This window comes from Durio zibethinus, chromosome 2 (genome assembly GCF_047325235.1).
Source record: "Durio zibethinus cultivar Kanyao isolate XHJ-2024 chromosome 2, ASM4732523v1, whole genome shotgun sequence".
In the NCBI taxonomy this organism is placed as follows: domain Eukaryota; kingdom Viridiplantae; phylum Streptophyta; class Magnoliopsida; order Malvales; family Malvaceae; genus Durio; species Durio zibethinus.
Window position 1 is genome coordinate 38,960,582 of NC_143163.1, and position 72,089 is coordinate 39,032,670.

The window sequence follows — 72,089 nt, forward strand, 5'->3', positions numbered from 1 at the left end:
TCACTTGACATTCTTCATTTCATTCTTTAGGATTATTCTTGTGAAAAAGCTTAAATATAGGATCACACTTGTAAGTCAGCTGAGATATGAATCGAAAAATATAGTTTAATCTACCTAAAAAACCTCAAACTTCGTTTAGTATGCAGGGAGGTGACAAATTTTGAATGGCTTGTATTTTGTCAGGGTTAACTTCAATCCCTCTTTCACTGACCACAAAGCATAGCAACTTTTCTGACCTTGCCCCAAATGTGCACTTGGCTGGGTTCAACTTGAGTTGGAATTTTTTTAACCTCTTAAATAACTTTTTGAGGTTAGTGACATGATCTTTGCCTTCTCGAGACTTTGCAATCATATCATGTACGTACACCTCAATCTCCTTGTGTATCATGTCATGAAAAAGCGTAACTATAACTCTTTGGTATGTTGTCCCAGCATTCTTTAGATCAAAGGACATGACTTTGTAGCAAAATGTTCCCTACATGGTCATGAAAATGGTTTTTTCCATGTTGTCCGTAGCCATCTTTATTTGGTTATACCCTGAGAACCCATCCATAAAAGAGAATATTGAATGTTTAGCCATGTTATCCACCAGTGTGTCAATATGAGGCAAAAGAAAGTTATCTTTTGGGCTAGCTTATTCAAATCGTGATAATCTACCATATTCGTACTTTTCCATCCTTTTTAAGAACTGGTACAATGTTGGCTACCCATTTTGGGTATTTGGCTACTTGTAAAAAACCTGTATCAAACTGCTTCATCACCTCATCTTTGATCTTTAATAACATTTTAGGTGTCATTCACCTCAATTTTTGTTGGACTGATTTATATTCTGACTTTAAGGGCAGTCTATCTACTATTTATGTACTGAGCCCTGACATATCCTGATAAGACCAAGCAAACATATCTATGAATTTTTAAAGTAGATTTTTCACCCGTTGCTTATTTGTCGATGAGAGTGATATGTCGACTTTAATTTCTTTTTTATTCTCTTCATCCCTTAAATTCACCAATTCAATTATCTTTTGATGAGGCTTAATTGGTTTACTTTCTTGCTCAACCAATCTCATTACAACATATTCTTCAAAATTATTTTCATTATCAAGTTCCTCAAAGTTAATTGATTTTTCAAAATTAACCCCTTAAGCATTATCATGATTATTTTACTGTTCATTTAAAAACCTGAAATTAAATGAAATGGGATGTATTGGCAACATGTATAGAAAAGTGAAAAAAAAGTACTAGAAAAAATGAATGAAAATACATCCTTCCTAATTTTATTAAAATAATAATAGATAAATGGCCCAAACAAGAAATACCACTCCAAGGCTTTGGGCATAAGCTATTGGGATGTTCAATTACATTGAATTGGTCTCAAGGATAGCATGCATTTTGATAATGCTCTAGTTGTTTAACTCATAACCTGGTGGGCAAGGATGAACCCATGTTTCTGGCTTGCACCCACTTTCGTCTCTAATCGCATGAATGGACAACTTAGCAAATGTTTTCTCTATGCTTTGTTCTAAACCTTCCTCTGTAATTGGGTAGATGAATCCTCCAGGCCTGAAAATCTCGTATAAGTGTGGGATGATCCTTGTTGTCTTGATGGCTTGTCTTTCCTTAATTTTCTAGTTTTTTGTTTCATAATCGAAACCCAGTCTCTCCCTATTATTCATCATCATTAGAAGCACCCTTATCCTTTGTAAATTTTTACCTAGTCTTACTCCATGATACCAGCCTCATTGATAACTTAACACATCACTATCTTTGGACATTGTTGGCTTTTGGGTCCCTCACCTACAAAGTTGACTAACTCAAAGAATAAGAGTATTCCATTACTTTTTCAGCAGCTTTCATATATGAAGCATTCAAAGGCTGAGTTACCAACATGTTTTCTTCTTCAAACATTACTACCAACTGCCCCTCTACATTGAACTTGATCTTTTGGTGTAGCGTAGAAGGAACAGTACCTGTCATGTGAATCCATAGTCTTCATAGCAAGCAACTATAAGATAAAGAGATGTCCATCATTTGAAATTTTACATTGAAAGTACATGGCTCAATTTGTAAGAGCATTTCTATATCTCTTAAAACTTCTCGCCTTGTCCCACCGAATGCTCGAATAACCATTTAGCTATCTTTCATATGTGAGTAATCAACAGGTAGCCTTACCAAGGTTGACATAGGCATGACGTTAATAGCAGAACCATTATCGATGAGGACCTTAGCTATAATATAGCTCTTACAATTGACAGTGATATGTAAAGCCTTAGTGCTTTCCATTTATTCTAGAAGAATCTTATCATCACTGAATGATATGTAATTCGGCATGATCAAGTTTTCAGTCAAGTGATTCACATACTCAACAGACACATTGTGTGTCATATATGCCTAGTTCAATACTTTTAACAGGGCATTTTGATGTAGTTCTGAATTTAATAGCAGTGATAATAATGAGATTCGTGTCGACATCATATTAATTATTCCACCACTGAATATTCACTGTGTTTTACCAATTTTAAGAATTCATAAACCTTTTTTTTCGACACTAGCTTTGGGCAATCCTCTTTAAGCACCACTTCTAGGTTATTTTTTTCTTCATCTACCTTAGCTTTTTTTTCTAGCTTTTTCTAGCATTTTTAGAGTGTAGCACCTTTCGCTTAGGGTGATGTCCCCCACGCCAATTATATTGGGAGCATCAGACTTGGAGATATTCTTTTCTTACCCCTGGACTATTGTGTCACAACCATATTTCATGGCATAGCCCTATTACTCTTGTAAATGAATGAAGCAGGGACTTTAAAAGTTACTGGTCTGGGGGCAAATTGGTCCATGGTTGGCCTTGGCTTATTCCCACAATAAATTGTTAATGGCCTTGGGAATAGTTTCAATAGCTGGTCGACTATGGACACTTCTACATTCTTTGAATTATACCTTTCTTCATAGAATTCAATCTGGTATGAATCCATGAGCTTTTGTACCTCTTGACGAAATTGCTCACAAGTTTTAATAGAATGGCTAGATGCCCCACTATGTATTTACAACTTTCACTTACTATATATGCTCCATGATAAATAGGTGGACTAGCTAGCTGTATCATGTCAGCTTTTCATAAAACATTAAATAGCTGACTGAAAGGGGTCTTGATCTCTATCATTTTTTTCTTTAGATAATGCTCTCGTTCTTCACTTAGCATTTACATGATGATTCGACAAAAGATTGCCACTCACATTAGGTGTAGCTTCCCCTCCTGTATCAAAATTGATCATTTCATTATTGATCAATCGTTACACTTTGTGTTTCAGGGTAATGTAATTTTTAGTAGAATGACCAACAATCCCATAGTGATAGTCACAATGGGCTATGGGATCGTACCATTTAGGGTATGGTGGTTTGGGTGGCTCTACTCGACTAGGAATGATTAGATGATTATTGTAGAGCTCTCGATACAATTTCATATATGTCATGGGAATTGGATCGAATATCAATTTTTCACGAGTAGTTCATTACTTTTGTGCACCACTCGTAGGACTAATTAGACAGGATTGAGGTCTATGAAAAGGTTGAACGTTGGGGCCATATGTGGTAGTCTGTAGTCAAAAGAAGATCGATAAGTTTGGAGGTAGAGTGGTTGTAGATTTGGCTGGTACTAATAAGTATTATTCACAGTGAAATAATTTTGAGAGTAATTCTGTGGTGTGTAGAGCTGATAACCTCGAAACTATTGTCTATCAAAGCTCACAGCTTGAGCTTCAGTCTCTTTTTTTAGGCCCTTTTAGTAGATGCTTCCCCTCCTTCTAACTTGCCATTCTTGATAGCACTCTCAATAATTTCGTCAGAGATCATCACATCAGTGAAATTCTTTGTTGCATTCCCTATCATCTTTTTATAATAAGACAATTTCATAGTCATGGCAAACAACACTGTAGTTTTTTTCTCAGTCAGAGGAGGTTGCACTTGAGAGGCTACATCCTTTCACCTCTGGGCATATTCTTTAAAGGACTTATTTATCTTCTTCTTCATATTTTGCAAAAATAATCGATCAGGAGCCAAATCTATAATATGCTGAAATTGACTGATAAAATCATGAGCCATATCACTCCAAGAATGGATGCAGGTTCTGCCTAATTGGACATACCACCTAGCAGCAGAGCCAGTAAGGTTATCTTGGAAGACATGTATTAATAGCTTTTCATTGTGAGCATAGACTGTTATTTTTTGATAGTACATGGTAATATGAGTTTTCAAACATTTTGTACCATCGTATTTCTTAAACTTTGGTACCTTGAACTTAAGAAGAATAACCACATCTGAGATCAGACAAAACCCAACAACATCGACAGAACCATAAAAACTAATTTCTTCCACAGCCCGTAACCTTTGCTCTAACATACTAATCTTTGAGTCTTCTTGAGATTCCACTTTTATCTTTTTTTTTCTTTTTCTTTCATGTCATCCAAATCAAGAACTTGAATTGGTTCTAATACCTTTTTAGAAAGATAGGATTCACATAGCTGTGATAATGCCCTAGATTGGAGGTTGATGGCATTCTAGGATATGTAGGATATGTGAATTGTTGTGGTGGAACCTCTTGTGTAGACTAGATTTGAGGTGGACCAAAACCAGGTGGATATAAGGGGTCAGTCACTTCTTATGATGTAGGGCCTTGCTGGCTTATGTTTTCTTCTACTCATTTCTCCTTGTTTAACTTGTTGAGAGCATCCAAAATTTTACTCAACTTATTCTCAATCTTTTTTTACGCTTTTTTCAATTTTTTAAATCGGTGAGAATTTTTTTACTCCATTTGTCTGACTGTGACTCTGGTATTGTATGGATGAGTGGGATTTCTGTTGGATAGAGCTATCATTGAACCTTGAGTATCATAATTATATAATTATTAAAAGTTATGAGTTCTATGTATGATATGCAAATGTATGCATGAAATATACTAATATTTGCCACATCGCCAATATTGATAAAAGAAATCTCCATTTGAAACTTTATTAAATAAAATTTCAAAATTACATACTAATAAAGTTAAAGCAATATTTTAAAATCCTAAACATTATTCCTTATTTCTAATGCCTCCTTATAAACGTCCTAGTTTGCTGGTAATGATTTTGTGCCTCATCTAGGAAATTAAGGAATTGTCGCCCATGAGCTCTCACTGGTTGCACCATAGCCTTCGAGTCTTCCACTTTTTTTTCTATTTTTGATGTTTTGTTTATGGCAACGCATAACTGATAGAACAAATACCTTAAATGCATTTATTTTTTAGTGCACATGTCTTTCTATAGCTCACTCTGCCTAGCTTGCCTTCTGTATTCATCGGACAAAGCTTTTATTTGTGCCGTCGTTGATGCATTACCTCTTGTAGCATCTGACTGTGTCTGTGTGCATAGCAGTAGCCTTTTGTTCTCTTTCACCCTCACTTTTAGCAATTTATTTTCTTTTAAGAGTTGAGCAAGCTCGGGTATAACTGACGAATATGTCATATCTAGATCATTAAATAAAGCTCTCCACTGATTTTTTTGCTCGATGAGGCTCTAGATTTTTAGCTCTTAAAGTCGTGAACATTCTTTCATTTCTACTTCAATCGCTTGTTTTCTTGTTTTATCTCATCTTTCTCGGATTAGAGTTTTCTCTTAGTTGTTTCCATTTTAAGCAAAAGATCTTGAAGAATGGGTTTTGGGGGATGCCCTAATTGTTCACTAGGAATCATAATGTTCTTTCCCCTCCTCGCGTGCCACACACTATACTCTGGGGTGATGTCATAAGTAAGCCTCGCTTGGTTAACCATACTGGTTTGCTTTCATGCCTTTTTAACCCTTTCGACCATTCCATATGCCCCTTTATCAGTGAAAGAGAATTTCCATTAATTAAGTGCATAAGTTTTTAGAATGAACTGCTTACATCTGGATTGTCTTCTTACTAAAATTGAGGGATAAGTAACAGCACCCCATAGGCCTAATAAGAACACCTATGGTTAATTTTCATAACTGTATAGTACTGTATCATGACGCATCCAAGGTGCTCTCCAAACTATTTATTGACTATCAAGGGCTCGAAAGTAAGAAAACCATTCTTCTTTTGACTTTGTTTGAGGTCATTTGCTATAACAAAACTCTTTGATTGGGATGCTAGAATGAAGGTATGATTTGCGAAATTAACTTTCTTTGCATTCCATATGACTCTTTATCTAGACATAAAGCAATGGTAGGCACCAATTGAATCGACCTTTACCATTTTTGCGACAAAAATTTAGAGAACGAATGGTTTCTGCTAAAATGGTTGGTATTGCATTAACCTAGATGCTAACTGATCAAGGAAGTCTATCAGCGTGACATCAACATACCCGATGACTTTTGGATAGATCACTGGTCCATATAAAGCTATAGCCATAGCCACTAACCCTGATCATCATCTATATGTCCCTGGATGAAATCTCACAGAAAACTCCATGAAATAACCTTACTTTCAGCTTTTATCTTGACACATGCATCGACTTGAGGCAGACTAAGTCCAAGTATTTGCACTAGCCTTTTACGATAACCCACCTTGTTAGACCAGTAAATCTTGTCTGGGTTTGGTAAATCGAAGTGAAGTAGGACCATATACCTTTTAATTGTGGGCACTATGTTTGCTTTATTGGAAATGAAACATCTATAAGAAGGATCCCAAAACTAAATGATGGCCCTAATCAAATTATCGCCCACTTTCACTTAGAGTAGTGATGCTATGTCTTCATATTTATTCTCAAATGCCTCCTGCCTTATTCTACTCATGCATCCCCAAATACTGTTTACATTAGCTATATCATTTTTTTGTAGCTCGAAATGAACTCTCTCAGGCAATGATGAGATAAACTCTTTAGGCAAATAATTTCATTATTTTTTTGACCCTCATCTGACTTGATTTTCAATTGATGAATAGACTCATAATGAACTGATGCAGACTTTGATTGCGTTTGACTTTCCATGGATGTAAGTGTGAGATCTGATTTATCAATAACTGATAAGCGATAAATACTTCTTATATGAAAATGATGCAAATGATAATGTGAACATGAGAATGATACATAGAATGAAATGATGATATGGAAATGTTGCAGATGTATAGAATCAAACAAACAGAAGGGTTAGATAAACAATATACAAATTATTCCTTCTTGTGTCTTAATCTGAGTTGTATCTATGGATGGAGAGGAATGGTTCTATCTTAAGGTTGGCCACTTAAGGATGAACTACATGCAGGGTTAGGTGATTTTGACTATTAAAGATTTTCAAATTATTTCTTACATCATTGTCCATCACAGATTAGTAAGGCAGTCTAATCCTCACCCATTACAGGCTACTAACGAAAATGATTCAATTTGAGTGAGAGTTGTAGACACCCAATTGGGTCCGGGCCCAGATCAATTGGGCCTGACCCAAATGGGTAAGGCCCATTTCAATCCTGTATATTTTTTTCTTCTTTTGTATTTTATGTATTCTATTATTATTATTATTATTATTATGTATATCTTTATTTATTTATTTATTTTTATTCAGATTAGATTTATATGTATTTTATTTATACAGTTATATATTATTATTATTTTTTTTGTGTAATATATTTTTGGGTTTATCTTATTTTATTTGTTATTATTATTTTTTTTAATCATCTGTTAATTCTATCTTCTTTTTCCCGAATTATCTGATATTATTTTTAATTTTTAATTTTTGATTTTCTTTTCTAATTATCTAGTTTTTTTTTATTTTGATTTTGGAGGGCTGAGATTGAAGGCTGAAGAATCCCATTGGAAGTGGGAATTCAATCAGAAGAGTCCAGTGGGATTCAAAGATTGAATTCCCGTCCAAGGAGGAATTGGGATTGATCAGAAACTCCTGATCAATCCCTATATAAAGCACCTCCTGGAACAGTTCAGAAACACAGAAAACAGTAAGCAAAGCTACTGATTTAAGAGAAAAGGAGGCGTATAGGAAGCTAGGAAAAGTTTAGGAGTGTTCTGGGAGTGAGAAAAAAATTTTTAGAAATTTTTGGCGAAATTTTTTTCTGGAAATTTCCCAGAAATTTCCAGATTCCGGCGAAAATTCCGACGAAGTTTGAATTTTCCGGCGAAAATTCCGGCCAACATTGAAGTTTACGGCGACCTGCCCAGTTTCCGGCGAAGAATCCCAGAAACCGACGACTTTTCGGCCAACTTCCGGTGAAATTTCCAGATTCCGACGAAAATTTCCAGAATCCGGCACCGGTGTTCTTCGGTTTCTAGAGAGAAGGGAGAGAAAAAGGAAGAAGAGAGAGAGAGGGGGAGGAGCGTTCTGCCGAAAAACGGAGGAAGGTGCCTTTTATACCCTCCCAAAACGACGTCGTTTTGGCCTTAAGTAACCCAGAGGATCCGCGCGTTTTGCAGCAACCCGACCCGACCCGGGCGTCGACCCGCTTTCTGACCCGCGCGTGCTAGCCCCCTCCGAGTCGAGCCGAGCCGAGTCAAACCGCCAAGCCGCTCCCCTCGAGCCGTTTTCCTGCCTTGAGCCGAGCCGAGCCGAGCCGCGATCCGAGCCGCTCCAGGTTTTTTTTTTTTTTTTCTATATTTTATTTATTTCTTTGTTTATTTTAATTTTTATTTATTAGATTAGGTTTATGTAATATTCTTTTTATTTATTTTTTATTATTTTATTTTCTTTAAATAAAAATAAAAAATTCCAAAAAAAAATATATTTTTAGGGAAAAGTTGAAAGTATCAATTTTCCTCAGAAATAAATTTCAAAAAAAAAATATTTTTGGGGAAAAGTTGAAAGTATCAATTTTCCTCAGAAATAAATTTCGAAAAAAAATATTTTTAGGGAAAAGTTGAAAGTATCAATTTTCCTTAAAAGAAAAATAAATTTCCAAAAAAAATATATTTTTGGGGAAAAGTTGAAAGTATCAATTTTCCTTAAAAATCAAAATTTCAAAAAAAATATTTTTGGGGAAAAGTTGAAAGTATCAATTTTCCTTAGAAATAAATTTTCAAAAAAAGGGTTTTTGAGGAAAAGTTGAAAGTATCAATTTTCCCTACAAAAAAAAATCATTCTTTTCTTCCTTTCTATCTTAATTTTGATTTTGTTTTTTTCTTTAAATAATCCGACGACGGAGCCTCTGTAAGTGAAACAGTAGTTTTCTTGCATACTCCTGAGGTGAGGGAATTTTCTCAATTTTCTGCTAAAAGTATTAGAGTCAATTGAGAATAATTTCCAATAACTAATTACTTGGTAAATTTTTAAAGCTTTTGGATAACACAAATTTAAGCTGGTACCATCTCTTGATGGGCGTTGTGAGGGTGCTATAACCTTCCTCACACGTAACCGAACTCCCGAACCCTGTTCTGGTTAGTAGACCTGAACCTATTCTTTTAGGGACCCTTAAGCTTAGGTGTTCCCTGAAAGGACAGATTCCTTAGGTGGCCAATCACACCTAGATAAAAAAGATTGGTGGCGACTCCCAAAAGTCAATGTCTAGCGATAGATCCCCGGATCTAGACGTTATGACAGCTTGGCGACTCCACTGGGGACCTTGAGAGTCAGGCCAGCAAATAATTTATGTTATCCAAAAGCCAAATGAAATTGAACCTTGTTGTATATATGTGTTGTTATTCATTCATGTTGTAGTTACCTTGTTAATTATGTCATTCATATGCATGTGCATAACATGAGCTCTATACCCGAGCTCCGTCCCTCTAGGAGGGAGTAAAGTACCTATTGCTTTCGTGAGGTCTAATGCCTCCGTAGTGGCTAGCGAAATACTCCCACTCAAATTGAACCTTTTCCGCTTGTAGCCTGTAATGGGTGAGGATTAGGGTGCCTTACTAGTCTGTAATGGACAAGGATGTAAGGAACAATTTGAGGACCTTTAGACTTTGACCGTAAAACCGCATGTAGTGAACTTTAAGAGTGCCTACACCTAGGATAGAGCTCTTTCTACCCAATGATAGATATGCCCTAAAATTAGGACACAAAAAATGGTGGTTATCTAATCATTTTGATTGTTTAACTTTGTGTATTATTTTTATCATATGTAACATTATGCATCAGCATCATTTTCATCCATGGAACTAACTATGTTGTTTGTCTGATTGTATGCATCTGTATTCTTTTCATGATCATGTTTCAACACAATCATTTGCATTCATTTCATACTAGATTTCATTCAAAAAATGTACATTTTATTTGTGTATCAAAGCATCATACATAAGGTACAGCATAACATTTCTAATCATAAGTATGGTACTCAAGGTCCGAGGATAGCTCCATCTAGCGAAAACCTTGCTCATCCATACAACACAAGATCCAGAGCAAGGCAAATGGAGGAGGAAAGTTCTCATAGATTTGAAAAACTAGAAAAAGCTCAGAAGAAGATTGAAAATGAACTTAGCAAAATTCTGGAGGCTCTCAATAATATGAATAAAGGAAAAGGAGTTGAAGGAAGTACAAGCCAGCAAGAAGTGGCTGACCCATTGTACCCTCCAGGTTTTGGCCCACCTCAAGCCCAGTCTGCCCAAGAGGTCCCACCACAACATTTTGCATATCCAACATGTCCTAGAATGCCATCAGCTTTCAACCCAGGGCAGTATGATAGCTATATAAATCCTGTCTTCACTGAAAAGGCAGCAGAACCAATTCCTGATCTAGATGATGTAAAAGAGAAGGAGAAGGAAAAGGTAAGGGTGGAAGCTGAGGAAAGCTCCAAAATTAGCATGCTAGAGCAGAGGCTACGGGCTGTGGAAGGATTTAGCTGTTATGGGTCAGTTGATGCTGCTGGGCTCTGCCTAGTTCCTGATGTGATTATCCCCTATAAATTCAAAGTACCGAAATTTGAAAAATATGATGGTACAAAATGCCCTAAAATTCACATCACAATGTATTGCAGAAAGATGGCAGCTCATGCGCATGATGAAAAGCTATTGATGCATGTCTTCCAGGATAGTCTTACTGGTTCTGCTGCCAGGTGGTATGTTCAGTTGGATAGAACCCACATTCGCTCCTGGAGCGATATGGCTCATGACTTCATCAGCCAATATCGACACATCATCGATTTGGCCCCTGATCGTTTATCTTTGCAAAATCTGGAGAAAAAGTCAAATGAGTCTTTTAAAGAATACGCCCAGAGATGGAGGGATATAGCTTCACAGGTACAACCTCCACTGACAGAGAAAGAGACCACAGTGCTGTTTGTTAGCACTTTAAAGCCTCCCTATTATGAAAAGATGATAGGGAATGCAACAAAGAATTTTGCTGACATGGTAATCTCTGGAGAAATTATTAAAAGTGCCATAAAAAATGGCAAGTTGAGAGGAGGAGAAACCAAGAAGACATCAGAAAAGAAAGAAACTGAAGCTCAAGCTGTGAGCTTTGATAGACAACAATTCAGGGGTTATCAACCCTATCCATCCCAAGGTTACTCTTCATACTATCCTGCTGTGAATAATGCCTCATCCTACCCCTACCAGCTAGCCCCACAACCATCTTATTCATCCACTTACCGCCTTAACATTCAAGCTCCTGTAAGAACCCAAATTCGTCCTACTCATCCAGCAAGTGGCTCACGAGAACAACGGACTACTCGAGAAAAACCTGTATTTGATCCAATCCCTATGACTTATACAGAGTTATATCGAGAACTCTATAATAGTCACTTGATTGCCTCCAGCCATGTGGAACCACTTAAACCACCCTATCCAAAGTGGTATGATCCTACAGCCCATTGTGACTACCATTATGGAATTACTGGCCATTCTACTGAAAATTGCACTGCTTTAAAGTATAAGGTGCAACGGTTGATCAATGATGGAATGGTAAGTTTTGATCAAGGAAAAGCAACAGCACCTAATGTTAGTGTACTGAGCGAAAGTCAAGAACAGAAAGGATCCGGAGATTCACAATGAATTGAGGGGCAAGATGTCAATGGAGATAAGGCGGGTTGAAGGTTTTTTGTCATTTTAAGATTTCTTTTCGAGTGATTGTTGGATTTCTTTGTGCAATATGATTTCACTTGTTATCATCTTAATAAGGGCAAGTTAATGCATTTCATTACATTTTCTCTTTCACTTGACCATTATTCCATGCCCTGTTATCTTTCATAACTTCACATTCCCATTCTTAAATTTCAGAGGATGAATATTTAGACAATGATAACAATGATTCTGGGATTTAATTTTGAGAACTCATCTACGTCAATGTGAGGAGATGATTTGAGCAAAAAATAAGCTGTTACTGAAGGTGAAATAGATATGTCTTGAAGGTGTGCAATCTTTTACACAAGTTCATGAGCTCTGTTCAATAGATGATGTTTAAGAAAGGTATTCACAATTGAGATGAAAAATGGCCATCTTTCTTTTACCATTTGAAAAACCATTTATTGTTACCCCTTTGAGCTTATCATTTTTTTGAAGAACCCCAATCAAGGATCACCCTCTACACTGGAGGGTAAATTTTGAAAGAAAAAAAAGAAAAAAAAACACCACAAAAGGTCTCAAAGATGAAAAGAGAAAGAAAAGCAAAAAGAAAAATAAATGCCACACATGATTTGGGGCAAAGTAATGAGATCCTTTGTGTGAGAAAAGAAAAAGCAGTGAAATGATGTGGGGGGCAAAATGCCAAGTTGTATCAAATGATCCTTTGGTTTTGAACCTCTTTAATACATGTTTTGAGCCTATTATATCCTTTTTTTATGACCCTTCACCTTGGCCTACATTACAACCTTGAAAAGTCCATTTGGATCAAATGTGAATACTCAACTTGAATGATCATAGGTTGAGCAAAGATATGCTCATGATGAAGCAATGGAATCATGCTACATGGAAGATACCAACACTGGATGAAAAATGAAAAAAGAAAAAAAAATGAGAAAATGAAAAAATGAAAAAAGAGATCCAAATTGAAAACCTGAAAGGGTGATTTTGGTATCAAAAAAAAAAAAAAAAAAAGGGATCCAGGTCAAATGGCTCACATGAATGAAAGATCAAAGACATCTGAAGATCCCTCAAAGACTGGGGCAGAGTTCACCAAGCTCAAGATGACTTCAACAGTAAATGGAATGAGTTTTTGAAAAAGAATCCTAGATTAATGTTGAAAATTGTCTGAATATTCATCATTTGGACATACCATTTACCTCAATGACATCCAATTTATTTCCTTTCCCATTTGTTTTCTACCAAAATAGATCTCCATTGATTATCTTTACCATAATTCACTTTCTGTCCTCTTATTGTTACACCCTTAGAATGAATTGAGAAAATGCTTGATTGCATTGTATTTGTCAAAATTTGAAATGATAATGAATGAATGAACATGTGCTTAAAAGAATCTTACATTCATTTGAAAAGAAATCTAAGATGATGAAGAAATGGTAGAAACCTAAAAGAGATGATGGGGCAAATCTTGAAAAGTGATGAATTGATCGATATGACTTGCAAGATATGATTGAATGATGAAGACAATCAGTAGACAAAGTCTGTTTTGGAATGGTTGATGCTGAGACAAGGACCCAGTGATGGTGGATGAAACTTGTTTTGAAATTTGCTAGTGTTGAGAAATTCATTGAATGATGGTCAAGTGATGATCGATTGATGAAGCTTATTCCAAAGTATTGAAAAACAGAACAAGGAAGAATCTGAGCGGAAGAGACAATTAAGAGCTACACTGGTTCGATCTTAGAAGAACAGTGCCATTGAATCTTTGAGGAATCAAAGGGCTTGACACCCAAGAAAAAAAAAAGCTTGAGAAACTTGAGTACCATACATTGAACAGGAATTAATTGGCCAACATTTGCATGGCATGCATTGAAATTCATATGCATTGCACAGCATACACTACTTTCAGGAGAATATAGTGTACAAATTCAAGAAGCAGGGGTGTTCCAACATCCCACATGAAAAAGACAGATATGAAAAGACTTTGCAAGTTTGAGAAGAAACTTGTCAGGTAAGTTCCTAATCCTTGAAATAGGATGTCTCTTGGTATCAGGGTTGATTTATAAGACCTTTGGGCATAATCTCCTGAAATCCCTTCAAACACAACTTTCAACTCCTTCGGACATGATTGTCTAAGAGTATTTACTTTTCCAAGTTCGTTGCCTCTGTTTAGAGGAGCAATTTACTTTTCAAAAGTCGTGGTGCCTCTGTTTAGAGGAGCAATTTACTTTTTCAAAGTTCGTTGCCTCTGTTTAGAGGAGCAATTTATTTTTCAAAGTTTCGTTGCCTCTGTTTAGAGGAGTAATTTATTTTTCAAAGTTCCGTTGCCTCTGTTTAGAGGAGCAATTTACTTTTTCAAAGTCGTGGTGCCTCTGTTGAGAGGAGCAATTTATTTTTCCAAAGTCGTGGTGCCTCTGTTGAGAGGAGCAATTTATTTTTTCAAAGTCGTGGTGCCTCTGTTGGGAGGAGCAATTTACTTTTCAAAGTCGTGGTGCCTCTATTGAGAGGAGCAATTTATTTTCCAAAGTTCCGTTGCCTCTGTTTAGAGGAGCAATTTACTTTCCAAAGTCGTGGTGCCTCTGTTGAGATGAGCAATTTATTTTTCCAAAGTCGTGGTGCCTCTGTTGAGAGGAGCAATTTATTTTTTCAAAGTCGTGGTGCCTCTGTTGGGAGGAGCAATTTACTTTTCAAAGTCGTGGTGCCTCTATTGAGAGGAGCAATTTATTTTTTCAAAGTCATGGTGCCTCTGTTTAGAGGAGCAATTTACTTTTCAAAGTCGTGGTGCCTCTGTTGAGAGGAGCAATTTATTTTTCCAAAGTCGTGGTGCCTCTGTTGAGAGGAGCAATTTACTTTCCAAAGTCCGTTGCCTCTGTTTAGAGGAGCAATTTACTTTCAAAAGTCGTTGAGTCTCTGTTTAGAGGAGCTTCGGCCAAAAAAAAAAAAACAAAAAAAAACAAAAAAACAAAAACAAAAAAAATCAAAAAAATCAAAAAAATAAAAACAAAAAAAAAATCAAAAATAAAAATGTTGAGTTGAGTCTTGATTGGGTGTCTACGTCTTTGCGCAATTTCTGTTTCACAGAAAATGTGCAAAGAGGGGCAGCTGTAGACACCCAATTGGGTCCGGGCCCAGATCAATTGGGCCTGACCCAAATGGGTAAGGCCCATTTCAATCCTGTATATTTTTTTCTTCTTTTGTATTTTATGTATTCTATTATTATTATTATTATTATTATGTATATCTTTATTTATTTATTTATTTTTATTCAGATTAGATTTATATGTATTTTATTTATACAGTTATATATTATTATTATTTTTTTGTGTAATATATTTTTGGGTTTATCTTATTTTATTTGTTATTATTATTTTTTTTTAATCATCTGTTAATTCTATCTTCTTTTTCCCGAATTATCTGATATTATTTTTAATTTTTAATTTTTGATTTTCTTTTCTAATTATCTAGTTTTTTTTTATTTTGATTTTGGAGGGCTGAGATTGAAGGCTGAAGAATCCCATTGGAAGTGGGAATTCAATCAGAAGAGTCCAGTGGGATTCAAAGATTGAATTCCCGTCCAAGGAGGAATTGGGATTGATCAGAAACTCCTGATCAATCCCTATATAAAGCACCTCCTGGAACAGTTCAGAAACACAGAAAACAGTAAGCAAAGCTACTGATTTAAGAGAAAAGGAGGCGTATAGGAAGCTAGGAAAAGTTTAGGAGTGTTCTGGGAGTGAGAAAAAAATTTTTAGAAATTTTTGGCGAAATTTTTTTCTGGAAATTTCCCAGAAATTTCCAGATTCCGGCGAAAATTCCGGCGAAGTTTGAATTTTCCGGCGAAAATTCCGGCCAACATTGAAGTTTCCGGCGACCTGCCCAGTTTCCGACGAAGAATCCCAGAAACCGACGACTTTTCGGCCAACTTCCGGTGAAATTTCCAGATTCCGACGAAAATTTCCAGAATCCGGCACCGGTGTTCTTCGGTTTCTAGAGAGAAGGGAGAGAAAAAGGAAGAAGAGAGAGAGAGGGGGAGGAGCGTTCTGCCGAAAAACGGAGGAAGGTGCCTTTTATACCCTCCCAAAACGACGTCGTTTTGGCCTTAAGTAACCCAGAGGATCCGCGCGTTTTGCCGCAACCCGACCCGACCCGGGCGTCGACCCGCGCGTGCTAGCCCCCTCCGAGTCGAGCCGAGCCGAGCCAAACCGCCAAGCCGCTCCCCTCGAGCCGTTTTCCTGCCTTGAGCCGAGCCGAGCCGAGCCGCGATCCGAGCCGCTCCAGGTTTTTTTTTTTTTTTTTTTCTATATTTTATTTATTTCTTTGTTTATTTTAATTTTTATTTATTAGATTAGGTTTATGTAATATTCTTTTTATTTATTTTTTATTATTTTATTTTCTTTAAATAAAAATAAAAAATTCCAAAAAAAAATATATTTTTAGGGAAAAGTTGAAAGTATCAATTTTCCTCAGAAATAAATTTCAAAAAAAAAATATTTTTGGGGAAAAGTTGAAAGTATCAATTTTCCTCAGAAATAAATTTCGAAAAAAAATATTTTTAGGGAAAAGTTGAAAGTATCAATTTTCCTTAAAAGAAAAATAAATTTCCAAAAAAAATATATTTTTGGGGAAAAGTTGAAAGTATCAATTTTCCTTAAAAATCAAAATTTCAAAAAAAATATTTTTGGGGAAAAGTTGAAAGTATCAATTTTCCTTAGAAATAAATTTTCAAAAAAAGGGTTTTTGAGGAAAAGTTGAAAGTATCAATTTTCCCTACAAAAAAAAATCATTCTTTTCTTCCTTTCTATCTTAATTTTGATTTTGTTTTTTTCTTTAAATAATCCGACGACGGAGCCTCTGTAAGTGAAACAGTAGTTTTCTTGCATACTCCTGAGGTGAGGGAATTTTCTCAATTTTCTGCTAAAAGTATTAGAGTCAATTGAGAATAATTTCCAATAACTAATTACTTGGTAAAATTTTAAAGCTTTTGGATAACACAAATTTAAGCTGGTACCATCTCTTGATGGGCATTGTGAGGGTGCTATAACCTTCCTCACACGTAACCGAACTCCCGAACCCTGTTCTGGTTAGTAGACCTGAACCTATTCTTTTAGGGACCCTTAAGCTTAGGTGTTCCCTGAAAGGACAGATTCCTTAGGTGGCCAATCACACCTAGATAAAAAAGATTGGTGGCGACTCCCAAAAGTCAATGTCTAGCGATAGATCCCCGGATCTAGACGTTATGACAAGAGTATTTCGCTAGTCATTACAGAAATTATCATCTCACGAGAGGGTAGGTACTTTACTCCCACTTAAGAGGGACGAAGCTCGAGTGTAAAGCTCATGTAATGTAGATGCATGTGATAGTGTGTGAAGGAACACATAAGTTTCATGCCTCAAAAATCAAATAAAAGTAAAAAAAAAAAGGAAAGATGTTAGTAGACACTAATCATTAAAACCATTAGATCAAAAAGTAAAATAAATTCAAAAATTATGGCTTAACTCTCTAGCATCCCTGGTGGAGTCACCAAACTGTCAAAACATATAGATCCATAAATCTATAACTAGACTTAACAAATGAATGGAGTCACCACCAATCTTTTTTACTAGGTGTGATTGGCTACTTGAGGAATCTATTCTTTTAAGGAGTTCCTAAGCTTGACTAAAAGTTCTTAAAAGAATAGGTTCGGGTCTACTAACCAGAATAGAGTTCGGGAGTTCAGTTACATGTGAAGAAGGTTATAGCACCCCCATATACCGATCCAAAGGATGGTATCATATTATTTTGAATTCATCCTATAGTCTTTAGTCTAATGGTTTTAAATTTTAAGTTAAATATTGAAAATAATTTTTAAGATTCTCCATCAATCTGGTAGAACTCTTAAAAAATATACTTTTTCACCTCAAGAGTATTCAAGAATCTGATTTGATTTCTTGAAGAGGCTTTGTCGTCGAAAAAAAGTTTATTTATTATTTTTTATTATTATCATTTTTTATTGAAAATAAATCTAATTATTCGACTATTTGGGCCAAATTAGAATTATTTTCTCTTTTGAATATCTAAAATTTTCACCATTTGGGCCTATTTAGAAATTCTCTTTTTTCTTTTTTTCTTGGAAAAAAATAATATGACAATTACTTTTATTGAAATTTCATCCAAATTATTCCACAATTTAGATCAAATTTAGAGAATTTTTCACCTAGAGATTTATTAAAAATTTATCATTTGAAATTTCTAAGAATCTCATCCCTAGATAATTATCATATATTTTCAACCAAAATTTTTTGTTTAAAAAAAATACAATTACTTTTATTGAAACTTTCATCTAAATTATTCCACAATTTGGGATAAATTTAGAAAAAATTTCTTACCTAAAAATTTCTTAAGAATTTACCATTTAAAATTTCTAAAAATCTCATCATTGGGTAATTTGTATTTAATTCCCACAATTTTTATATTTTTTAATTTTTAATTTTTTTTATTTGAAAATAAATATTAATTATTGTTATTAAAATTTTATCTAAATTATTGCACAATTTGGGCCAAATTTAGACAACATTTCTCACCAAAAAATTTTATACAAATTTAACATTTGAAATTTCTATAAATTCCATCATTGGATAAATAATATTTATTCCTAAAATTTTATTTTTATTATTTTTATTTATTTATTTTTCTAAATTTAATCATGCAAAAAAAAAACTAAAAACAAATATAAAAATAAATAAATAAATAAAATACTAAAAAAATACCAAAAACGACTCAATTGGAGTGGCTCGGGACGGCTCGACTGTAAACTCATAAAGAGGCTGGAATAGCGCGGCTTGGCTTGACGCAGGTGAAAGGTTTCGTTGGCACGCAGGTCAAAAATGGTTTCACACTCGGGTCGGGTCGTCTAATGGCAAAACACACGGATCTTATGGGATTATAAAGGCCAAAATGATGTCATTTCGTACGGGGTATAAAAGGTTGAGCTCAGTTCTTTTTCCTCAAATCCCTTCTCCCCGTTCTCTCTTTTTCCTTTCTTTTCTCTCTCTCTCTCTGGCATCCCAAGAACACCAATTGAATTTCACCGGATTCTGGAAAACTTGGCTGAAATATGGGTTTTTCGTCGAAAGTTCATTGAAAAGTTCAACGTTTTCTAGAGATGTTATGCCAAAAACTAGGGATATCGCCAAAAAATTCAACCGGTGCCGAAAAAGTAGCCAAAAAATTCAATCAGTATCGAAAAATTCACCGAAATCTGAAAATTTTTCAAAAAAAAAAAGCCAAAAATTCAAAAAAAATTTCTAACAATCCTAGAACTCCCCTAGCCCTTCAAAACATTTTTTACCCACTTCTGCTTTCTGTTTACCCTTTTTTTTGTATTTCTCCCTCTGTTTTTCTGTGTATTTTGGTTTTGTTTAAACCTATATTTATAGGTATTGATCAGAAAAATTTTTAATCAATGCCAACTCCTCTTTGACTGGGATTCAAGATTATGAATTTCAGTCTAATCCTACCACCCCATCTTCTAGAAAGAAATGGAAAAAATAAAAAATCATATATAAAATTAAAACTCAATTTCGAACCAAGAAACAAAAAAAAAACGAAAATTAAAAAAAATCTAAAATAAATAAAATTAAAACTAAAATTAGGCCATCATACCTCATTTGGACCAAGCTCAATTGATCCGGACCTGGACCAAATTAAATGTTTACAACGTGAGCTAATATTTATATGGATTGTGTCGACTTGACAAGGCCCATTTGACACTTTTAATTTGTTATAAATGCTTATAAGTAAGATAAAAAAATGATCATAATAATGTTAAAATAGTTATAAATCTTTAATAAAAATTAATTATTATTTATGTTTTATCTTCAATTCTAATGATAAGAGTTGTGGTTTAATTTGAAGATACCAACAACTTCGTTAATTAAAATTTTAAAATATATATGTTAATTGAAAGTTTTAATTTAGATATATTTTGTTTTATAATAATTATTTGTTCGAAATATTTAAAATTAAATACCAACATTTCATATTAATAAAAGATTGTTAATAATTTAGAATATCAGTGGATCTCTCTATTCCATGTTAGAAAAAAAAATTTCTTTGAAATTATTTTGGTGAAACAAGTACTTGATATTGGTGACAAACTATTCTAGCTAACTTTCATAAATTAAAATAAATATGAAAAATTATGTTTATTTACCAAATGAATAGTTGACTTTATTCTCTAACACTAGTAATACGTCTAATTATATGTTTTTTTTTTTTTTTGAAAAGTAGAAATTTTCATTGATGAAAAACTGAGATACAAAACAATGATAATGATAACAAACAATAAATTGCATGTCCTGTCAAGAGAGAGTACAATTGAGGAGACAAAACCAAACACCTAATTATACCATTCTATAAGGTTTTGGGATCTATTCACTCCTAATTTGGCCAGGCTATAACGTAATTTGCCTCCCTTGACATGTGATGGATTTGCCAACTTCTTAGTTGTTTCTTCAAGATTTCCAAATGTAATACATGTTTCCTCAACCTCCAAATGTAATTATATGTTAATGATAAATTATACTTTTTCATCGTGTATATATATAATTTTTTATAAATTCATTTTCATTACTTTTATTAAAAAATTTTGAAACGTTATTATATTTTAATGACATAATAGTCTTAATTTAACGGTATAACAGCCTTTAAGTGATTTTTTATATTTTTTTACCTCAAACAAATTTCTTCCTTCGTCTCTTTATTCTCAAATTTTCTAAGACATTTTTTTTTTCACGTCAACGTCACCTGTGAATTAATTAATACAATGTCCCTCAAATTTGAAGCTCAGTATAAGAAAAAGTTTTAACCAAAACAAACATCATTTTTATTTCTAAGTCAAGAAATTTTATGAAATAACCAAAACGTTATAAAGTAATAAACTAGCAACAGCAAAAAAATGATAGGTTACAATACCAAACAATCCGAAAAATCGCCAAAAAAGACATAAAAAGCATGAGGCAGTGGAGCAACATACAATACCCCTAAATATTAAACAAAAAGATTAAAAAAAAAGAACTCCGATCACACCAATCCAGAATACCTTTGAAACAACATACAACCATAAAATACAGATCATGGACTCTTCCAATTGCTTTATCCCGAATGAAGTATATAAGTATTCATATATAAAAACCAATTGATCCATCCATGCTCATCATAATTTACGAGTTACTCAATCATCCTTGTATTCTTGATCCGCGCAAGTCGTACTTCAAAACCTCCTTCGGCTTTCTTCTCAATTGAATAAGGCATATAAGTTCCTAGAATTTTATCCCATATGACGAAGTACACTGCAAAGTTGTATTTGGCACCGTAAAGTTGATGGTGGACATCATGGTATGCACAATTGTTCCTAAAGAATATCTGAAAGAGGTTTCCAGGAAGCCTCAACCCGCAGTGATCATCTACTATTTTGAAAGTGACAAAAGAGAAGAAAAAGATGGAAGTCCGAGGAGACATGCCGGAGAGGATAAAGGCTAGTGCTCCACCCACGGTGTCGACCAAAAACGCCTCTAGTGGATGCGTGTGTTGAGCTTAAAATGCATAGGAAACAACAAGCCGATGATGCCAAGAATGAAGGTGTCGATACAAAAACTTGTTTTGGTACATGTATCTATATGTGAAATATATCCAAGTATCCAAAACCAGCATCGCTATTACAAATTGTGTAGCTATAACAATAAGGGAAGATGGTTCCCTCGGTGATGTCTCAGCTGTTAGGAATAGTGATTCAAATTTTATAACAGATTTGTTTGAGATTGGTTAGATATTACATGATGAACAAAAATACTTGCAAAAGAAGAATTCTAAAAAAAAAGAGATTCTTATAATAAGCAAGTTTAACTTGTAGAAGAAAAATTTTAAGAGGAAAAAGATTTTTAATAGGCAAATTTGTATACTTATAAATATATTAAATGTTTATAAGGTTAGGTATGAGAAAAAAATAAGAGAATTATAAGGTTTTATAGGATATGCACCCCATAGGACTACAAGAGATTAACATCCTTGTGGGTGTGTATATTTGAGTGGACTCGAGGAGATTGAGATGGTCAATATAGATATGACATATATGAGTAGACTAAAGAAGACTAAGAGGGTCCACATAAGTATGGTGCATGTGAGTGGATTAGACAATACTGAGAGGGCTCATATAAGTATGGTCCATAGGTGTATATAGTTATGTATTTGTTTGGATTGAGAATACTCCATAAGACTAGAAGAGATTGAGAGAGCCTATGGGTATTAATTATTTAGTGAGATTGATTTGATATATGTTTATAATTTTTTACAACTAATGGATATTATTTCTTATCCATGGATTAGGTTGGTTAGATCAAACTACGTTAAATTGTTATCTCTTATATGATTGATTAATTGTTTGATTTCGTTTATGCTAGTGCGTGATTAGATTGGGGCATTTTGCCTAACAAGTAGTATCAAAACTATCGTGATCCTAATAAATGGTATCAAAGTTATGGTGATCCCTAATAATTGGTATCAGAGTTGAAGATTTGAGCCATGGGAAAAGGCAAATCTAGAAAAGCTCGACTCATTGAAGAAGTTTGAGTTCGTGTTTAAAAATTAGTTTGCATGAAGTGTGAAGACATACAAGAGAAGATAATTGTGAGACTTTCATTATAGGTGAAGCCAAGCATGTCTAGAAAACAGATGATTTAATAGAATTTGAGTCAATGTGAAAATTATTGGGAATAGTGACTCAAATCCCACAATAAATTTGTGTGAAATTGGTTAGATATTACTTGATGAATAAGAAAACTTGCAAAAGAAGAATTTTAAGAGGAAAAAAATTCTTAATAGATAAATTTGTATACTTATAAATAGGTAAAGTCTCTATAATGTTAGATATGAAAAAAAGATGTAAAAAAGTTATAAGATTTTATGAGATAGATACCCCATATGACTACAGAATATTAACATTTTTATTGGTGTATATGTTTGAGTGGACTAGAGGAAACTAAAATGGTCCACATAGATATGATACATGTGAGTAGATTAGATGAGACTGAGAGGGTCCATATAGATATGGTGCATAGGTGTATATGAGTATGTATTTGTTTGGGTTGAGAATACTCAATAGGACTAGAAAAATTGATAAGGCCTATAAGTATTGATTGTTTAGTGAGATTGATTTGATGTATATTTGTAATTTTCTACAACTAGTGGATCTTATTTTTTATTTATGGATGTAGATCGGTTGGACTAAACCACGTTAAATTATTGTCTCTTATGTGATTGATTAATTGTTTGATTTTGTTTCTGCTAGTATGATTGGATTGAGACCTTTTGGTTTAACAAGTGGTATCAAAGCTATCGTAATCCTAACAAGTGGTATCAAAGTTATCGTAATCCTAAGGAGTGATATCAAAATTATGATGATCCCTAACACCAACCTCATTTCGTCCTGTCAACTGCACCAAGTAATAAAAACCATAATTCTTATATAAAATAAAGCAGATTTTTACGTAGAGGTGGATCCATAAATTTTTTTTAGAAGTGTCCACTTCTAATGTATAAAAATATTGTAAAAGAAATTGAAATAATATCTTGGAAAGAAAATGATATAATTGCATCATCCCTAATATTATCAAATACATTCTTTTCAATATATATTAAAAAATAAAAAAATTTTGAGAATGTTCAAAAAATAACCTCCAGATTATTTTATTTTCTAATTTTGAAAAATTTCCATGGATATCCCCTTATAATTTGCATTCGCTTTTGGTTTTTACCTAAATTCATGGTAGAAATACAACGCAAAACCAATCTTTTTATAAAAAAAAATTCGACAAGAAAAACACGCAGCTGGATTTCCAATAATTACTATTCGAAGAGAATATGACATGGCTTGTATACTTATAGTCATCTTTTGTCCGTCAAAACATGAGGATTTAATAAGTATTAAGCAAACCAATGAACTAATAACAATGGATTAAGTGTCAATTTGAGATACAAAAGATCAACCCATCTACCTGCAAATTTAAAAGTACATATCATTCGATTTAAACAATAATAGAGATGAGAGAAAAAAATGGTTGATTGAAATTACACATAATTAATTAAAATATCTACCCTACCTTTTAATAATTAATCTCTTTATACCCATCAAGCCCACCAACTAGTTAAGTACCTAACAAATATTTTCTATCCAATTTATAATTTTGTTTTTATGGTCGGCTGATTTATATATAATTAGTTATTCAACCTACTTGTCTGTTAAAAAATTGTTCACAAAAAAATGAAGGGAACAAGAACCTACAACAGTAGAAGTGTACCAACTATATATCAACAACTATACATCAAATGAAAGCTACATAGACGATAAAGAATGTCCTAAATTCCAATAATGAAGAAAACCTTAATTATTACTCATATAAAGAAGGTTCTTTCCTTATTATATGGTTCAAATGATCGACGTGAATTTTCAGCTGAGATTTAATTTTTAACGCTTATAAATTCTCCCTAACCTGATTTTCTCTAAGGTTACCAAGTATCAACAATTTAACTATTATATCAAAAAAAATCCTTCACTATTCATACCATAAACAAAAGGAAGGCCCCAATAGCTTGAAGAGTTTGATTAAGAAGAACGCCTCTGATAACTGCTGTTTTGGAGACCAGATTCTTGTCATCCTCATCTTCTTTCTAATGCAATTTATAATTGTCAAATGACGTGGTCGACTCCAGTGCCATGTATATCCCTGAATAAATCCAGTAAACAAGAATAGGCATGAAAATACCCATCAATTCATCTTATATCTCCAAAGCTACGTCGTCCTTCACAAACTTTTTCAGAAACCAAACCGAGAGGATAAGCACATGAAATAATGTTATTGATGAAGCTGCCTTAATTTTCCCTTCAATTTAAGAAGAGGAAGGACGTTGACCTCGAGAGATCATGACGGCCATGAATAATATGGTAATTTTTTTAAAAATTTCTCTCCGATCACATAACGATAAATTAATAACAGCATGATTCTCATCAAAAGAAAAAAAATGATGGTATGATATGGCTTATCATTTTCAGATCTAATGTGCCAATACAAAAAGCTTGTTTGTGTTTTTGGACATATGAAAAGAAAACTGACCTACCAACGAACAGTAAATCTAATTCAAATAAAAATTGAAAGCTGAAACCTAAATTGATGAAATTTTTAAACAGATTTAGGCAAATTTTGAAATAATTCGCATAGTTGTATTAATACTTTTTTGAAATAAAAAACAAATTATAAAAAATAATTTTAAAATATAAAAAAGTAAGAGTTTTAGATGTTCAAAAAAATATATAATTTTGAGACATCTAAAAAAAATAGATAAAGAAAATGAGATAGAGGGAGTAATTGTTAATATATAATTTAATCAATTTAATTATTAAAATCTATAAAGGAACTCCTTGGATGCATACATAAATATTGGGCTCAATAAAAATTTTATGCATACTTTTCATTCGGAAAATCGGAGTAATATTATTTCTAAGACTCTTGCTAATAGGCTTAAACATATGCTTCCTTCATGTATTAGTGAAAATGAAAGTACATTTGCACCAGAGAGACTAATAACTAATAATGTTCTCATAGCCTACGAGATTCTCCACACTTTGAAACGCAAGAAAAATGGAAATGAGGGATAGGGAGCTGTAAAACTAGATATGAGTAAGGCGTATGACCGAGTTGAATGGAATTTTTTATAGGCCATGATTGAAAGATTAGGTTTAAGTGAGAAGTAGGCGTCCATAATCATGCATTGTATATCATTTGTTACTTACAAGTTGATTCTTAATGGTATAATTATTGACCCAATTTTCCAAAAAAGGGCCTTAGACAAGGTGACCCTCTTTCACTTTATTTATTTATCCTATGCATAGAAGGACTATCCGCACTTCCACTGAAGGATCACCAGGAAGGAAGGTTAGAAGGTGTTAAAGCTAATGTGAATGGCCCAAAGATCATTCACTTCTTTTTCGCAGACGATAGTTTGCTATTCATAAAGGCAAATCAGAGGGAATGCGAAAGAGTGAAACACTTGCTAAAGATCCATGAGGAAGGTTCGGGATAGAAAATCAACTACGACAAATCCGGTTTGTTTTTCAGCCGAAACACTAGAGTTGACAGAGTGGAGATGGTCAAATAGCTATTTGGAATCAGAGTGACAAGCAGTCCAGAGAAATATTTAGGCCAGCCAATGATAACAGGGAGAAACAAGTAGAGGTATACATGAACTGGCTGCGGTGGAAAGACATGTGCACAAACAAGCTGGAGGGTGGAATGGGTTTCCAAGATTTTGAATTGTTCAACAAAGCACTGATTGCAAAACAGGGCTAGAGACTCATGCACAATACAGCATCACTGGTATACAAAGTCTTCAAAGCAAAATATTTTCCTAGTACGTCATTCATGGAAGTTGAACGGGGAAAACTACCATCATATTCATGGAGGAGTATATGCTCGGGAAGAGAGGTACTCCAAAATGGAATCAGATGGAGTATATACAAAGTCTTCAAAGCAAAATATTTTCCTAGTACGTCATTCATGGACTGATAGGTCGGTTCCAAATATTAAGGGCTTCAAACCAATACCACGTGAGGGATTTGTTGAAACCAATGATGTGGTTCAGGACTTAAAAGACTGGAATGCTCACAGATGGGATGAAGAGAAAGTGGATGCGCTTTTCTCTACCCAAACAGCAAGGGCAATCAAAGCAATCCCGATCAGCAGGAATGATTACCCAGATGTGAAGGTATGGCATTTCACAAAGGATGGCTACTGCAGTGCCAAAAGCGGGTATCAACTGTTATGTAATAAGGAGCGGGCCAACGAGGATGTTCAAGAGGCAATCGAGGACGAGGAAAGAATGAGCAACAAGGAAATTTGGTGTAAAATATGGAAGGCTCGAACACCAAGTAAAGTGAAAATTTTCGGTTGGAGGCTCATTCATGAACTGTTGCTAGTCTATGGGAATCTGAGGAAAAGGAAGATTATGGATAATGCATACTGCCCAAGGTGCAACCAACATGAGGAATCTATATTGCATGCGACAAAAGACAGTCCATTAGTAGCAGAGGTGTGGAAGACTGCAAACATGGAAAATGCAGGGCTGAATGGTACATATCTGAATACAGCAGCTTCGATCAGCTCAATCATGGGAAGCCTGGAGAGCAACGAATTTGAGCTGTGGCTTACTTTATGCTGGGCGATATGGAAGAGCAGAAATGATAAAGTCAAGAACCATGTAGACAGATCGCAGCAGAACATAGCTTTGTTTGCTAAAAACTACTTGGATGAGAATCAAAGGGCCCAAGAGACGCAGACTAGAAAGATGCGCATGAGAAGGTGATGTGGAAAGCACCCGCTGGCAACCGCCTTACAGTTGGCGGCGCGGTGAAGACCACGAGTAGGGAAGGTGGAATTGGGGTTGTCATCAGGGACAATTCTGGGAGTGTCTTGGGTCCAATGTCAATGCCAGTGATGCATGTTGACGATCCCATGCACATCGAAGAGCTGGCAGCTGCTAAAGCTACAGATTTTGCTACTGACATGGGCATCAACAAGATGGAGCTAGAGGGAGATGCACTGAGTATAATCAAGCAGATTCAGCATGATGGCGAAGACTTATCCACCATAGATAATCTAATTGCAGAGGCAAAGCTGAAGTTGAGGAATATGGGGGATTTAATGTGTCTTCACGTCAGGAGGGAAGCAAACGAAGTTGCCCATATACTGGCAAAACTAGCAGTTGGGAGTGATGAAACTAGATATTGAGTGGAGGAATGTCCAAAATATATTGCGTTTGCTGTTGAAAGCGACTGTAATCACTTTAAAGATTAAAGAATAGCCACTCAATTTCAAAAAAAAAAAAAAAAAGATGGAGTCATGTCCCCGTCCTTCAATAAATGCCCCAATGTTTTCCCGCTTTGTATCTAAAAAATAAATATTGAAAGTTGTTATTCAAATATGAAAACAATAAAAAAAAAAAATAATGTTTTCCCTGGATTTGTTCCATCATTCAATAAATGCCCCAACCATGTTTTCCTGCTTTATATATAAAAAAAATAAAAATTGAAATTTTTTATTGAAATTTGAAAACAATAAAAAAAACAACCATGTTTTCCTTGTATTTGTTAACATAAAGTCCTTGAAAATTGGAGTCTACTAAAATTTAAGCAAGATAACATGCCGAAGCCAGGACAAAATGCCCCCTGGTGCCATGACAGTTGTCGTCACAGGCCAATAAAAGCCCACTCCAATTGTCGAACCACAACTTCCAATTGGGACCAAAACAATCAAGGGAAACTTTTCTACAGAATATATAAATATATATAGGTTAATTATTAACAAATATAATAATAAGAGAATAAAATAATATATATTTTTATATATTTGAGATTATTAAATATTAAACCCAATCATTATTGAAATTAAAAGTTTAATCTTCTAACAATAGATATTAGTGTTTGAAAACTTGTAATATTAACTTCATAGCCAAACACAAAGATATAAATTTGTTGAACCTTTATTAGGCAGTGAATTGCATATTGGTTCGGTCAAACATATTTAGTCAAATACACAGTGATTTTGACACAAAATATTAAAATTTATTCTTACTAGTTTTATGACAAATCAGACCCCAATATTAAACTTTTCTTACTTATTCCCGAATGAAGCATGTAACTATGAATATAGTACATGCTACTTTTTGTAACGATTAAAAACAAAAGGATATGCAAACAGTGATTTGGCACTAAATACTAGTTGGAGTAGTAATTAATTACTACTCAATCCTTGCACTCTTTAACAGGCCGCAAATGGAAGCCTCCTTCTTCTCTTTTCTCAAGTGAATAAGGCATATACGTTCCCAAAATTTTGTCCCAAATGGAGAAGAACGGTTGCGAGAAGTTGTATTTGCCACCGTAAAGTTGATGGTGGAGATCATGATACGCAGTGTTGTTTGTAAAGAAGATGTGAAAGGGGTTGCCGGGGAGCAATAATCCGCAATGGTCATCCACTGATTTCATGTTGGCGAAAGAGGAGAAAAAGGCAGAAGTTCGAGGAGACATGCCAGAGAGATAAATAGCTAACGAACCGCCTAGGATGTCGAAGAGAAACCCCTCTATTGGATGACTGTAGATAGCACCAAAGGGGTAGGAAACAACCAGACGATGGTGCTTGGAATGGAGGTGCTTGTATAAAAACTTGTTCTGGTGTAGGTATCTGTGAAGAAAATATTGGTAAGTATCGAAAACGAACATAGCTACAGCAAATTGTCTAGCTATAACAATAAGGGAAGTTGACTGCCCTGAAGAAGCTCCGGTATCATTTCCTTTTGTCATCTGCACGAACAATACAGATTACATCATAATCAATCCACGTAAATTGGGTAAAAGCAACTGCAAACAAAACCAAGCTTGAAGCTTATGTGTAATGGCATAATGCAATCAGTTCTAAAACATTACGAAAATGAATAGTTCAAATTTTATCCAGGAATACCAATTGCTTATGCAAATAATCGTAAACATCATCACCATATAACCATTTTAATAACCCAATGTTAAACAAAATGTCATTACGATAAAATATTCATAAACCCAAAACATATTTGTCGTACGTGATTTGATCATTTCTTTATTTTTATTTTTAATGCATTAATTAGTTGTTTTTAACGTAATTCTATATACAACAACTGTTGAGTAATATTACGTCTGGCCTTGATCGAGTAAAGAAAAAACTTGGCTACTCATACCATATACAATAGGTTCGTCACGATGAACTGACGGAACTGTTGCCAAAGGACGCCTTTGATGACAGTCTCTTTGGACGCAAAATTCTTCTCATCCTCGTCTTCCTTCGGATGCAACCTATAATTGTTACAAGTGTACCCTAAAATCGTGTAAAATCCTCCATAAACCCAATACACAACGACTGGCATTAAACTGCCCACAAGCATGTCATTTGTTATCTCGAAAGCCATAGCACACTCCACAAAATTTTGGAACTCCAAACCCAAGCAATGGAAAATTTGAATCTGCCCCTCTTCAATAAATAACTTATAACAATTACTAAAGGGTCCACGAAGCTATTAAAAAAGTGGCGGGGTGTAAATTGTAATGAACATTTTGGCCAATATTGAAGTTTCGCTAAAATTTGTGTGTGGACCACTATTTTTATTTGGGGCATTCGACCTATTGAATTATTGGAAAAATGTTAGAGCAAACGACATTCTGGGGTCCGTTGCTGTGTCTAAATCAAATAAAAAATTGTCCTGAACAAAAGGGTAAAATTTTAGGATGAAAAATGATTATGTCATGCTATGTAATTCAAAATTATATATATAAAAGTTAAAACTTAATATTGAATTTAGTTCATTTATAAAATTATTTTTAAAACATAATATTATTAAATTTAATATTTAATATTTATAATGTCTATTGTTAATGTTACGGGTTAAAACTTTTTAAAATTAAATTCAAATCTTTCTTTCTTTCTTTTAATAAAAATAAAAAAGCGACATTCACCTCAGAAAAGCAATGCAAAATGCAAACAAATCCAAAGGAACGGGAACCATGTGTGATGTGTAAGAATTGCACGGACTGTGCGCAAATAATTGCTGAATTCATTAATGGCTTCTGGCCAAATGTAGAAAGCAACCGAAAAATCAATGTCGATACCCTGTGCCAAAGTTGTCCCTCATATAATAATATCGAATTTTCATTATTTCACCCCTTCCATGTGGACGAAAACAATACTCATACTTCTATTTCATGTACGAAAGATCAACATTCGAATTATTTATTTTCTTCGTTCAAACAAAATATTACATATATTTTTCTGTCCTAAAATTATTATTCATACTTCTATTTGATGTAAAAATTAAAAAAAAAAAATTAGTTCTAAGGTATTTATGTTCAAACTTAAAAAAAAATTTCATAACTTTGATGATCAATAAATTTAATATAAAAAATATAAAATCATGAAAATTGGAGTTAAAAAAAAACATGTTAAAAAATGTGACACAATATTCACTTGAAAATTTACATATACAAAAAATGTATGATTATGTTGTTAAATTCAACTGATAATTTGTTAAAATAATGGTAATTAAAGTGTAAAATTATCAACAGATAATTGGCTCAAATGATAAAAAAAATAAAGTGTAAAATTATCAACAGATAATTGGCTCAAATGATAAAAAAAAAATAAATTTTTTTATTATTTGAGTTTGAATTTATTAGGAAGTTGTAAAAAAATAATTTTTCATAAATTCATTAAATCTAATATAAATAATTTTATTTGAATCGGCTCAAAAAAATATATATATTGAGCGAAACCCACTTGCTACCAAAAGATGTTACATAGCAATTTTGCTATATATGTTAATGAAACTCCATCCCTCCATATGTCTGTGTGGATTCATGTAGAAGTGAATTCTAAATTAATCTATCCTATAACATTGATTTCTTAATATTCTTGAGTTGGAAAAATCAGGAATTTTGAATGGCATGATGTACCAACCATTATGTCAAATGTTTGGGTGCTAAATTATGTCAATTTAAATGTTGTCTAACCTTTTTGGGGTTGGGTTTTTGTACTTTTTTATTACTTTTTCAATATATTTTATTTTGGCTTTGAAAAAAATGACAAATATTTCAAAATCTAAATTCACTCTCCCACATATAGGACATATATAAATCACATGCGCAAGCAATGTGAGGCTCATTGTTGAGGGAAAAGAGAGCACCCAGACGAATTAATAACCTTTGTAGCAGTGCTTTAAACCCCCTTTTCTGGACTCTTTTTTCAAGTGAATGAAACATATATGCTCCCACAATTCTATCCCACACGACAAAGAATTGGTCCTGAGAAGCTTGTGATTTGCCACCACATAAATAATATGGTGGACATGGTGATATATGCAGAATTGTTGCTAAAGAATATGTGGAAGAGGTTTGGAGGAAGCCGATTGCCCACAGTTTTTGGTCATTTAATTTCTGATTTTGATGGTGGCAAAAAAATTATATTGGACGTTGCAGAGGAGACATAATTATATGTGGTGTCCTTATACTTGTGGGGCACCGACTAGCTATGATGAAGGCACACGTTGAAATGGGGCAAAAGGCGATGTCCTTATTCTGTCCACGGCCAAACAATATTCAGTGGTTGATAATTGCAGATAGCTCCAATTGCGTACGGAATGCAAAAGCAAACATGTGAGTATGAGGCTGAGAATGAATCAAAGTACTATTTCTTTCAAGAACTTGTGGTGGCCGGAAACTGGAAATATTTACTCGTATATTATTGCCAAGTCCACTATTGTTGCCAAAACTGATTGAAAGCTCCAACATCATTGCCTCTTACCTGCACAGCCAAGATTGATTCAATTACTACAAATAAGAAGAAAAAAAGAGATAGCTGTACTTCAATTTTAATATAAACATAATCTAAAATTGACTATAGGCTCACCTATGAGTGACACATGGTGCATATAAGCCAATATAGTACAGGTGAACAAGAACACTGGTGGCTTCCCTCCTCACAAATTGATCATTTCAATATTCCATATTTTCATCAAAAGCAGTAGTGCGTTTGTACTCTTATGATAATTGGTTTATCTTCAAGGTGGTCCCTTATTTGTCAATGATGTAGATGTATGGAAAGTTCTAGCATTGAACCCCAGTGAAATTGATTGTAAGAAAAGATTATAGCTAATATATCAGACATAACTTAGGTGGATTAAATCTTTGTGAGATTGACATGTTCTACTTCTAATTTCTGTAGCATATATGTTCTTTCTATTCGATTAATTTGGTAAGGCATTTATAATTTGGCCAAAAAGAGAAATTCATGTCTTAATTTTACAAATCTTTTGTCTTTACTCGAGGAAGGAGGTACCTGAATCCATTCTTTGAGCAGATGAACGCATGTCAAATTTCAACCATATTTAGTTAATATTTATAAAGATGAAATAATGTACCGTATTTTGCATTAATGAGTTCTAAGTGCTTTAGGGACCAAGATAATAATTGAATAAATAAGAAGTACTGTAGAAGTTATTATATATATTTTTATAAAACTATGCATATCAAATTATCATTTATTATGTAAAATACTTGGATACATTTTAAATTATTATATCTGACAACAATAATTAATTATTGGGCATATATAACATCATGGTTGTGCTCAAAATTCATAATTTTTTTTTATGGTTACACATTAAGATATAAATTTGGTAGATCTTTATTAGATATATAATGATTTTTGTTTTGGCTTAGCCAAGAAAGCAATTTCATGGATAATAAAATACTTATACAAGAACAGTGATTTATCAAATTAAGCATGTATACAAGAAATCAGCTCTATCTCATGCACCCAAGTGAATTTTATATTTTTCTCTATGTATACGCTTTGAAATACGTACATTAATATAAATTTTTACATAAGATCAACATTTATTCTCATTATATATACGAAGCATGTAAAAACACAGAGTGCACACAATGCATGGCATGGATCAGCTAAATAATAGCAGTAGAAATTAACTAATCCTCCTTGTAGTCTTTAGTAAGACGTACTTCGAAACCCCCTTCTGCTCTCTTCTCAAGTGAATAAGGCATATGGGTTCCCAAAATTTTATCCCACATGACGAAAAATGGTTGCGAGAAGTTGTATTTGGTTCCATGTAGCTGATGGTGAAGATCATGGTAGACAGTATTGTTTCTAAAAAATATATGAAAGGGGTTTCCAGGAAGCAATAATCCGCAATGGTCATCCACGTTTTTTATGGCGGCAAAAGAGAAGAAAAAGATTGAAGTTCGAGCAGACATGCCGGAGAAGACCAAGGATAAGGAGCCAGATATTGTGTCAGCAAGAAACGCTTCTAGCGGATGACTATAGATAGCACCAAATGGATAGGGAACAACGAGCCGGTGATGATGAGAATGGATGTACCTGTATAAGAATTTGTTGTGTAATACGAATCTGTGAAAAAAATAGTGGTAAGTGTCCATAGCCAGCATTGCTATTATAACTTGTCTAGCTATATCAATCCAGGAAGATGGTTGCTCTGCAGAAGCGCCATTACCGTTTCCTCCCGTCACCTGCTCCAAATGCAAAGTTTCAAATAAACAAGATTATAGTCGCCTAGTCTATTAATAAAATATTGAAATTTTAATTTTAATGAACACAGTTCAATTTCTATCAACGAATATAAAAAAGATTTTGAAATCTAAGGTTCTGCCCTGGTGAAGATATACATTTATTAAAATGTTATCATTTTATCAACTGTATTTAACTCTGACCAAAAGCTAATTAATAAGGCTCTTGCAGAACTGAAATTTTCATATTTTATTTAAAAATATCAATCTTTCTGCTTATGCAAAATTAAAATTCTTGAAAGAGGCCACCAATTCTGCAACTGACGGCGCAAAGATAAAGGGATAAGAGGTGCAAGATGCAACAACCACAACACAAGATTCTCTAGGGATAATGTTCAAGAAATCCGAATATGCTACACTGTTGCCAAATGCTAAACTAAATCCACTATGAAAACAAAAACCAATAATTAAAAAAATCCCATTGCATAAATTATTATAAAACGAAAATTTATTTAATTAAGAATTTCTATTTTTTTTATTATAATGAGTGGAATCTTTAAGTGGTTAGAATGAAAGGTAAACTTTATAATTAACATTTAATGGTGCTAGTTGAGTATTAGTCCAAATGGCGTATGCGTTGGTAAAGTTTTTTTTTTTTAATATTTTATATTAAAGTTTGATCACTAAAATTAAAAATTAAAAATTTTATTATTTTATTAAACAACATGACAATTCGTAATATTATTTTATCTTGCTTATTTTTGTGAAAAGAAAATAAGAAACTTATTGTTTTAACCCCAAAACTTACTAATGAGACATAGAAACAAGTCAAGAATATCAAATTGAGGAACAAAGTTTAAGAAGGAGAAGAAACCCTTCGATGACTGCCTCGTACCAGAAACAAAAGGAGGACCGCGAGGACTTGGAGGAATTGTTGCAAAAGGACACCTTTGACGACGGTCACTTTGGACACCAAATTCATCTCATCCTCGTCTTTCTTGGAGTGCAATCTATAATTGTCACCCCACGACCCTAAAGCCGTGTACATCCCTGCATAAACCCAATATACAACAACCGGCATCAAAGCCACCAGCATTTCATCTGATAACCAGAAATCAGCTGCAGCCATAACAAAAAAAAATTACACAGTTTTTAGAAACCCAAAACAAAAATTATAACATCACAAGGTTGAACCTCTCTATTTCTTCTTCAATTTATACTAAATAAGAGTGAGAAAAGAGACCTTGGATCAACCAGCCTAACAACTATGGCCTTCTTTTAATTAAACAACTCTTCAATTATTGAAGTACAAAAAAAGGAAAAAAAAGCGTCAGCATCTATCTATATTTTATATATACTTACTATAAGATAATATTCTATATTTCATATAATAAGTTTATTTACTTTTAATATTTAAATATATTAAAGAATGGTTTCTTACAAATGCCATCGCGATCAGAATAAAAGAAATTATAGATATTAAAATTTAAAATTTAAATTTATTAAATTTTTTTTCAAAAATTATTATATAAATTAATTAAATTAAATTTTAAGTACATTAAACAAAGGTTTTGGGATGTTAGTGGCTACCATTTCTCAACTCATAATCTCCAAAAAACTCTTTTAACCTCTTAAGCACAAAAAAGAGTAAAACTATACTTTAATAAGGAGATAAAATGCTTGAATGTTAACTATATTCTTTTTCCTGACAGTTCATTCAATAAACTATATATGAAAGTAAGATCTAACGTGAATAGAAAATAAAATATTTATAATTTATATGATTTACTAATACGTAATGTTAGTGTATAGCAAGATAAGAATGTAAAAAACATATTTTTAAAATAAAAAAAAATCAAATAAAAAAATTTGCTCGGCAGAATGCACAGAGAAATTTCTAATAAATTAATATTGGTTTACCGTGGCTGAAAATTTTAAAATTCCAAAGTGGAAATTAATAAATATGGAAGCCCAAAGAAATGTACTGACACCACGTCAACCATGGCATATTAGTTGGTGAGGTTGCGGGAACTTGTCAAATCAGCAAATATATAACTGATTCTCGATTTAGCAACTTATATTTCTTAATCCAATGATTGATACTCTATATTCATATAGAGTTCTTGTAAATATGATAAATTTTTAGTTGATTAAAATTATGTAGTTGTTGTTGCTTATGTAGGAAATGTTTAATTATAAGCGCTAATTATAATATTCAATTAATTATTTTTAATTTATTGTTATAATGTCTCAATTTGAGGATTTAATCGTTAGATGTGAAAAGTCAAAAATCATCATTAATATTCTTTGTTAAAGTATGATTTATTATCAATTTTATATTTTATTTATAAAGTTGAGATTAAATTTAAAAATACGATTACATATGAGAAATGTTATAATACTCTCACAATGTCAATCGAAAAATAATACCATTTAATGTTATATGATCCTAGAGCAATCTTGTTTGAATAGTCTTTTATTTATTTTTATTATTATTGTTCAAATATTGAAAATTTTTTAAGTTTTTCCAATACTTTCCATATAATTTAAAATTTTTCTTATCTTAAAAGTATTTAAAGAAATAACTTATTTTATTGAAGAGATTTCGTTATTAGATTTATTTTAGTAGATTATAATTTTCTTATACTGATACTTATGACATGATTTTAAAGAACTGGAGTAAAAATCACCACTTGTGATTTCCTCTTAATTTTATTATCAATGAAATTTTTAATTTACTTTGTAATATTTATTTATTGTTTATTTTATTATTAAGATAAAATTTTTATTGGTTAAATTCTCAAAATATTTTTAACACTTTCGAACTATTTTGAAAAAAATATATTGTCTAAGAAATTTTGATAAAGTCACCATTCATGACTTTTATTTTTGTAAAATTTTATTTATTTTGATAATTTAAATATTTTATATTTATTAATTTTCATTGAAAAGATTTTCAAAAATCTTACTAACACTTTTCGGTAAATTTTTAAAAAATACTTTTTTAAGAATCATCACTTGTGATTTTATTACTATATTTATTATTCCTTTCTTTATGCATTTATTTATTTATTTCTATTTATTTGTAGTGAATATGGTTGTCATTATTATTTTTATAAAAAATTGTGAATTACTTTCAGCACTTTTGAAATATTTTAGAATTTTTCTTTGTATGAAAAAAAAATCACCACTCATAATTTCATTTTTATTAATAATGTTTTTTATTATTTTTTTCTTAAAAAATTCTAAAATATTTCTAACATTTTTAGAATGTTTTAGAAAGTTTTTTTTTTATGTAAATATTTTTAATAAAATTATCACTTGTGACTTTCTTGTTATTTTATTATTTTATTTATTATTTTTTTGTCTTTTTTTATATATTTTTTATTCTTGGTCATTAAAATTTTATTTTCATTATTTCATATTATTTTATATTATTTCAGAGAAAAATAAAATTTTAAATTTTTCTAAATTTATTTTTTAGCAATTATTTTAAATTAACTTCGATTAAAAATATTTTATATTTTCTACTATTTATTTTATTTTTCTATCAAAAGTTTATGCAAAAATAAAATAAAAATACCAAAAAAATCAAAAATTAAATAATAGAAATATCTAAAAAATTGAGCAAAAAAAATAAAAAATAAAAAGTTATGACGAAAATACTTAAAATGCCCCTAATCAACTCTAGTCAAAGGTTTAAAGGAGTGGCTCAAACGGTTCGATCAACCGACTTAAATCCACAATCAATGGTTTGATCAGTTTGGCTCGAATACATGGCTTAACGTGGCAGCTTGGCTACAATTTTAATTTGTTGTAACGATTTTCTATCCGCCTGATGAATTTGGAAATAAAATAAAAAATAATAGAGTCATCACCAATCTTTTTTTAGCTATGTACGATTGGTCACATATTAAAATATATCATTTTAATGAAATCTTAAAATTTATTAAAAGAATAATTTTAAGGTCTGTGCAACAGTTTGAGTTTAGGAGTCGATTACGTGTGGGGAAGGATTAGCACCCCCACAATGCCCGTTTAAAACAGTATCAATTATTATGTGTAATCCATTGATATTAATAAAAACAGTCTTATTTTCAATATTTGAAAAATAATTTCCTTAGTTTCCTTTGTTTATTGAAATTTTGATTTTTTTCTTTTATTATTGTTCCATATTTATTGTTCAAATTTTATTTGAAAAAAATAAATTAGAACCATTTTTATTGAAATAATTCTTAAAATATTTCAATACGTTAGTAATATTAGAAGAACTCCTTCTCACCTAAAAATTTTTTAGGCATCATTTCTTGAAATACCTTAGAATCTCATCATCGAATACTCGAATTTACTTTTCGCAAAAACTTTATTATGTATGCAATGCAAAATGCTGATATGTTGATGCATGTATTTTATTTTTTTAAAAAAAATTTATTGATTTTTTTTATTTGATTGCTTTTTTTTAATTTAAATTTTTGAAGAAAAAAAAGAAATTTTTATTATAGTGAAATTTTTCTATAAATATTCCAATACACTATAATATTTTGCGCGGATCCTAGGTCGGGTCGACAGGTTGAGCGCAGATTCTAGAGCTTAAAATGACATCGTTTTGATCATTTATCGAAACGGCATCGTTTTAGCTTTTTTCAGTTTCTATAAAAGCCCAATTTTTTTAGCTCATTTCTTCAGGTTATTTCTCTCTCTACCCTCTCCTTTTTTCAAACTCTCTTTCTAAACACAATTAGCAGGTTGTCGTCTACCCCGTCAGTCGCCAGTGGTCGGTTACTGATTGTCGAAAAATTTTAAAAACTTTTAAAAAATTTTTCTTTACCTCCTGAACACATATCTGAACTTAATTTCACCTGAAAATATCTCAAATGACCTAAATCAACTTTCAAAGTTTCGGTCAAATCCTCTATTTTTTTTATTTCAACTTTGATTTTTTTTACTCATTTTCTTTTTCTTTTTGTTCACAAGAAGCTCTTAACACTAAGTTCCTCCCTTTTCGAAAGGGCATTTTTTTTTTGTTTTTGGTTTTGTTTTTGGTTTTGTTTTTGGTTTTTTTGTGTAAAAAAAAAAATGTATAAAGGCTGTGACTGGGAAGGACACGGATGATAGGATTTCTGAATGTGAATGAGATGTTGAGGGGGCTTTTTTTGTGTCTAGTCTCGTCTGGATGGGTGCTTTATAGGGCCGCTTACCTGGGAAAAGTAGGTGAAACAGTTGCTTAGCTAGAGGCATAAAGGAGTGGTTTTTTAAGGGTGATGGGGCTACTGTGCTCGATAAACAAGGGTGGACAAGGGATGGCAGTGGTGCCATGCATTGCACCTACTGCCACCGGTCCTTTTTATTTTTTTATTTTTTTATTTAATAAATTAATATTATTTTATTAATATATATTATTTAATAAAAATAAAACAAAAATAATATTTTTGGGCTTGATTTTAGAATCGAGGCCTGACTCAAAAGCCTGGACAAATTTGACGTTTATATAATCAAAACGATGTCATTTTTATTCGCTCCAAAACAACAAATTTTCTCATTTTCTTTTGCTTTCTCTCCTTTTTCTCTCTTCCCTTTCCTAGAATTTTTTTTCTCTCTTCTGACTTTCAATAGTTGGAGTTGTCACCGACGCAACCACCGGCCACCAATCACCGGTACCAAAAATTTTCAAAAATGCCAAAACACTCCTCTCTGCCTCCTCTTTTGATCTAATGGCTTATATTTTCTAAAGCAATTCTCTTTTTTCCTAAAAATTAAGAAAAGCTTAAACCCAAAAACTCAAACCTACCATTAAGGTCACCTCGATGACTACCAAAATTTTACTAAGTCTTCCACTCACCTTGATTTTCACCATTGGGATTTACCAAAAACCGTCTAGAGGATCCTAAATCTAAATTTTGGTTTGAAAGCTTAGGCCACCGAAAAACTACCTTACCACCATCCAATGGATCTAAAATTTTAGTACGTTGTTCTCTTCTCCTATATCTACTTTTTCACTATTCAGATCCCCCAAAACCCTCTTAAAAATAGTAGATCCAAAATTTGATCCAAAAATTGAAATTATCGAAAAACCACCCACTGCCGTCAGATCGTTCTAAAAATTTAATATGTTCATCAACTTTCCATAATCTATTTTTCCACTGTTCGGATCCACCAAATTCTATTGCTTGGTTGGCTATGGTTTTCATTTGAAGTTGAAAAAAATTAATTTTTTTAATGGGTGTGTTTTAGAGATTGGGGAAGGTTTTGGGTTTGTTTGGATGACGGTGGTTTAGACATCGGGCTAGTGAGGGGTGTGTATGGGTGATCGTTCTAGTGATGATGGGTTTATGCAATGGGGACTATGGTATGGAAGAGTTGGCTGCCGGATGGGGATGGGATTCTTGGCTGGTGCTGGGGCTAATGAGACTGGTGCTAGGTTGATGAAGTTGGGGTCTTATGGGAGAGGATACTGGGCAGAGGAAGGGTCTAGTGATGAGTTTTTGGCAAGGCTGGTCTTGAAATGGTGGATGCAGAGGTGATTTGGCTTAAGGTGTTGACAGAGAGGAGCTTGGATTCAACTTAGGTAGTACGTTATTTTTTTCAGTCAGCCTCCTCTTCCTCTTCCCATACGATTTTTAGGCTCAAATTTAAAGAACCAATCTACGATCAAATCCCAGATTTCCTGCGATTGGGGGAAGTCTCCCTTGAATTGTGCTGCAAAATTTGGCATGGCAGAGGGGACAATCAGGCGGCAGTCATGAATCTTTGAATTCGGCTGTTCCAAAATTTTCAAAGTTTTCAGCTTTCTTTTTTTACTTTTTTTCCTAAACTAATTAATGAAATAATAATAATATATATAATAATTATACTTATTAAACCAAAAATATGATCAAAATATCTTAATAGGTTTAAATAAGACATTAAGATGCAATTTAGATTGATTTTGATTAATCTGAACAAAATTAGATATTTATAAATAAATTTTATTTTCAATGATAAAGTTTTACCATTGATTACATTTTTTAATTTGATTTGAAAATGATTAAAAATAGAGGTATTCACCAATGACCAATGGGGCTATTCTTCAATCTCGCAAGAGTAACTTGATTCAACTCGGATATTGGATATGAATTTTTAGAACCATGCTAAAAAATTTTATATTAATAAATAATATATTAATTAAATTTTAATTCTAAACCTAAAATGTAAAAATATTTTAAAAATGAAAATAACTTAAAAGATTTTTTTTCTCTATTTTCTTTCATGAAAATTAACACCTTAAGTTTGAATATATTGTCTTCAATCAATCCAAGACTCAAACAGAGACAAACATTGCTGAACTCCTGGCTGTAAAAGTTGCATTGGAGTTGTTTGTTAATTCGGAAGGCATACTAGTTCCCATTTAATTATTGAATTTGATTCCTTGGCGGCACTGCACTGATATAAAACAGAATCTAGAGCCTGGAAGCTTTGGCCCATCCTGAACCAGATTGACTACTTAATTTTGAAGTGTGAAACCAGTTTCCAAAAAATTTATAGTGATGCAAAAGGTTTGGCTAATTCTTTAGCAAGAGGTGGGGTAGACAGAGTGAAAAGCTTTATTGCTTGGTGGTAGAGGAGTTCTAACTTTGCTAATGATTGATCTAATGATGTATCCTAATTGTCTTAGATGCTATATGGGAAGTATTGCTATATGTATGCCGACTGGAAGGTTTCCCTGTATACCTAGACTTGTTCTTTTTATATGCTTTGCTAAAAATGTTCTGATATGGGTAATGTGGCCGGATGTATGAATTGGGGCCTGAATATATTTCTTGTATCAAGTTCCATTTCTTACTAAATAATAATACTATGGCTTTCGTAAAAAAAAAAAAAAAAATTAAAGGTGGAATAAGCAACTATGGAAGCAACTGCAATCAATTTTGGAAGATCAGGTGATTTGGGTTTTAACTAACTTTATAAAGAAAATCAAATTCCAAGAACTGCAGAACTATAAATGAAGGATAGATGGCGTGTCATGCATTAAGCAATAAGATTTGGGTTTTGCTTAGGAAAAGCATAAGAAAAGAGTAGTTACTAAAAAAGAAAAAATTTTTATGGAGAAAAGAAAATGTAAGAACCGGTGAATCACTCTTCTGAAGATAATAGTGTTGAAAGATATGTTACACTTGGAGTTCAAGTAAGTATACCAAAAAGCTCATATATACATATATATATATATGTTAGACATTACTTAAACTTAAAAACTTAAATTATTATGTTTTTAGGTTATTCATGTATATATAAGATATCTCATTCAAATTTTTTAATGATATAGGATTATTTACTCACATGTAAATCTTATCTCAATAAATTTTTTTATTCACTTATAAGTTCTGATCAAGTCCCATCTGAGCACCCTTTATGAGTAAGTCTTATCAACACTTCCTTTTTGGACTAAGCAAAACCTCTCGTCTTATTTAGTCTCAATGTACCTTAGGCTCAAATAGCATGCAACTTTACCTCTTTGTGGGTCTTAGTTGTCTCAATATCTCTCAAGCTTAGACTCAGTCATAATCCACAACCTTGCTGTCTAGGTTGTCTCAATATCTCTCAAGCTTGGCCTCAATCATGGCCTTAACCTTGCCTTCCATCACACACTTCCTATGTCCAAGTCGAGCCTTCTTACTTTGATACTGACATTCAAGCACATAAAGTTGATAGACACAACCGATCTACCAACAATCTCCCCCCAACAACACTAACCTCATATCTTAGATGGTTTTAGTGCATCTTAGGCCCAGCATTTAGCCTTGCCTCTGTATGGGTCTAGATTGTCTCAATTCCCCTCAAGTTTGGACTCAATCATAGCACACAACTTTAATGCCTAGGTTGTCTTAGTGTCTCTCAAGCTTGGCCTCAATTACGACCTTAACCTTGCACTCCATCATACACTTGCTATGTCCATGTCGAACATTCTTACTCCGATACCGACATTCAAGCACGTAGAGTTGATGGATACAGCCAACCTCTAATCTGGCCAATAATCTCTTTCCCTAGTAACACCACTAAGATTGGACCTATAATATTGGCTCTAATACCAGTTATTAGAGAGATAAGTTACACTTGGAGCCCATAAGAGTACACCAAAAAACATATACATACATGTTGAACATCACTTGAACCAAAAAACTTAAGCTATTAAATTTTTAGATCATTCATGTATATAGGACATTTCATTCAAATTTCTTAGTAATGTGGAATTATTTACTCACATGCAAACCTTTTATCCCAACAAATAGACATGCTCTTATTTATTAGTTCAATAACCATTACATAAGCTGGATACAACAGTTGCATAAAAATGGGAAAAGAAATAGGCCACAACACTAGCCACAACTATAATACATAGGCCACAACACAAGCCACAAACTATAATACATAAACTTATTCAAACAGAACCAAACCCCAAGCGAAAGTAACATAAGTATCACACTTATTCACGCCATTTATATAGTAGTGACAGTAATTAACTACTCCTTGCTGTCTTTAGCTGGTCGTGCTTCGAAGCCCCCTTCTGCTTTCTTCTCAAGTGAAAGAGGCATGTACGTTCCCAAAATTTTATCCCAAAAGACGAAGAATGGTTGAGAGAAATTGTATTTTCCACCACAATGTTGATGGTGGAAATCATGAAATGCAGTACTGTTTTTAAGCAACTGCATAGGGTTCCCAGGAAGCAACACCCCGCAATGGTCATCCACGTTTTTTATGGTGGCAAAACAGTAGAAAAAGATAGCAGTTCGAGGGGACATGCCAGAGACGACGTAGGCTAAGATCCCACCAACTATGTCAAAGAAAAATCCTTCGATTGGATGATTATAGATAGCACCGTATGTGTAAGGAATAACAAGCCGATGATGCTGGGAGTGGAGGTGTTTATATAAAAACTTGTTTTGGTGCACAAGTCTATGAAGAAAATATTGATAAGTATCCAAAACCACCATAGCTACGACAAATTGTGTAGCTATAACAATAAAAGAAGATGGTTGCCCTATGGAATCGTCATCTTTTCTGGTCACCTGCATGATAAATTGTCTTAATGCAAATCTCAATTAAAAAAAAATTTCAACAGTTTTTTTTGATAAGTTGATAGAACGTTTGACTTTTATTTTTAAAGATAAGAATTTAATCTATGACAGCTTCAAATATGCAAAAGAAAATAATAAATGACGTAAAAGCCAATAATATATGATGAACAAAGTTTAAGAAAAGGAAAAGAAACCCATGGCTACTCATACCTTATACAAAAGGAGGTATGCGATGACCTGGCGTAATTGTTGCCAAAGGACGTTTTTGATGACAGCCTCTTTGGTCACCAAATTCTTCTCATCCACGTCCTCCTTGGGATGCAATCTATAATTGTCACAAGACCCTAAAGCAATGTACATCCATGAATAAACCCAATACACGATATTGGGCACCACAGACGCCAAAATTTCATCTGATACCTGAAAAGCAGCCATAGCAAAGCTACACAACTTTAGGAAACCAAGACCAAAAAACACATGAAAAATGTTAAACTTGCCCTGAACCTGCCCCTCTATTGTTATTATAAGCAGGAGACTAAGAGAGTTTGATTGGCCAATCAAGCAGCTAACAAAAGGTGTGGCCTAGATTTTTTTTCAAACTATTCTTCAATCAGAGTTCTATAATTAATAAATTTAATGTATCCAAAAAGGAAGCGAACAATATAAAAATTTATGAATAATAATCCACAGTTGATGAAGAACTTGAAATCCTCCAAGTGGAGAATAAATGAAAAAGCAGACATACTAAAGCTAAAGCAAAGAACAATTCAAAGGAGAAAATATATATTATCTATGTTATCGGTAGCTGGTTGTGGGAACCTTTGAAATCAGCTAATAATTGTTCCATTCATTAATGGCTATTCGACCAAAAGACAATTCTAACCATTCACTCTTATCTACGTGCATAAATATTCATAGAAAGCTAGCTTTACCCTTTTTCACATAGGAAATATCACATGATGCAAATTTTCCATTCACAAGATTCTAATTTGATATATGATCCAGAAAAAGAAAATTTTCTAAGCATGAAAAAATATACACATATGTATGTAAATGTTGATATATATATATATATATATATATCACTTAACATTATTGAAAATTGATGTGACAAAAAAACACTTATATATGTATTTCATATATGTATATTTCTTATGTGTATAACATTTCCTTATATAAATTTACAATCTATATTATTTAAAAATTGTTTTTTTGGCACACTTCTATTATGTAAATGAATACATATTATGATTTAAAAAATTACATCCATTCCTTGATACTAAATTCTCAAATACATAGTAATTTTTAGATGGTGTAAATTTTTACACTCACAAATTGTAGGCAGATTCGCAATCTAAATTTATTTTTCCAACTTTTTTGGAAAATCAAAAGAAACATATAATTATGTGCAAATCATACACTATAATTTCAAAGGAAAAAAAAAAAAGAAAAGAAAAATAAACAAAGGATCCATCATTCTTTTGCTCTTTTAATAGGCCTAGCTTGAAAGCCTCCTTCGTCTCTCTTCTCAAGTGAATAAGGCATATAAGTTCCCATAATTCTATCCCACATAACGAAGAATGGTTGAGAAAAGTTATATTTGCCTCCATATAAATTATGATGGACGTCGTGGTATGCCGAATTGTTATTAAAGAAAAAGTGGAAGAAGTTTCCAGGAAGCCATAACCCGCAATGGTCATCAACTGATTTAATGGTGGCAAAAGAGAAGAAAAATATTGAAGTTCGAGGAGACATGCCAGAGAGGATATAGGATAAGGTTCCACCAATTATGTCAAAGACAAAAGCCTCCAATGGGTGATTGTAGATAGCTCCAAATGCGTAGGGAACAACAAGCTTGTGGTGATGAGAATGAAAGCGTCGGTATAAGAACTTGTTGTGGTGGAAATATCTATGCATAAAATACTGCCAAGTATCCAAAACTAACATTGCTATAACAAATTGTCTTGCAATAATAAAAGGGGAAGATGATTGACTTTGGGAAGCCGCAGCATCGTTTCCTATCACCTGCACAAAAAATAAAAATCATGCATTAACTACTAAATACTAAAATACAAAGATGCATTAACTCCCAAGAACGTGATATTTTGTTCAAACCAATGGAGAAAAAAATCTCATAAATTCTATAGTGAAGAAAGGAAATTTATAAGAGATTAAAAAAAAAAAAAGTGAAGTGTGTTTAGAAGCATTCTTGGGCTAAGTCGAGATAAGCCTGACCGTTCATTCAAAATCGCTTCCCCACGTATGATTTGGAGACTCGAATTTTTTTTTAAATAATATTTTAATATTTTAAATATATTTTAAAATTAAAATCAAATAAAAATATTTTTATTAATAAAATAATAGTTCGGATATGAATAAATCTAAAACTAAAAACTTTTACCCAAGACCCGACCTTTGAACACATGTAAATGTGTCGTTGCTCTTGAGAACATTTGACGTTAGCTCAACCCTAAGGCACGTAACAAGTTAGTTTATATGAGCTCATACCAAAAATTCCCTTTTTTTAATTCCAAATAATTAATCTTTCCCCTTGTGTACAAGAGTAATTGGGTTCAAGTTTGAAAAGTCTCAAGTGAAATTCTTTTAGCAATTTAATTGACTTAGGTCATGTCAAGCCATGATAAACTCATCAAGTTTTGAGTTGGAGCTGTTCTTGACAATAACTTTAAATTAAACTCAACTAATGAATAAAAAAAATATCATTCATAAGACAACAACAATACTAATATATATTTTTTAATAACTGCCATATTATATATATATATATATATATATATAGGTTTGCACTAATACGTATTTGGCTCATTTGCATGAGAGCTATTCATTCATTAATCAGCTAAACGCGCCTTAACATGCCTCTTTCTTTGACTTGTTTTGCAAACAAATTCGAGCATAGCCAAATTTGGCTACAAACTATTTTCAAAAACAGATTGTCAGCAATTTGCACCCCTATCATTTTCATATATATATATATATATATATATATATGAGAGAAGGGATTAACTTATATAATATAAAATTTTTTTAGTTTTATACATTTTTTTAATTCTTAATTTTAATAGATCTAAAATATGAGAGAAACAAATAAAAATAAAAAAATAATTTAATCTTATTCCTTAAATTTATTAAAATAAATAATTAAAAAAATATAAAATTAAAAAAGTTTTAAGTGTAAGTTGATCCTCCTATACATATAGCTTGAGAAACAGGCCATAAAAATTCATGCAAGCGAATCCTAAACAGTATATTGATCTCCATCTACCAAGTTTTAAACCAGAATTATGAAACAAAACAACAACCAATGTTATAATTAATTACTATTTAAAAAAAGAGATAAATGAATTAGTGTCTAGCTCGTACCTTATACAAAATGATGGCCAGAAAAGCCTGAATGGTTTGTTGCAAAAGAACATTTTTGATGACTTCCCATTTGGACACCAAATTCTTCTCTTCCTCCTCTTTCTTTGAATGCAATCTATAATTCTCGAACGACCCAAAAGCCACGTACATACCCGAATAAATCCAATAAACAACGATCGGAACAAAAGTTCCCAGCAACTCATCCGATATTGCCAAAGCCATCTTCTCTACTACTCAATGTGTAGGAGAACACCAAGGAAAACGGGCATGAAAATTCTTGGAACTGTCATCATCTTATAGCGACAGATATCACCTATAACATCAATGCGGCTTCTGTTATTAATATATAAAAAGAAAGCTGTGGAAAATTGGTGCATGAAACCTATCTGTTAGTTCTTATTATTATATAAAAATTCGGTCTAAAACATTATCATGTTGCGGGCTCTACACTTCATCCCTCCTTAATTAGTTTCCTACGAAATGAAATAAATGCGGCTTTGGGAGCAATATTTTTAAATAAATTGGCATGATAAAAACGAGTAAAAGCGAATTCCTGCTGCCTACACCAATTACTGGGGGAGGTCCTGCGTAACTGACTAGGGTAGGATGGGGTTGATCAAGTATGATCCATTAATTTGACCATCCATTTGTCTTTGTCAGCTGTTTACCCACTTGGGGTGATGTGTCCAATTTCCTGTTGTCATTGTATTATTATTTTTTTAATAGGGTTTTGCTATGGCCACTTCTAGGTTCATTAACGGATTTTGTCAATGAATGTTTTGAGGATATTGTCAAAATTGGTTAATATTTTATCTATAAGAATAGTTTTTATTAATTATATTAATTAATTATTAATTTATTTATTTAAATACACCTTTAAATTTTTTATATTTTATATAATATGTTTTATTTCATTTAATTAATTCTATTTAAACTATTATTCATTTTTTAATTTTATATTATTTTTAAATAATTAATTATTAAAAATTGCAAAACTCAATCTCACCTCCACGTGAACTATTTCTACGATCTTTCCTTATTCTCACTCTCAGTTTCTACCCTGTATCTCAGCTTCCCGGCCCCATCCCTCGTCTCCCCTTTATTTTCTTTTTTTGGTACTTCCTGCATATCTTTCTTACTCTCCATTCTTTTTTTTTTCTTTCTTTCTTTGTTTCTTTTTTATCGTCACTTAATTGCAAAAAAATTAAAACAAAAACTAGAAATAAGGTAAAATCCTTAGTCTTCATACCAGCGGAAAATCAATTGATTCATTGGAATTAATTGAAATTAAAATTGATACAAAAAATTTTCATTAATGTATCATGTTTGACCAAATTTGAAATATATTGAATGTTTCCACCAATACTAAAAGGAAATTTACAACCATATTATACAATTAATTGATATTTTTGTATTTTGCTTTTTAGAATGTCTTAGGCTCCGTTTGGATGCAGTTGGACCTCTGATGGAAGGTCAGTTGTTTTTCATTTCTATGCCAACCGCCTAATTGAAATCCAAACAGGTCTCAGGTGCGATAGACCCCGTCCAGTCAATGGCCATTACACCTTTAGTGGACTTTATCGTTGCTCTTTATTTTATTTTTATTTTTGTCCCTTAAGTTAATTTGTTGAGACAAAAATGTCCTTACAACTTAACTTTTTATTTTTTATAATTTTTATTTAATAATTATGAAATAATAAAAAATAAATTATTATTATATAATCACCATACTATTCATTACTGTTTTGTATCAAAATACATGATAATTAATTTTACCTTTATCGCTATTTTAAATATTATCAAAACTAATTCAACTTAGAGCTCATCTAAATAAATCTTTAAGCAAAGCAAAATCATAATTAATTAAATACAAATAAATTTACTTAAACATTTAATTCAATGTTTGGTTCATAATCTTTACTCAAGTATAAGGTTTGAATCCTCTTTGATAATTAAAAAATACAAATAAATAATTTAAATATAACATTAATTATAAAATAAATTTATTTACATAAATATAAAAATATAATTATGCATTTTTGTTATATATCTAAAAGAATTACAGGTTTTATCTATAATTTTAAAAAATATATATTGTTTGCATTTTTATCCAAACACGCTGTCTTGCTTGTGAAAACCAAAACACAAAAAACAAAAAAACCAACAAACCAAATTTAGTTGTTGTCTCAATTGTTTCTTCCACTTATGTAGCCACATGAAGTGAAATAAATTAGAATTAAGAAATTAACTTAGTTCATTTATATAATCACTTTTAAAAATAATATTTAATATATATAAAATTTAAACCTCAACACTCTCAAATCTCTTACTTTATTTTCAAATTTACAACCTCTTCTATATAATAAATTACGATTAAATTGATAACCTTGAGGGGATGAGTGACACTGCATGCATATTTGTTCCCTATAAACCCGTTATTAATAGGTTAATAATAATGATAATAAAATTCATTATTTTAATTTAAGATTCTGATAAAGAATATTTTAAAGATAATTTTTAAAGTTACTATATAAATTAATATTTTTTTCAATACTTTAAAAATTATAAATAAAATTATCAATTATAGCATTTGGTGCCAAATTCCGACACTTAAGGTGCAAATCTAGCTTCTCTCTCACAACATGATGTTGCCTTTTTACCATAAATCACAATCACGCCTGGGGACGGCGTTAACAGTCCGGCACTAAGATGAAATTTGGTATTGAATCGCCATTATTATTATTATTATTTTATCTCTGACGAAGTTTCTAAGACGGACCAATGGTGGCGGCAAGCTTTCTCTATCCTTAAGATTGATATTACGTTAAAATTGTAAGGGCCAAATGATTAAAAAAAAAAAGGATTGACATCTTGAAGCACACAGCATAGACATCCTGAGATTTTCCCTCGAATGACTATTCGTTGTTTTTGAGGAATAATCCCTGGATGGCTATTCCACTGAATAGACATTCAGTGATCTAGAAAAAAAGTTGTGTTGTTGAACAAGGGGACCAAACATGATATAAATTTTTTATTCTTTATCTATTATTTTTAATTTTTAATTTTTTATTAAAAAGGAATTATATAATATCAATTAAATATAATTTTTAATAATTATTTTTCGTGGGTTTCGTCATGTTTCGCATAAAACCTAGTACCACTTGGCATTGAGAAGTCAAATGTTTTGGAATAATAATCAAAAGCAATCAGTTCCATTTTATATAAAAAAGGAAATTCGTGAAATTATGGTTGTAAAGGAAGGTGTAAAATTTTATATTTGACTATAATAATAAAATTTTTTTAATTTTATTATTTTATTTAGATATATTTTTATATTTTTATTATATTTATATAAATCCTTAACATTTATTTTGTATTCAAATAAACTCTTAAATTTTAATTTATATATAAATAAACCCTTGTCTTTTAATTTGTATCTAAATAATTTTTTAACATAAATTATTTTTTTTAATTAAATACGAGCATACTTAGATACAAATTAAAAAAATAAAAATTTATTTTGGTATAATAAAAATATAAAAACTTGTTTAAACAAAATAATAAAGTGCTATAAACAAAATAATTATGATATAGAATTTTTTATTATTATTTAAAATTAAACTCTATCACGTGATATAAGCTTCACATGTAATTATAATAATAAACTTATCGTGTTAAGAAACCCTTGTGTTACGAACTTCACCAATGAGAATGACAAAGAAACGTGTAACATGAATTTTGCTTACGAAAATGACAAGCATTACAAAACATGTCATAAGCGTGTATTCAAAGAATTGAATTTGTCAAACTCATTATCTTCGCCATGAAGCAAACTTATATAATGCAGATGGAATGATTTCTCATGATTGTTAAGCTTCTATGAAATTACAATTCCCTCTAATAGATTAAAGATTTTTTTATTCAATGATATTGTTGGCATTCATTTTCTTAAATATCACGAAACATTGATCCATATCCAACAATCTATCTGATATTATCAGGAAATCAATCAAATTCTAAAAAGAATCTGAAATCAATGAAGCTCATTGAAATTTTGAGCCTCCCTGACCACAATGGGTCAAAAAAGCCACAGAAAATGCAGCATTTTCTTAATTTTTTTCTCATTAAATTTATACTAGTAATAATACAAATAATTCAGTTTGACAAGGTTGAATTTGAAAGCCAATATGAAAAATAAATTACAATTCCGATATGGGTGGTGGCTTATGGATGATTGCCATCAACTCTTTTATTCTTTCCCTTTTGGTTTGGATGAGAACACTTTTATTCTTTCTTTATTAAGTAGTATTCTTTATTTACCATTCACATTAGAAAAAATAAAATAAAATAAAAATAAAATAAAAAGAAGAAGAAGAACAGGTTCTCAAGAACAACCCAATTACGATAGCATCGTAAATTCAGTTTGACACCATCAATTTTTAACCTCCATTAACATTTTCATTTGTTTTGAAGTCCTGTTCTAGAACCATATCTCGGGTAAAATATTTGCCTTTCTGACCTTTTCTTTTCTTTTCTTCTTTTTTTTTTTTTGAAATAACTATAACAAACATGCATTAGACAATTCAAGATATAGACATGTCATACACATAAACTGCATAAATGATCTTAATTTATGCACTTCTTTAACCCTATATATTTCTACCCATGTAAATTGTAAATCTTTTTCTTCTAATATCATGAACTTGAGCAGGATCAGCTCAAACAACTAAAAAACTAGTAATGAAGGCCTACATTCATATCTCTTATATATACACCCTTTAACTCCTGTATCTCTGAAACATCCTTGAGAAAGTTAAGACTGGTTTGAGTGTAAAGGGAATTACCTTTTGTGCTTTTCTTATTATATTTTTACTCCTACAAATTGAAGGCAGATTCACAATCTAAATTTATTTTTCCAACTTTTTTGAAAAATCAAAAGAAACATATAAATTATGTGCAAATCACATACTATAATTTCGACTGAAAAAAAAGAAAAATAAACAAAGGATCCATCATTCTTTTGCTCTTTTAATAGGCCTAGCTTCAAAGCCTCCTTCGTATCTCTTCTCAAGTGAATAAGGCATATATGTTCCCATAATTCTGTCCCACATGACGAAGAATGGTTGAGAAAAGTTAAATTTGCCTCCATATAAATTGCATTATGATGGACGTCGTGGTATGCCGAATTGTTATTAAAGAAGTGGAAGAAGTTTCCAGGAAGCCATAACCCGCAATGGTCATCAACTGATTTAATGGTGGCCAAAGAGAAGAAAAATATTGAAGTTCGAGGAGACATGCCAGAGAGGATATATGATAAGGTCCCACCAATTATGTCAAAGACAAAAGCCTCCAATCGGTGATTGTAGATAGCTCCAAATGCATGGGGAACAACAAGTTTTTGGTGATGAGAATGAAAGTGTCGGCATAAGAACTTGTTGTGGTGGAAATATCTATGCATAAAATATTGCCGAGTATCCAAAACTTAACATTGCTATAACAAATTGTCTTGCATTAACAACAGGGAAAGATCATTGACTTTTCGAAGCCGCCGTATCGTTTCCAATCATCTGCACAAAACAAAGAATCACCCTACCCATGAATTCGGTCAAGTTAATTTAATGGGCTAATTACTTAAAAAAAATTTAAGAAAAAGACTGTTACTTTTTTATTTTGAAAAAAAAAAAAGATTTGAATCTTTCCCTTTGATTAAGAGAAATTATATACTCAAATGCAACAATGCATTATTACAATAAAAAACGTGATATTTTGACCAAATCAATAGAGGAAAAAACTCCTATAAATTCCATCTTGAAGAAAGGAATTTTATAATGGATTAAAAAAAAATGTGAAGTGTGTTTCCATGGACCGAATTGACCCAGGTCTAACTGACCTTTCAAAATTTCTATCCAATGTCAGATTGAAGAGGTCCAAAATTTTAAAAAATATTAAAATATTATTATTTTAATATTTTAAATATATTTTAAAATTAAAATTAAATAAAAATATTTATTTTTAATTAAAAATAACCCAAATTAAGTCAATCTAAATTTAAAAAGTCACATTGACCAAAATCGGACCAGACGAATTGCCCAACCAAAGGAAAATTCGAAGGAAAGTAAAGAAAGTATGTCAACTTTGTATGAGCCCATAACAAAAATTCCGAATTTTTAATCCCAGATAGTTGATCTTTCTCCTTCTCTTCAAGAGTAGTAATTGAGTCAAAGTCCGAAAAGTCTGAAGTGTTTTTTTCCTATTTAATTGACTTAGGTCATCTCAAGATATTTTGCATAATTCAAAAAAAAAAAAACAGTAACTTTTTATTTTTCCAACGTTAATTCACATATAACTTTTTATCATTCATATTTTAATTGAACATATAAATTATTAGTTTATTTACTTATATATTCACCTTGTCACTCTCGCAAAATTACATTCATGGTCCTCGAATTAGAACATGAGACTGAAGAGTCTACTTGTAACAACAATATAAATATAATCACATAATTAATTTCTCCAATCAACTCAAATTTAACTTATTTATTATATAAAATTTGTTATTATTACTTTAAAATTCTATCACATGATATAAACTTTATATTAACAATAATAAGCTTATCATGTGATAAAACCCTTGTGTTATGAACTTCAGCAATGAAAATAACAAGTTTAATATGTGACACAAACTTTGCTCATAAAAATGACAAACATTACAAACATAAGGGTATATTCAAAGAATTGAATTTGTTAAATTCATTACGTCCATCATGAAGCAAAATTTTTATTCGGATTGAAATAATTAAATTTCTATAAAATTACGATTCCCTCTTATAGAATAAAAACTTTTTGTTCAATAATATCATTGACAACATACCTTTTCCTAAATTAATTAGTTAGTGATGAATCGTCTCCTTTATATAAAAAAATCTATAATTATCAAAATATTCCTAAATGAATCCAATGAACAATAATCCATACTAAAGTGCCCAAAAATTTATCTGATATTATCATGAAAGCAATCAAAATTTAAAAGAATCTGAAAACAATCAATCTCATTAAAGTTTAAAGCCAGCTGCCTGACCACAAAGAGCTTGAAGGGCCAACTAATTAAATTTCAAGCCTTCCACTCTTTTTATTTCTTTAATAGCACAACAGATTCCCAACCCAATTACTGTTATTATTATTATTATCCCGTGTATTGAGTGAACATATTCTTTTAAAAGATTTAGGAGAATAAAGAAACCAGCATTTTAAACTTCCATTAACGTTTTCCTTTGTTTTAAAGTCCTGTTCCAAAACCATATCTCGACTAAAATATTTGCCTTTACATAGTTTCTGAGCTTTTCTTTTTCTTGTTTTTGAAATAACCATATCAAACATATTCAAAATTTAGACATGTCATATACAAAAATTGCATAACTGATAATTTAATCAACACGCTTCTTTAATTTTTTTCTGTTCATGCGAATACATAGTCATAGAGATCTACATCTTACTTGCAAACTATTTCTTCTGATACAAAGTTCAGCAGGATTAGCTCAAACAACTTAAAATCTAGAAATGAAGGCCTAAATACATGCCAGTACGGCCTTTAACTTCTGTGCCTCGGAGACTTCCTTGAGAAAGTTAAGACTGGTTTGAGTGGTCCGCTTGAAAGGAGATGAAGAAAAATACATACAGATAATAAGTAAACGTGATTTTTTTCCCTATTTAATTGACTTAGGTCATCTCAAGCCATTTTGCATAATTCAAAAAAAAAAAAAAGAAGATACTAATAAACGTGCATGTGAGCTTTTGACTCAAATTCATTCTTTATATTCAAATTAGTTTTAAGCCGTGCTATGCGCAGGTATATAAATGATTATGATTTTCGTTGTATTACATTATTAGTTTTAAAAGAATTGTATGAATAAAATATTAGAAGGTCTATATTGACATAATAAATATATGATTATATTTAACAAACTAAATTTTTTTTACAATGTTGGAAAGTCAAGTTTTGATTTTTATCAAATTTTTAAGAATATTATGTAATTTCAAAATTTTAAGGTAAAAAAAATTGTTATTCTTTTCAATTCAAAAAATAATTGGTAAATATCACTTATTTAAAAATTTAAAGTTTATATTTGTGTTATGCACAGGGCAAGTATTTTATAATAATTTTGTAATAAAATATTATTTCAAAATTTAATATAATTATAATTTTAGAGAATAATTTAAATTTTATTTTCATGATTATAAAAATATTGATAGTGGTTAATAAAAAACTTAAGTCACCTTAAATAGTTTATTATTATTATTTTATTTACAATTTAACAAATAACTGTGATTTGATTATTAAAAATAAAATTATAAAAGAACAAAATAAAAAAAAAGTATAATATAGATTTTTTCTGATAATTTCATTCATAAACTAATAGTATGTTTGAATTGAGATAAGGGGAGAGAAACGAAATGAATGGAAAAGAAACAAAAGGAAATGGGGAATCATTTCCCTTATTTGCATATGACATAAATAAAAAATAAAGGAAAGGAAGGTATGCTTAGCTCCCCTTAGTTTCTCTAAACTTTCTTCATTTTTTAATTACCTCGAATTGGGAGAAAAGGAAGAGAAAGGAAAAGAATAAAAATTTTAAAATATAAAATGATTATTATATCCTTATCAATTTCTTTAAATTAAAAGTATATGATTTTAAATTCTAAAATTAGATTGAGAATACAAAATATCATTTATCAATAAATTTATTGTCTTTAATTTTTTTTATTTTTATGAATTTCATAAATTTCATTGATGATTATTTTTATGAAAAAATAAAAGAAAATTAAAAACATGGAATACGATAACATAAACGTATAAATGTTATAGTAAAAACAAATATTATCAAAGATTATAATCAAAAAATATAATATAATAAATCATTTCATTCCTTTTCCATTATTTAACCAAACAATAGTTGATAGGATTCCTTTACTTTCTTTTCTTTTATTAATTTAGCTATCCAAACAAATTGTACATATATCATTTCCTTTTCTTTAAAAAACTTTCCTTCTTTTTCTTTACTTTTCTTTTTTCTTTTTACTAATGTTTATCCAAACATAGCATAAAGGATTACAAAACTTAAGAATCCATAAGGTTCCAATGCATAAATATAAAAACAATTGTAACAACACTTAATAATACACAAAATCTAATTTCTCAAACACACACAATGAGTCTATCACCTAAAATAATTTTATTTTTTCCACTCACATCTTCATTAAAGAATCAACAATATAATTTGCTACTTTGCTTCCCTAAATGGCAAAATCAACAATTTCAATCTTACTTATAACAATTAAAAACTCTCTGCTCCTTCCAAAGTTGTTCAAGGATATAATTGCCACTTTAAATTTAATATCATATATATTCATCCAATTTTAAAGGGATAGAGCAATAATTAATCAAATAAAGTTACATGTTTAAAAAAATCAATGTGAACATAAAATTTGAAATTAATTGTAGAAAATTTTTTGTAAGATTAATATATTAAATTTAGAAATTAATTATATGTATATTTTCTTTGAAGAGATGAAAAAGTTGTATTAATATATATATATATATCTTATATTATGAAGGAGTTGAACTTATATTAAAATAAACCATTGGCATTTTTATTTTAACATTGTTTGTGTTTTTGTTATGAATTGGTAGCATATCAATATGGTATCTTGAAATATCAATCTATCTAAAAAAAATTGAATCAAGAATATCTATCTAAAAAAGAAATATAAAAGAATATAGGAGATTGGGTATAAGAGTTTCAATTATACTCTTAGTAATTTGGGACTTATTAAATGAAATATGTTGTAAAGTTTACAAAATTAAGGATTTTGTTCTATTTTTTATAAGATTTTTAAAAATTACAAACTAACACCCATTACATTATCTAAAGTTTCATTCACTAAGAACTTAAAAAATAATTTTTTTGAATTAAAACTAAGACATATTTAGCCATGTTATAATCAACTATATCATCTTAGATCGATTTGGCTTACTATATAATATTTGAAAATCCTTATGATTTGGCTCCCAACCAATGCATAGCCGCCCAACATGGTAACATCAAAATTAATCAATTGTCCTTGATATTTGATTGTTAAATTTTACAAATTAACATAATCTTATTGAGTAACTTCATAAAATAAAACAAAATTGCTAAGTTTCTCCTAATTAATACCTTACAAAAGAAAAGAATTCTTTAGCTACATCACATTCAACATATATATAGAAAATATCAAAGATTCACCTTTAAATTATAAATTAAAAAATTTTTATTAAAATATATTGCTGATAAAATTGCTATTCTAAAAATAAAACTTAACAATTGTACCAACAAAAAAATATAAGTAAAACCTCAATAAATTTACAAAAGAATAATCAGCAGTACTATGAAATAAATTTTTTATAAGATAATAGAAATGAAATTGCAGTTAAACAAAGTTGAAGAATAGTCAAATTCAATTTGTTTAAATTTTTTTGGAAGAACTTTTGTATTACTATCAAGAGGCGTTATTGTAAATATATTAAAAAGTTACCATTATTAACCGTATAATGTAATAAGTAATAAAAGACATGAAATTAACACAATTTTTCCTTCAAAATTATAAATTTTGAAAATTTACCTAATCTGCTTTAAAAAAAAACTAAATATTCCCTAATTTAATGATATCATTATTGTCAACTTGGCTTATTTCTCTTTTCTTATTTACTATATTAAATTTCATTTAATTTTTCATTAGTAATGATAAGATATGGAAGTATATTAATGAGTAATTAGCTTTTTTATTTAGTTTCGTTTTTTATCCATATTATTGACTAAATTATTTCTAACTTATTTATATAAGGTAAAAATATTGGATATTTAAAATATAATAAATGCAATTAATTTAGTCTAACTAATTAATTTTAAGTAATAAAAATGTTATTATAAAAAACAATATAAATGTTTTAAATAAATAAAATGCATTTATTAGAGAACACGGTGATTTTTTAAATCCATTCACATGTTAAAAATATAAGTTATCCACATTGGACTATTTCCTTTTCTATCAAAGATTTTGACTTTTATATATTTATATAAGATATAAGAAGTTGGTATATTCTAGTGCAATGTATGGGTTATTGTTTTTATATTTATAATAATTATACATATAAATAATATGTATATAAAATATACAAATTGTGTATATACAAATTTTATAAAAATACAAATTTTATATATTCATATAAATAATATGCTTAATAAAAAAAATAAGGATTAACTCAATATTGCTTTCTTAATTTTGCATTATTTATATTTATTTTAATTTAAGATAAGTTATTTATTCTTTAAAAAAAATAAACGTATATGTTAGATTTATAATAATAGCTTACTTTCATATAATTACTAATCCAAATGAATATATAAATGAAAATTCTATAATAAAATTCAAATATATCAGAAGATTTTATCTGAAAAATAATATATATGATGTATTTTAAATTGTCTTAATTTGTAACTAATTGAAAACTTGTAGTATAAAAGAAAAAAAAATTGTCTAATTAATTTAATTTGATTTGATTGATAGTAATTTAATGTATTTAATAGTATTTTATTTATCGAAAGCAAGAATATTAGTTATTTATAAGTGAATAATTGTAATTAATTTTTTTATAAAATTATTTGTTAAATTAAGAGTGTATATTTATTAAATGTAAGACACGTGAAAATTATCTAAAATTATTTACATGTCAAAAGAATAAACATTCTACATTAGACCTTTTTTCTTTTTTACTAAAGGCTTTGGTTTTTATATATTTATGTAATTAAGATTTAGTATATTTTATTAGAAATAAAAAATAAGTTAATTGAAAATTTTGAAAAAATAAATATAATTAATGCATTGAAATATTTTAAAATTTTTATGAAATCAAATTAAATTATATCAATTTGAAGAAAAATGAATCTAAATAAATATATTTAATACATGAAACATGATGATTGATAAAAATTATTTATATATCAATATTATAAATTATTTACATTAAATATTTTTTATCAAAAATTTTGACTTTTATATATTTATATAAGATTAATCAACTAAAAGTGACTAAATATACCACTACGTTTGACTTGTTTTTCAAACAAATTCGAGCCTAGCCAAAATTGGCTGTAAACTCTTATGAAAAACAGCTTGTGAGCAATTTGCACCTTAATCATATATATATATATATAACTCGAGAAACAGATCATAAGAATCATGCAAGAGAATCTTAAACAGTATATTGATCTTGATGTTCAAAGTTTTCAACCAGAATTATGAAACAAAACAACAACCAACGTTATAATTACTATGTTAAAAAAAAAAAAAAGAACAAAAAAAAGCTTAGTTGCTAACTCGTACCGTATACAAAAAGATGGCCAGAAAAGCCTGAAAGGTTTGTTGCAAAAGAACATTTTTTATGACTTTCTCTTTGGACACCAAATTCTATTCTTCCTCCTCTTTCTTTGAATGCAATCTATAATTCTCCAGCGACCCGAAAGCCATGTACATGCCTGAATAAATCCAATAAACAACGATCGGAACAAAAGTTCCCAGCAATTCATCCGATATTGCCAAAGCCATCTTCTCTACTACTCAATGCGAACGAGAAGACCAAGGAAATATTAGGCCAAAAGCTTTAATCTAATTCACGTCAACTGAAACATATTCAAATAATCAATTAAACACATAAGAGATAATAATTTAATGTAGTTCGATCCAATCGACCTATGTTCACGAATGAAAAACAATATTTCTTAATTATAAAAGATTATAAACATACATCAAATCAATCTCACTCAATAATCAATACCTATAGACTCTCTCAATCTCTTCTAATCTTATGAAATATTTTTAACCCAAATAAATTACAAACCCATGCACACCATTTCAACACAATTAAGCACATACTCATATGTACCCATTCTCATGCCTATGTGGATCTTTTTAATCTCCTCTAGTTCATTCCTAAACATTCAAATATACACACCTATACTCCTATAAGGCGTCTATCCCATAAAATCCTATAACTCTTTTACATCTTTTTCTCATACCTAACTTGTAGAGACTTCATCTATTTATAAGTATAGAAACTTGCTTATTAAAAATCTCTTTCTTTTTAGAATTTTTTTTTGCAAGTCAAACTTGCCCATCAAGTAATATCTAACAAATCTTAAACAAATCTTTTATAGGATTTGAATCATTATTCCCAACAATCTATATTTTCACTCAAATTCTATTCAATTATTTGTCTTCATGCTAGACACACTTGGCTCCACCTGCAATTGAAGCCTCACAATCATTTTTTCTTGCATGGCTTCAAGCTTCACGTAAATCGATCTTCAATCCTTAAAACACAAATTCAAACTCTTTTCTTGAATTGAACTCCTCTGAGTTTGCCTTTTCCCATGCTCTGATACAACATGTTAGCAGACTTTGCTGCCTATATCGAAGCCAAGCTCTGATACCATTTGTTAAGTTAAAAGACTCAATCTAATTTATGTCAACGGAAGTATAATTAAATAATCAATCAAACACATAAAAGATAATAATTTAATGTGATTCGATCCAATCGACCTACATCAATGGATGAGAAATAAGATTCACTAGTTGTAGAGAATTACAAACATACATCAAATCAATCACATTCAACAATCAATACCCATAGGCTTTCTTAATATCTTCTAATCGTATGGAGTATTTTCAATCCAAACAAATACAAACTCATGTGCACCCTTTTAATATAATCAAACACATATCCATATGTATTTATTCATCATACCTATATGAATCATCTCAATCTCCTCTAGTCCACTTTCAAATATTCAAATATACATATCCATAAAATATAAATCTCCAGTACTCTTATAAGGTATCTATATTATAAAATTTTATAATTTTTTTACATATTTTTCTCATATTTAATTTTACAAAAATTTTACCTATTTATAAGTATATAAACTTATCTATTAAAAATTATTTTTTTTAAAATTCTTATTTTATAAGTTAAATTTATCCATCATATAATATCTAATAAATCATAAATAAATTTTTTATAAAATTTAAGTCATTATTCTAAAAAAAAAATCATCACGAAAATTCTTGAAACTGTCACTCATCAACTTATAGTCAAGAGAGATGACCTTGAATGTCAAATCCCATTAAATTTGGCTTCTAATTTTCTTTCACAACATCAATATACAAGAAATACTATAAAATTGGTGTACGAGACTTATCAGTTATCTATTTATTGTTATTATATAAAATTTGTTCATTAAAGATAAATGTTAGAAGCAAAAATAACATATATGGTTTGAAACATCTTTGAGGGCTCTCTTTTCTTTTGAAAAAAATTTGCTTAGTTTTTTTATCTTAATTTTTTCACTAACTAAAATCAATTTATAAAAATGATATTATTTGATAATTATAAATATGATATAATAATATAATACAAAAAATATAAAAAAATTTAAATTTAAAAAAAATCATATATAAATTTAATAAAAATTAAAAAATATATTTTATATTTGATATATTAATACAAATTATAATATAAATAATTTTTTATATTTTTATATTTTATATAAAATAAATATAATAAAATACACAAATTATCGAAACTATCGACATGTATCATTGTTCCAATGATGTGATGTGTTTTGTCTGTTAGTTCCTCAGTTGCCTTCACGGATCCACGCGTCCACCTTATTTAGTTTTAAATGAAATGAAATAAATGCAATACAATTCCATGACGTTTGTTTTAGGGTGCAACAATTTTTCAATAAATTGTAGTAACCTTTTATTTAAGTTTTTTATTTAAAAAAAAATAAGATTATTTTTGATAAAATTAAAAAATAATAATAATATTTATTATAATTATAGTTAAAAAATTTTATTAAATTATTATTAAAAATTTTAATAAAAATTTATATTAAATAAATTTTATTAAAATTAATATTTAAATTTAATTAATAATATAATCAGCTTAATCACATCGTATCAAAGCACTAGAAATCCAAATCCAACATTAATTTGGGATGATGAAAACTGAGCAAACGCAGCTCCTGTTGCTTCAGCACTAGGACTCGACACCAATTACTTGGGGCGGCTCCTGACTGCTGATGAGGGCAGGTCGGGGGTGGCTTATGCTTCATTAATTTGGGCATCCATTTTCTTGGGGAGATGTGTCCAAGTTCTAGTTCTTATAGTACTTTTATTTTTTAACAGGGTATTTGCTAAGGGCATTCTCTAAGTTAGTTAATCGATTTTGTCACCGAATGTTTTAAAGAAATTATTTAAGGTTAATTAATTTTTTAATTATAAAATAATATTTTTATGGTTTCTGACAGTTAATTTGTTGACTCTCCATGGAAAATGTATATTATTTTATATAATAATCTTAAAACGTTTTAAGCATTCACTAATTAAATTTTGATACTATTTATATAGTAGTAAATTTGTATTAAATATAATAGTGGATAATTTCATTCATGATCTCTAATACATTGCATGAAGATAATTTTTTTTAATAACATTAAAAAATGTCTTCAAAATCTTTTTTAATATAAAACGCCTTTAATTTGGATGGAAGCTAATAAATTTATGTTATTACAAAGGGTAATAAAATTGGAGAAGTTTAAACATTAAAGTTTTAAGGAAATAAAATTTGTACAAGCTTTTTTTTTTGTACAAAAAATGAGTTTTCATGCATTAATTAGGTACTCAAATGAATTACTATTTGCAATTATCATATTTGAAACTTTAAACACTACATGTTGTGCATAAGCCAAATACAGAACACTCAAATTTAAGACGTCACATTTTTTTCTCCTCTTCAATTATATAAAGATGCAAATAAAATAAAATAAAATATTACTGTTCATCATTGAATAAGGAAGACCAAACACGGTCTAAGTTTTTTGCTTTTTATTATTTATCTCTTGTTTTTCAATTTATTTTATGTTTTATTTTTTTATTAAGAAAAATTAACAGTAAAAGTATGAATCAAATAAAACTTTTATTAACTCTTTTTTTGTGGGTTTCATCATGTACGCCTTAAAACCTAGTACTATTGAGAATATATTTTGGAATAATAATTCAAAATCAATTATTTCCAATTTATAAAAAAGGAAAATGAAAAAACAAACATTCAAATTCGTGTAATCAAGGTTGGCAACTGAAGGAAAACAGAATCTTTTTATTTTTCTTAACATTAATTCATATATAACTTTTTATCATTCATATTTTAATTGAACATATAAATTATTAGAATATTTACTTATATATTTACCTTGTCACTCTCACAAAATTACCTTCACGGTCCTCGAATTAGAACTTGAGATTGAAGAGTTTACAATATAAATATAATCACATAATTAATTTCTTCAATCAACTCAAATTTAACTTATTTATTATATAAAATTTGTTATTATTACTTTAAAATTCTATCGCATGATATAAACTTTATATTAACGACAATAAGCTTACCGTATGATAAACTTCAACGATGAAAATAACAAGTTTAATACGTGGCACAAACTTTACTTATTAAAATGACAAACATTATAAATATATCGCAAGGGTATATTCAAAGAATTGAATTTGTCAAATTCATTGTATCCATCATGAAACAAACTTTTTACTCTGATTGAAATGATTAAATTTTTATAAAATTACGATTCCCTCTTATAGAATAAAAACTTTTTGTTTAATAATATCATTAACAATATTCCTTTTCCTAAATTAATTAATTAGTGATGAATCGTCTTCTTTATATAAAAAAATCTATAACTATCAAAATATTCATAAATAAATCTAATGAACAATAATCCATACTAAAGTGTCCAAAAATTTATCTGATATTATCATGAAAGCAATCAAAATTTAGAAGAATCTGAAACCAATCAATCTCATTAAAATTTTAAGCCAGCTGCCTGATCACTAAGAACTTGAAGGGCCAACTAATTAAATTTTAAGCTTTGTACTCTTTTTCTTTCTTTAATAACACAACAGATTCCCAATCCTCTTATTGTTATTATTATTGTTATTATTATTAACCCTCGTAACGAGTGAACATATTCTTTTAAAAGATTTAGGAGAATAAAGACAACAGCATTTTAAACTTCCATTAACGTTTTCCTTTGTTTTAAAGTCCTGTTCTAAAACCATATCTCGACTAAAATATTTGCCTTTACATAGTTTCTAAGCTTTTCTTTTTCTTGTTTTTGAATAACTGTAAACACTATTTTGTATTTTTTTATTATTATTATTATTATTATTATATAAAAAAAACACAAACACAATTTTGGCCGAACCTTCTAACCTAGATTTACGCCTTTTAGAGTCTATTTTCATAAAACTAGGCTCAAATTTAGACTCTGAAGCTTGTCAAATTCACTCGTGTTGGTATCGTCAATCTCGAGAAAACCTTTGATTTTGTACTTAATAGTGCATGAAAATTCAATATGATGTGTGCTGGGGCAAAAAGATGAAACTAACAGGAAAGAACGAGCAATTTACTATTTGAGCAAAAAATTCACTGATTACGAGTCCAAATATTTTCTATTAGAAAAGATATGTTGTGCATTAGCCTAGACAGCTCGAAAGCTCTGACAATACATGTTTTATCATACCACTTAGCTCATAGTAAAGTTGGATCTTATTAAATATATCTTCGAGAAGTCGTCATTGACGAGGAGAATAGCATGGTGACAAGTTATACTTTCCGAATAGATATTGTTTATGTAGCTTAAAAGGCTATTAAAGGAAGTGCAATAGTCGAGTTTCTTACTGATCATGCAACCAAAGATTATGAGCCAATGAAACTAGATTTTCCTAATGAAGATGTGATTGCCATTGAAGAAAATGAACCAATTGAGAGGTCTTGGAGGATGTATTTTGATGGCACTACTAATGCTTTGGGTTATGGTATTGGGATAATTTTAATATCTCCCGATGAACATTATTATCTCATCACAGCTAAGTTGAATTTCAATTGCACAAACAATATAGTTGAATACGAAGCCTGTGTTATGGGTCTACAAGCAGCGGTTGAAAAGAAGATCAAAGTGTTGGATATGTTTGAAGATTCAACTCTAGTCATCTATCAGTTGCAAGGAAAATGGGAGACAAGAGATTCTAAATTGATCCGATATCATAAATACATCTCTGAATTGGTCAAACAAATGAAAGAAGTTCAGTTTAAGCATTTGCTTGGAGAAAAAAACCAAATTACTGATGCATTGGCCACTTTAGTTGCAATGATTAAAATATATGCAAATACTAAAATCTAACCCATCAAGCTAGATGTGAAGGATGAACCAACACATTGTTTAGGTGTCGAAAAAGAAGTTGATGAAAAACCATGGTATCATGACCTTATGCAACACATCAAAAAGTCAACAATACCTAGAACATGCAATAAAAAATGATAAAAGGACTATCAGAAGGTTGGTTATGAGTTTTTTCCTTGATGGAAATGTCATCTATAAAAAGGTTCAAAATCAAGTACTTTTAATATGTGTGAATGCAACTGATACGAAGAGGATTATTGAAGAACTGCATGATGGAGTTTGTGGTGCACATGCAAATGGTTATATGATGGCTAGGTAAATTATGAAAGTCGATTACTATTGGTTGACAATGGAGAATAACTATATTAGTTATACTAAAAGATGTCATAAATGTCAGATTTATGCTGACAAAATTCATGCTCTTCCAATAGCATTACACGTTTTGGCTCTTCCGCGGCCATTCTCTATGTGGGGCATGGATGTTATCGTTCTCATAACTCCAAAAGCTTCAAATGGGCATAGATTCATATTTGTGATGATTGATTACTTCACGAAGTGGGTAAAAACTAAATCATATGCCTGTGTGACCTGATCTGTGGTATGCAAGTTCATAAAAAAAGAGATAATATGCAGATATGAGCTTCTATAAATAATTATTTCTAATAATGCCAAAAACTTGAATAGCAAAATGATGAATGAAATGTGCACTCAATTTAAGATCTATTATCGTAATTCGACACCATATCGCCCAAAGATGAATAAGACAGTGGAGGCTGTAAACAAGAATATCAAAAGAATCTTGAAGAAAATTACTAATACTTACAAAGATTGACATGAAAAGTTATCTTTTACTTTGCATACTTATAAAACATCAGTCCGAACATCTACTGGGGCCACCCCATTCTCTTTGGTATATGGAATGAAAGTTGTGTTACCAGTCGAAGTGAAAATTCCCTCACTGTGAGTCCTGATAGAGATAGAGTTAGAAGAAGTAGAATGGGTTCAGAATCATTACGAGCAATTGAAACTCATTGAAGAGAAAAGACTTACAGCACTTTGTCATGGTCAATTATATCAAAAGAGGATGATAAGAGCACATGACAAGAAAATTTATCCTCGTCACTTTAGAGAAAGAGACTTAGTGCTAAAAAAGATCATTTCAAATCAACATGACAATCAATGAAAATGGACACCAAATTGGGAAGGCCCGTACGTGGTGAAAAATGTATTTTTCTAGTGGGGCATTGATTTTGACAGAGATGGATGGAAATGATTTATCTACTCCGATAAATTCAGATGCTAAAAAAAATATTTTGCTTAAAAAAATAAAAAAGCAAAAATAAAAAGTAAAAAAGAATGACGTATCTAAGTTGAAAACCTGAAAAAGGTGGCTTGGATATGAAGGAAAAGCATCATCAAGAAAATATCCCATAACACAGGGACAAATGTAGTTTAACGAACTTTGAAGGATCAAGAAAGTCATTTGATTTAGTTCTAGAAAAAAGAATCTGAGAATATTTTGTTCATGATTATCTTATGATCATTATTTGGGCACTTTTATTTCGACTCAAACACTTTGTCATCTAATGAAATATGCTATCTTTCTTTTGAAAATAATGCCTATCCATTCTTTTATTCTCATTTAATATTTTTGTTCACCGTACAAATAGAAGAAATGCGTGATTGCATTTTGTTTGTCTTGAACTTAAAATGATGAAAAAAAAAAACAAACAGGAAAAACTTCAGCATTACTTTTTAAAAGTTGACAAAGGTAGATAAAAAAGGATGAAAAAAGCAATAACAAGACATTGATGTTGTAGACTTTTGAAGAAAAAAATATTGTTAAAGAAGAATACAATGGTCAGATGTTAAGAACAAATTGGTCATATGGCAATTATTGAGAATTCTGATAAAAAAAGTAAAAAAATGAAAGATTTCAAGAACTTTTTTACTATAATGAATAATTTTGATTGCATTGTATGTATTGCATTTAAAGCACTCAGTACATGCATCCATGAGCAGTTATAATAAGGACAGAGACTTTTCATTTCCTAATGAAAAATAAGATTTTGATATTCGGATGAAGATAATAATCAAACAAAAGATTTCAAAAAAGAGAAATTTACTTGTTCAAAGATGAAAACTCAGTTTTGAAAACAGATAAAATTTTTAAAGTTGTAGAGCATTTGCTTAAAGGAGCTTTTCCAAAATGAAGTTTTTAAAGTTGTTGAGCCTCTACTTAGAAAAGCTTTTTCAAGATGAATTTTTAAAGTTGTTAAACCTTTGCTTAGAGGAGCTTTTTCAAGATGATGAATTTTAAAGTTGTTTAGCCTCTGCTTAGAGGAGTCTCTTTAAATTTTTAAAAGCCATTAAGCCTCTACTTAAAGGAGTCTTTTTGAATTTTAAAGTTGTTGAGCCTCTGCTTAGAGGAAGCTCTTTAAATTTTTAATAGTCGTTGAGCCTCTACTTAGATGAGCCTTTTTAAATTTTTAAAAATTGTTGAGCCACTACTTAGAAGAGCCTCTTTAAATTTTAAAAAGTCGTTGAGCCTCTACTTAGAGAAGCTTTTTAAATTTTAAAAAATGTTGTTGAATTTCTGTTTAGAGAAACCCTTTTAAAAAAAAAAAAATTTGTGCTCAATGTTTCTTCTTTCCAAACAAAATGGTTTTTTTTTTATCTTTGTTTTATTTTTGATTCTCAAAAATAAGCAAAAAGAGATAGTTGTAAACACCATTTTATAGTTTATTATTGTTATTATTATATTTTTTTTCTTTCTTTTTTTTCTTTTATTTTTTGGTTTAGTTTGACAAAAATCTGAGTGCATTAAATGTACTCTCCCCGAAAGTCCAAAATCTTAGCCACCGCCACCACCGGTAGTCGTCTGACACCTTGCCTAATCTAGTAGCGTAAATCTCGATCACTAAATGTCTACTATGTCAGTTGAAAATATGAGATTTAAATCCCAGAAAATCTGAAATTTGAATCCCATAAAGTTCTATAAATAGAGCTCGTTCTTTGTAAAAAATGGGGCTATCGATTAAAAACCTAGAAGCTCTACCAAAGCAAAAAAAAAAAATTTAAATAAAAAAAACTTTCTGTTAAAAAAAAAGGAACCAAAAACCATAATCCCCAACGTAGGGGAACCCAACACCAGTACAAAAAAAAAAAAAACAACATAAACACAATTTTGGCTGAACCTTTCAAGCCAAATCTACGCCTTTTGGAGCATATTTTGGTAAAACTAAGCTCAGATTTAGACTTTGGAGGTTGAAAAAAATATTTTAATTTTTTTTTGGATTTTTCAATTACCGATGACCAATAGCGACGGCGGTGACGACAACTAGCCGTCCCTATCGGGTTTTTTCTAAAAAAGAATAGGGGAGAGGTTTTTTTATTCTTAAAAAGGAGAGAATGATTGAAAAAAAAATAATTTTGGGCCTTTTATAGAAATTGCAAGAGCTAAAACGACGCCACTTCAATAAAGACCAAAATGACGTCGTTTTAGCCCCTGAGGATCTGTGTGTCAACCCGTGACCCAACCTAGGGTCCGCGCACTCGACCCGGTGACTCGTTTCTCTTTCAGCCTCTGACTGATCCAACTGAATTAACCTAGACTGAACTGGACCGTTCTCAAACTGCTGACGCCGAACCGACCTAACCAAACCGAATCGTCGGACCAAACCCCGCATTGATTGGACCGGTTTAGGCAAAAAAAAATTATTTATTTTTTTATATATTATTTTAATAACAATTATGCATATTAAAATATTTATATTTGTTAGAATATTTTTTTGTTGTGATAAATAAATAATTAATAAATAAAAATATATAATAAAATTTTTTTGATAATTTTGTTAATTTTATAATAAACCTTATAAATTAATAAAAAATGTAAGAAAAAAAAAGAAATTTTTTATCCAATGATGAGATTCAAAGGTACTCCGAGTAGTGATACTTACAAAATCTATAGGTAAGAAGATTTTTTTTAAATACTACCAGTGTATTTGAGTATTTATAAAAATTTTTTAATACAATAAAAATTTTCTTTTTATAAAAATAAAACATTAACAATTAACTAATTTATTAAAAAATAAAATGATAAAATAATAATATAAATAAGAAAAAATAAAATTTTATCAAATGATAGGATTCTAAAAGTATTATGAGTAGTAATACTTTATGAAATCTCTAGGTAAGAAGATTCTTTTAAATATTACAAGTGTATTGAAATATTTATAGAAAAACTTCAATATAATAAAAAAAAATTTTCTTCAAAAATTTAAATTAAAAATAAAAAATTAAATAAAATAATTAATAAAATTATAAAAAAGAGAATAAAATGTGTGCATCAACATAGTAACATTCTGCATTACATGCACGACATAGTTTTTTTATGAAAAATAAATTTGAACCTTTAAGGAAAAGATTCTGCGATATTCCAAGAAATAATGCTTAAGAAATCTCTAAATGAGAAAAAGTTCTTTTAATGTTACCAACATACTTAAATATTTTAAAAATTATTTTAATAAAAAGGTTCTAAATTATTTTTCTCAAATAAAAAATGAAACAATAAATAATAATATATAAGAAAAAAACTAATAAATGAAAAATCAAGGAAATTATTTTTTAGATACCGAAAATAAAACTTTTTTTTATCAAAATTAAAGGATAACACGTAATTAATTGGTACCATTTTAAACGGGCATTGTGGGAGTGCTAATCCTTCTTCACACATAATCGACTTTCAAACTCAGACTGTTGTACAGACCCTAAAATTATCCTTTTAATAAATTTTAATTAATTTTAAGATTTTATTAAAAGAATATGTTTTAATAAGTGACTAATTACACATAACAAAAAAAAAATTGGTGACCACTCTCTTTTTTTATTTTTATTTTTTTAAATTTATCGGACGAACACAAAATCATTACGACAATAACCATATCAAACATATTCAAAATACAGACATGTCATATACAAAAATTGCATAAGTGATAATTTAATCAACACGCTTCTTTAATTTATTTCTGTTCATGCAAATTTATAGTCATAGAGATCTATATCTTACTTGCGAGCTATTTCTTCTGATACAAAGTTCAGCAGGATTAGCTCAAACAACTTAAAATCTAGAAATGAAGGCCTAAATACATGCCTGTACAGTCTTTTAACTCCTGTGCCTCAGAGACTTCCTTGAGAAAGTTAAGACTGGTTTGAGTGGTCCGCTTGCAAGGAGATGAAGAAAAAACACATACAGATAATAAGTAAAAGATGGGTTATGCTTGTTTCCTTTTGAGTGTATTTGTGCAGTACTGTAAAGGAAATTACCTTTTGTGCTGTTCTTATTGCAGATAGAACATATGACTTCCACTCTTCGAAAGTAACTTAATTTCTCTGTTTTCTTATGCCGCTTGTAACTTGAAAGCTGCAAGAGGTTCATGTTAGTGCTATAGTATTTTGATTTACAAGAAAATAAATGAAATTGTGCGGACCAGCGATTAAGATTATTGTTTGTCAAGAACAATATGACAAACTTGTAGTAGCTTTTTGGTCTAATATACCAATGATGGCTCTGATTGTCTTACAAATTTAAAGGCCAGCCTTACTGCTTATGGAACATCAAATATTTAGAATCATTAAGAAAGATTGCTGTAATTCTAAAAAAAAAAGAAAGAAAGAAGAAAGACTGTTGCAAGACCACGTATGAATAATCCATGCAAAGCTTAGACATTAGAGATTTTAATCTCTTCAACAATATTAATGGAAGCCCAATCCAATAATTAGGATAAGGAAACAACAATTTCAAAGAATAAATCAGCCCTTGTGAACGCATAATTCGGTTGAAAATATTGACTCAAATATTAAAAGATTTTGTAAAAGATTTATTTTAAGATCTTTTGAGATTAAGTAAATATCGGTTGATAAACAAAAAAATAAAAAAATAAAAAATTTAAGTTAAAAGAGATTTTTAATAAATTAATTAATACATTTATTAATAGATAAAAATTTTCATAAGATTAAATATATTAAAAAAAGATATAAGTAACATTATAGTATTTTATGAGTAAATATCTCTTAATCTTAAAATCAAAGAAAGTTGAGAGTGTCCGTATTTGAATGTATTAATTTGAGATTGTTTCATAAAATCAAAGGATAATGAGAATGTTCATGTGTTTATGTTTAAATGTTTGATTTTAAATTATTTCAAATAAAAGTATTT

At 30.5% G+C, this 72,089-nt stretch overlaps 6 protein-coding genes and 2 pseudogenes across 6 annotated transcripts; 2 read left to right on the top strand and 6 right to left on the bottom strand.

Moving 5' to 3' along the window:
* Positions 1 to 21,159: 21,159 nt before the first annotated feature.
* Positions 21,160 to 26,429, bottom strand: LOC111317761 (sphinganine C4-monooxygenase 1-like; annotated as a pseudogene).
* Positions 26,430 to 27,337: 908 nt separating this feature from the next.
* Positions 27,338 to 27,763, top strand: LOC149520213 (uncharacterized). Its single transcript, XM_089754863.1, has one exon. The coding sequence runs from the start codon at positions 27,338 to 27,340 to the stop codon at positions 27,761 to 27,763; it is 426 nt and encodes a 141-aa protein (XP_089610989.1).
* Positions 27,764 to 28,498: 735 nt separating this feature from the next.
* Positions 28,499 to 30,029, bottom strand: LOC111317620 (sphinganine C4-monooxygenase 2-like). The gene is made up of 2 exons (XM_022920056.2): positions 29,742 to 30,029; positions 28,499 to 29,331 (listed from the first exon to the last, which is right to left on the bottom strand). The coding sequence occupies exons 1-2, from the start codon at positions 29,967 to 29,969 to the stop codon at positions 28,777 to 28,779; spliced, it is 783 nt and encodes a 260-aa protein (XP_022775791.2). The 5' UTR covers positions 29,970 to 30,029; the 3' UTR covers positions 28,499 to 28,776.
* Positions 30,030 to 33,453: 3,424 nt separating this feature from the next.
* LOC111317762 (sphinganine C4-monooxygenase 2-like) lies at positions 33,454 to 35,240 on the bottom strand. Its single transcript, XM_022920167.2, has 2 exons — positions 34,988 to 35,240; positions 33,454 to 34,095 (listed from the first exon to the last, which is right to left on the bottom strand). The coding sequence occupies exons 1-2, from the start codon at positions 35,219 to 35,221 to the stop codon at positions 33,538 to 33,540; spliced, it is 792 nt and encodes a 263-aa protein (XP_022775902.2). The 5' UTR covers positions 35,222 to 35,240; the 3' UTR covers positions 33,454 to 33,537.
* An 8,114-nt stretch (positions 35,241 to 43,354) lies between these two features.
* LOC111317621 (sphinganine C4-monooxygenase 2-like) lies at positions 43,355 to 44,803 on the bottom strand. The gene is made up of 2 exons (XM_022920057.2): positions 44,352 to 44,803; positions 43,355 to 44,132 (listed from the first exon to the last, which is right to left on the bottom strand). The coding sequence occupies exons 1-2, from the start codon at positions 44,574 to 44,576 to the stop codon at positions 43,587 to 43,589; spliced, it is 771 nt and encodes a 256-aa protein (XP_022775792.1). The 5' UTR covers positions 44,577 to 44,803; the 3' UTR covers positions 43,355 to 43,586.
* Positions 44,804 to 45,441: 638 nt separating this feature from the next.
* LOC111317763 (sphinganine C4-monooxygenase 1-like) lies at positions 45,442 to 48,016 on the bottom strand. Its single transcript, XM_022920168.2, has 2 exons — positions 47,523 to 48,016; positions 45,442 to 46,166 (listed from the first exon to the last, which is right to left on the bottom strand). Exons 1-2 carry the CDS (start codon positions 47,742 to 47,744, stop codon positions 45,615 to 45,617), a joined length of 774 nt encoding a protein of 257 aa, XP_022775903.2. The 5' UTR covers positions 47,745 to 48,016; the 3' UTR covers positions 45,442 to 45,614.
* Positions 48,017 to 51,565: 3,549 nt separating this feature from the next.
* Positions 51,566 to 60,184, bottom strand: LOC111317622 (sphinganine C4-monooxygenase 1 pseudogene; annotated as a pseudogene).
* A 5,472-nt stretch (positions 60,185 to 65,656) lies between these two features.
* LOC149520214 (uncharacterized) lies at positions 65,657 to 66,394 on the top strand. Its single transcript, XM_089754871.1, has 3 exons — positions 65,657 to 65,833; positions 65,916 to 66,028; positions 66,304 to 66,394. Exons 1-3 carry the CDS (start codon positions 65,657 to 65,659, stop codon positions 66,392 to 66,394), a joined length of 381 nt encoding a protein of 126 aa, XP_089610997.1.
* Positions 66,395 to 72,089: the final 5,695 nt, after the last annotated feature.

Bases quoted from the DNA above. Each gene is read 5' to 3' on its own strand.
- LOC149520214 (XM_089754871.1), top strand. From the start codon at position 65,657: ATGTTTGAAGATTCAACTCTAGTCATCTATCAGTTGCAAGGAAAATGG. The intron at 65,834-65,915 runs GTTGCAATGATT...CACATTGTTTAG, and splicing joins CTGATGCATTGGCCACTTTA to GTGTCGAAAAAGAAGTTGAT. The intron at 66,029-66,303 runs GTTGGTTATGAG...CTCTTCCAATAG, and splicing joins GATAAAAGGACTATCAGAAG to CATTACACGTTTTGGCTCTT.
- LOC149520213 (XM_089754863.1), top strand. From the start codon at position 27,338: ATGTGGAAAGCACCCGCTGGCAACCGCCTTACAGTTGGCGGCGCGGTG.
- LOC111317621 (XM_022920057.2), bottom strand. From the start codon at position 44,576: ATGGCTGCTTTTCAGGTATCAGATGAAATTTTGGCGTCTGTGGTGCCC. The intron at 44,133-44,351 runs GTATGAGTAGCC...TTTATCATGCAG, and splicing joins CATACCTCCTTTTGTATAAG to GTGACCAGAAAAGATGACGA.
- LOC111317762 (XM_022920167.2), bottom strand. From the start codon at position 35,221: ATGGCTGCAGCTGATTTCTGGTTATCAGATGAAATGCTGGTGGCTTTG. The intron at 34,096-34,987 runs GTACGAGGCAGT...CATTTGGAGCAG, and splicing joins CGGTCCTCCTTTTGTTTCTG to GTGACGGGAGGAAACGGTAA.
- LOC111317620 (XM_022920056.2), bottom strand. From the start codon at position 29,969: ATGGCTTTCGAGATAACAAATGACATGCTTGTGGGCAGTTTAATGCCA. The intron at 29,332-29,741 runs GTATGAGTAGCC...TTGTTCGTGCAG, and splicing joins TGACGAACCTATTGTATATG to ATGACAAAAGGAAATGATAC.
- LOC111317763 (XM_022920168.2), bottom strand. From the start codon at position 47,744: ATGGCTTTGGCAATATCGGATGAGTTGCTGGGAACTTTTGTTCCGATC. The intron at 46,167-47,522 runs GTACGAGCTAGA...TTTTTTGTGCAG, and splicing joins TGGCCATCATTTTGTATAAG to GTGATAGGAAACGATGCTGC.